Source organism: Acomys russatus, chromosome 6 (assembly GCF_903995435.1).
Source record: "Acomys russatus chromosome 6, mAcoRus1.1, whole genome shotgun sequence".
Lineage (NCBI taxonomy): Eukaryota > Metazoa > Chordata > Mammalia > Rodentia > Muridae > Acomys > Acomys russatus.
In genome coordinates, this window is record NC_067142.1 from 20,978,753 (window position 1) to 21,050,841 (window position 72,089).

General features: G+C 44.4%; 1 protein-coding gene across 3 annotated transcripts; it reads right to left on the reverse strand.

Annotated features, from left to right (window-relative positions):
• Nucleotides 1-5,242: 5,242 nt before the first annotated feature.
• Insig2 (insulin induced gene 2) lies at nucleotides 5,243-33,288 on the reverse strand. 3 transcript variants are annotated; one of them, XM_051147274.1, is made up of 6 exons: nucleotides 28,254-28,391; nucleotides 20,152-20,530; nucleotides 14,640-14,764; nucleotides 6,853-7,019; nucleotides 6,574-6,673; nucleotides 5,243-5,342 (listed from the first exon to the last, which is right to left on the reverse strand). In XM_051147274.1, exons 2-6 carry the CDS (start codon nucleotides 20,393-20,395, stop codon nucleotides 5,301-5,303), a joined length of 678 nt encoding a protein of 225 aa, XP_051003231.1. In that variant the 5' UTR covers nucleotides 20,396-20,530; nucleotides 28,254-28,391; the 3' UTR covers nucleotides 5,243-5,300. The 3 variants fall into 3 exon arrangements, with proteins under 3 accessions (XP_051003231.1, XP_051003230.1, XP_051003232.1); XM_051147273.1 differs by lacking the exon at nucleotides 28,254-28,391 and adding an exon at nucleotides 33,153-33,288 and having other exon boundaries at nucleotides 5,262-5,342; XM_051147275.1 differs by having other exon boundaries at nucleotides 5,262-5,342; nucleotides 28,126-28,255.
• Nucleotides 33,289-72,089: the final 38,801 nt, after the last annotated feature.

The following is a 72,089-nucleotide window of genomic DNA, read 5'->3' on the forward strand; positions in this document are numbered from 1 at the left end:
CCACGCCCCTGGCACTCTCAGAGGCCTTTCGTAAGGGAAAACAGAGAGATAATAAGGAATATCGGGGGCAAAGATCAGGAAAAAAAAATTCCTAGAATTAAAAAGAAAACAGTCGCTCAACAGGATTAAAAGATTATACTCAAGCAGTTTCTCACAGTATCTGGGCCCTGTGGCTTTATCAACCTAGCACAACGTAGAGTCCTGAGAGGAAAGCGTGGGTAGAGGAGGTGTATAGATCAGAGTGACTCGTGGGCTTACCTGAGGGTATGGTCTTACTACTTCATGTGGGAGGGCCAAGCCCACTGTGGGCATCAGTACCACACCGAGGTCAGTGGTCCTGGGCTGTATAGGAAAGGCAGCTAAGAGTGAGCAGGTGGTCCTGGGCTGTATACGAAAGGCAGCTAAGGGTGAGCAGGTGGTCCTGGGTTGTGTACAAAAGCTAGCTAAGAATGAGCAGGTGGTCCTGGGCTGTATATGAAAGGCAGCTAAGGGTGAGCAGGTGGTCCTGAGCTGTCTATGAAAGCTAGCTAAGAGTGAGCTTGGGTGCAAGCGACTTCCAACTTCCTTCATGCTTTCTGCTCCTAAGTTCCTACTTTGGTTCCTGCCCAGAGTTCTGTCATTGATGGAAGCTAAAACCAAATAAAGCTTTTCCTCCCCTAAGCTTCAGGTCACAACAATGGAAAGGGAACTAGAGCAACCAGGATATCTGTCCCTGATAGTCCTCTACTTTATGAAGTAAGTAAATAGACAGCAATGTAAAAAGCCCTGATTAAAATCTCATGCAGACAGTGATAATAACTTCACTCACTGAGAGAGGAAAGCATGAGTACCTTTCTTTGCATCTGACTGGAGAGGACCCCAGGCAACATCTCCAAAATATCTCCTCACCCTTGTACACATCCACCGATGCACCCCTCCACCTACTCCAGTGAACTGGGTAAACAGTTGCTCCAGTCATCTCCTGGACCTCATCAAGATCTGGAAATGGTCCAAGAGGGCCTGTCTGCCTGCAAACCCACAGGCTGTCTTATAAAACGAGGTGTGTTAGTTATGTTTCTCCATCAAATGCTTGGCAAGAAGCAACTTATGGCTGTCCGACTGGGCTTATTCTGGCTTGTCTTCAGAGGGGAGACATCATGGCATGAATGGCCCTGTGGAGAGACTGGCTTTATTTGTAGTCCAGGGGTGTGGGGTGGCTGGTCATTTTGCATCCATAGTCTGGAAGTAGAGAGATCAAAACTGGTACTTACCTTTATCTTACCTTATTTTATTGTCCTTTTTATTCAGTCACTGACCCTAGTCATAGGACAGTTCAACCCATACTCAAGATGGGACTTCCCTTCCTTGGTCTCTGGAAACACCCATGCCTCCTTGCTGATTCAGAATCAAACCAACTTGACAATGAAGATGAGCTATCACACAGGCCATCAGATTTGCAATGTTTGATTCACTCTATTCCCTCAAGTGCTCAGACCAGCACTAGTGATCCAGCTCTCTTCCACAATTTGCCTGGATCCTATCACAGTTCTCAATCTGTCCTTAAGCCTCGCCATTTATCTTTCAATGCAGGTTGGTGCAAAGTTGACCCATGAATATTAACTATAAGCAACCTACTTTCCTGTGGTTGGTTTAAATTCCTCAGGTGTTGAGCCTACCCATACCCACTGGTTTTATTGCCAGTGACCTTACCTTGGTCCTTGATGGCCTCAACATCAACTGACAACCGCGCCTTCATCTCTGGTTCATTCCCTGGGCTAATCACAGGTGTTGCTCTGAACTCCACCTTCATATTAAAAAAGGTCTCTTGCTACCTGCTCTTTGCCTCACTCCCAACAGTGACCCAGACTATGAGGTTTTCTCAGTGGTACTAGTGTGAGATATTTTCTTTTGTGCTCATTTGCTTATTGAATTAAGGCAGGTTCTTGCTGTGTAGCTCAGACTAACCTAAAACTGGTCACCTTCCTGCCTCAGCCTTCTGAATGCTGTGATCACAGACAAGTACTACCAAGAGACAACACATTAGGGGCCAGGGAGGTGGTCCAGTTGGTAAAGTGCTTGTCATAAGCTGGATCCACAGTAGCCATGTAACAAACATCTGGGCATGGTGGTGCATGCTTATAGTCAGTCCCAGCTCTGGGGAGAGACAAACATCCAAGCATGCTGATATATATCCTAGCTTTGGGGAGAGACAAGCAGGTCCCTGGCTCAATGGCCAGCCAGCCTAACCTTCCAGACAAGTGAATGAGATCGAGTCTTAAAAAACAAAATGGTGGCTCTTGAAGACACTCTACCCAGGGCTGTCATCTGGCCTCTATGTGCATGTGAACACACACACACACACACAGATGTAACACATGAGATTTTTTTCTAGAGATACCCATCAGCTAGTACTTTCTTTATCCCCAAGATTAATAAACCCTTCTCAATGCCAGAGCCTGCGGCACACTACCTCAACCTTCCTCCTACGGTAACTCCATCAAGGCACACTCCGGCTTCCTCCTGCTCCTGAGGACGGTTGTTCTCCTTATCTTTCTCCAGTTTCCCTGCCCACCTTCTAGAATGCCTCGGTCCTGTCTCTGCCACATACTTCCCAGGGCAGTCTCATCCATCCCCACAGCCTCATTTATTACTGTTGCACACTTGTGACACCTTAGTTACATGCAGTCACCCAAAGGCAAACATCTGAATTTCTCCAAGTATCCCTTACAAACTGCAACCTCAGTGTGTCACAGCACCTCCCTGCTTGTCTTCTCTAGTAGGGACCTACTGTCCACTTCTTCCTCAAGTACTTTGTAAGCTAGGTATGGTGGCGAAGGCCTAAAACAGCACTGGGAGATAGCTACAGGAGGATCAGAATCAAGCCCTCCTCGGCTACATAAAAAGTTCAAGGCCAGCTCAGGCTACTTGAAACTTCAAGTCAAAACAAACAACAACAAACAATGCCTTGAGAGTACAAGCAAGTGAAAACATCGAGAGTGAAAAGACAAGGCTACTTGGTACACAGCAGCTCACTCCCAAACACACCAAGTGCCAAAGGAAAAAAGAGAAAAAGGTGGCCCCAGAATCCCAAAGCCTGGTAAGGCCATTTCCAGACACAAGGGCTCAGAACCAACTACTCAAGGCAGCAGAACACGTACTTCAGGGAAAGTAGTCAGCCTTGGGTGCAGAAACACTTAGTGAGACTGACCAATCTGCACCTCAGCCAGGTATGATGGATGAGGGACACATCTCCATCATGCAGAGCTCCCGGCCTCAGTGGAGGGAGAGGGCTCGGTGTAAACAGGGAAAAGCGGTTCCCTCATGCCAGGCAACTGGAGTTGGGTCCTCAGAATCCATGAGAAGGTAGGAAAAAACTGACTTTGTGAAGTATCTGCAGGGCTCTAACTAGGGAATTTTCTTAGAATTTAATCTCAGTTTTCAGAGGTCCAAGTTCAAACAATGAGAATGAGACACACCATTGACACTGCCATATTGTTAAGTACAGAGAGATTTATGCTTATCAAAATATTAAAAATCCATTCTACTTTTGCCAGAATTATCTTTTCTTGTTTAAAATTATGACTTTCACTTCATAATCATTTTACCCCAATGGATTTGCTGTTTTCGTTCATCATTTTTCAGCATGCCCAACCACCTGTATGAATTTTTAAGGTTATCCTAATAGTTGTCATGAAGAAAAAGGACTGACACATGGTGATAATTACATATTTAATACGTCTTGCTTTCAACAGCAATTTCAAAGTAAACATATCATAGACCTTATAACTTATTAAAGATTTATAGTGTTTACAAATTTGATTCTAAAAATATACCTTATTTGTTCTAAATGAATAACATCTGAAAGACAGAATAATAAATTACAGTAGTGTGCTCACCACCACTGTCCTTAGGCTTGTGCACACATATTCCATATGGAGTACTCTTGGGATGGTCATACTCTGCCTGAGAACACAAAGCATATTACACTCTGACGTACACGATTTCAGCCCGACAGCACTGCTTTAAAAGGAAAAAACTGAAAGCATCTACTTGACACTGTAGGAAAGTACGGGCACATGCACACACAGACACATGTACACATTTTCTCTCACTCAGTACATAAGAAGTGCATACCACAGTGTTCAGAAGAATTTACCCTTGTGTGCCAGATAATTAACCATTTCAGAAAGGAACAGCGAGTGGAAAGTCAGCTGATACGTGCCAACAGTAAGTAAATGGTGGCTGTTGTTAATGAGCTGTGCCAGGAAGCCCTGTGAAGTGCGTTCTCAGTACACTCTACGAAGAAGGAAGCACCAGCAGTAGACCTCAGCACACAGCGAGAGGGTCATGCCTCCCGCCATCCTCAGATTGTACTTGTAAAGGCAGTGAACTCAGGCCGGCTAGAACTAATCAGTCACATGGCCCAGGTCTGCCAGTATGGCCTGCTTCTAGAAGCCAACAGGTTAGGACTGTCACCTTGTTCCTTATTCATCCAAGTGCAGGGAACTTCAGTAGGAAGAACAGCTGATATCATTTTGACTTCTGTGGCAGAGAAGAGGTGACGCAATATTCCCGAAACATACGTATCTAGTCAGGCCCCCTAGTTTTAGACATTTATACTTTTTCAAATGTAGACTCCAAGCACATTAACGCTGATAACCTCCCCTGCTCATCACATATACCTCTGGCAAAATATGTGAAGTATTCTTTGGATCCCTACAGTAATGCAGGCTTAACATCATTGTACGGAAGTCCACTGTTACCATATAGTGAGAGTCAAACTCTGAAACAACAGAGACAGCACGTAAGGTGCTTGTAATGCACACAGCTGATCGGAAACAGGAAAAGACACAGTAACCAGTGAGAGGAAGCGACCAGCTACCCATTTGTTTTCTGTTTGGTTTGGTTTTGGCTTTCTTCTTCTGTTTCACTAAATTTCTAAATTGTTCAAAGCATTCTTATTCTCTGTGACAGTAAGAGCATAGTTTGGCACATCAACATTGTGATACAATGCATGGTATGTTTTTAAAAAATTAGAAATTTCATGTACTCATAAACATCTTTCATATGTGCACAGATATCTTACACTTATTGAAATCAAATACCGAAAGGTTGGTAACTGATTTACAGAAGCAATCACAGACTGCAGAAATGTGTGTGTGACACACACACACACACACACACACACACACACACACACACACACACCAATCAAGAAAAAACTGCTGCATCCTCGCAACTTAAGTCCGAAGTTCCGGTGGCACACCTATCATATACGTGCCGCTTTCTCGTGGCTTCCTCAGAGAAGATCGGCTTCTTCCTCATTCTTGATGAGATTTTTCAGCAATAACTTTACATTCATACTGCAAAGATTAAAAGGTCTAAAAGTTAACAGATTTAAAATCTCTTGTGACTTTCAAGTTTCAAACAAATTAAAAGGCTCTGAAAGTGGATGTTTTGATGTGTTCACTTTACTCCTCAGAGAACCAAGAATTACACAATGACCTTCTGAAAGTGAAAGGACTAGAGACAACAGTGGAGGACAACAAAAACAAAAGCAAAGTTCCACACTGTAAGCCACGGCAGCTGGTACTGCAGGGAAATCCTGCAATATACAGGGCGCACACGGTGTGTTTCGTTTTGCTCAGAGATCAGCCAAGGGCAAGCCATGCACTTCAGAACAGTGCTGAATTCAACTCATTATTTCAAATCACTCTATGATTTAAAGGAAAAATATCTAATCTGAAGGATCCCAATTAAAATGATATCTAAAAGTATAGCTACCAGAATGTATAACTGAAATTCAAAAGGAAGGAAACCCACAGAGTGAGAACAGGGTGCTCAGATTATCAAAATGATAGCAAGTAGGCCACAATTGTCACAGCAGGCCAAACTCAAGTGGCAGCCATTACCGCCATGGCCTCTGACTATCACTATGTAACTCTTGCACTATGACTGGGGCCATCATAGTCTCTTTTCCATTCATAACTAAAATGAGTATCTTGATCAGTTTGAGACAGTCTTAAGTTAAAAAACTGTTCTTGTTCTAAGGGCTGAGGCTTTGACTTAGCTAATAAGAGTGCTTGCTGAGCACGGAAGAGAGCCAGGGTTCAACCCCAGTACTACATAATCCAGGTGTGGAGGTGCAGGCCTATGATTGCAGCACTCAAGAGGTGCAAGCAGGAGGAACAAACAAAACAAAACAAAACAAAACAAAACAAAAATCAAGGTCATCCTAGGCTACAGGGTGAGTTCAAGGCCAAGTGGGCTAGTTGAGACCCTGTCTCAAGAAAAAAAAATGGACTGGAAAACTGTAAACAAGTAAAAAAAAAAAAAAAAGAAAGAAAGAAAGCAACAAAAATTAAATATCAAATATGGTAAACAAATTCTACCACCCTATCCAAACCTATTTTCCCTTTTCTTTGCAGTTGTTCCTCAAGTATTTATATTTCACAGATTCAATTCGTCCTAATGCTTTATTTCAATGAAAGTGACAAAGAGCGTTTGCAGAACACCATCTTTGCTGGTGCTTTTCCTGAGCCATTTTGAGAAACAGCGTCACGCAAGTCACACAGTGCATGGGCTTCAGCTTACCATTGCCAGTTGGCGACCAATGTTCCCCATCGTTATGCCTCCAGCAAAAAATATACATGGCAACCAAGACCGGACATAGAGAAAATCTGGAGATGTGTATCTAGAAAAATAGAAATATTTTTAATAACCCCCAGAGCGAGGGCAAGATCAGTAAAGCCAAGCAGAATGAAGGAAGTGGTTCAGTACATTAAACCGGCTAAGCCCCCTGAGATCCTCAATTCTGAATGCAGTTATTGCTGATTTACAGAGCAACCAGGTGACAAGAAGGACAATACTTACTGATAAACACCATTGTAGACTAACAGTTGGGTGACAATGGTTGCTAAGAAAGCGATTCCAACACCAAGGCCAAAACCACTTCTAGATCTGTCAAAAGTCCACCACAGTCCTACTGACAGTGCAGCCAGCGTGAGGGAAAACTGGAAGTTGTTGTCAAAGTCTACTTTCTGAGGCCAGTGCTAAGGAGTCATCGTAAAACAAGGAAACAGGTAAGACCAAATGTTCAGTTCTTTAAAATGAGAGTCTGTTTCTTCTGGAGTGCTCTCAACAGATGTTAGGTGCAAGTAAAACTATGTCTAAATACCAAATACAGAAGGCATTAAGGAACACATCCTTCCTTCTTGTAACCCGTTTCTTTCTTTCTTTCCTTCTTTCTTTCTTTCTTTTTCCTCTTTTTTTGGGCGGGAGCAGGAGGGTAGGGTGGGTGGTTAACATAGTCCTAATTGTAAAGTCAGACACTCTTTAGGACATCTTTTTATGGCTAAACATGTAACTGTGGACTTTGGATAGTATAATGCTTAAAAGAACACATCTTTGAAAAAGAAAAGAAAGAAAGAAAGAAAGAAAGAAAGAAAGGGAAGGAGGGAGGGAGGAAGAAAGGATGGAAGAAGAAAGAAAGAAAAGAAAACCAGTAATACTTCTCAAAAAGGTTTAGAAGTACTTGAAAATCACACAGGGACTTAGAAATAGAGGAGCTGACAGCTACTTAGCCGGGTAGCACATTCGCTGTGTGATTTACTGACAGACACATTTTATAATAATGCAGTTCAGAACAAGAGTACCAAGGACACCGCATCCCTTTCTATTATGTCAACTGCTCTGGTTTTAATTTGTTGAGGATGAAGCCTTGAAGTGAACATTATCTTCCCCCTGCCAAGATATCCTGGTGCCTGCGACTTTCTAGCAGGGCACTTTGCTCTGATATTTTATTTCTGGCACCCACTTAAGCATCTATTCACAAATATATAGCCCTTTACTCAAAAAGGCAGAATGAAGCCTTACAAATTCAATTTTCTGATTTTTTTTTCAGGGGGGTTAGTGGATTACACTCTGAAATTAATTCTGAAAGTCATTAAAAGGAGGCATTTTCTATGCCCCTAAGGCTCTACCTTGGCTCTGTAAATAACTACTTTTTTGGACCAAAGATCTGTCCAAACCAACTAGCCTTGCCAGTACTACAGAAAGCTCTCCTTTCTCTGCCCATGAAGCCACTCCCTGACTCCAGTGATAACCCATTTCCCCCAGCACTCTCACATTCTCCCTGAAGCATACAAAACCACTGCTTGCTGAGTCCTTGGCATCTGAGGACTGCTGTAAGCCACTCATTTACAGTTCTTTAAGTGGCTGATTCATCAAGAAAGTAACAGTTCATCTAAGCAAGTCTCTCTTTTCCTTATATGAAAACTCCAAGCACAAGGTTCTGAGCACTGACTCCTCTGTGCAAGAGGCATTCACATAAATAAGTGATGGGATACAGCACTAACGGGGTCTGTCCTTGCTAAGTTATTTAGCTGTAAGACAAGGAATACATCAATTTCAGAAGCTGGACCTTGTGGTTTTCCCAACGTCTAAGTAACCTAGTATGAAAAGTGTTGGCTATAAATTTTGTAAACATTTTAGATTTCTTTAAAGCACAGACAAGACAGCTAATATTGCTATTTTTATGTATGTTACTTAGAAACAAAGGAAAAGGCAAACAAAACCAAAACTGCATATTGTATGCAAGGCATTTAATCTTCTAGAAAGGGCTGCTTAAATTCTTCTACCCAAAAAGAAAAACAATGAGACCGGGAAGATGGCTCAGGAAGACGGCTCAGTGGGTAGAGACTGCCATGCAAGCAGGAGGGACCTAGGTTAGGATCCTAGCACCCACATAAAAGAGCTGGGGGGGTGGGGGCGGGGAACGATGTATGAAAAAGTCATACATCTTTATAAGCCAATTAAAAATTTTAAGTTAGACAGAGATTACTAGAAGGGAGAGATCCTGCATGCCTGGATAACACTCGTCCCAAGAACCAAGGACTACTAAATGAAAATTCTACTGCCAGGCATGAGATACTTTCTCATGAGTTGCTGGCCACGGAAGCCCAAGAGCCTCCCAAAACAACACAGGCTCTTGCTAGTCTTCTTGGTTACCTACCAGCTTATTGCTGAACATAACACAGCTTTTGCTTGGTTGCAAGGTGGATAAAAATCAACCTATGCTGAGACTCACAGACAAACATTGGGCAAAGCATAGAAAGTCTTGTAGAAAAGTGGGGGGAAGGATAGAAGGACCTGGAGGTGACAAGAACTCCAGAAGAAGACCAACAGCACCAACTAAGCAGGGCCCAGAGGGGCTTGTGGAGACTGAAGCACCAACCAAGGACCACGCATGGACTGGACCTAGGCTCCTTGCAGATGTAGCCAATGGGCAGCTCAGGCTTCATGTGGGTTGCCTAGTAATGGGATGGGGCTGTCTCTGACAGGGACTCTGTTGCCTGCATTTTGATCACTTCCTTCTGGCCGATCCGCCTCGCCAGGCAACAGGGGAAGAGAATGAGCTCAGTCCTGATACAACTTAATGAGCTGGTGGGGGCTCCCCTTTTCCGAGGAATGGAGCGGGGAGAAGGACGGAGGGTGGGGCTAGGAGAAGAGGGAGGAGGCTATGACGGAGATGTAAAGTGAATAAATAAATAAATTGAAAAAAATCAAGGTACACCTCAATTGGAAGCTTCCCCGTGCTGCTCAGCTTTCATAAAGCTGAAGGTGCCGTACCAGTTGCTGGGGAGAAAAGGCATCTTACAGAGCTGTGTGAGCCCTACAGTTTACAATACCAACCTACCAGGCAAGATTTGTACACAATTGCAATAGTGGTATCACTTTCACAGGGGTACCAACTGCTCTTTGCTTGGATTCCAAGCTCAGTTCAAAAGGAGAGAATTCATATGTGTTACTGTAAATGCAGTCAAAAACCCAAGGGCATGGAGGACGTAGGCCCTAGAGTTGACATGAATGTAGCTAGCTGTCACAGTGCCGTGCTGTCTTGTAAATGTTTACATTTATACCCACAGATAAGCACGGCCCCTCCCTTAATCAGAGACGCCTCTTTCTGCAATGAAGTGAATTGGAAAGTAAATACAGAAGAGACGGTTGCTCAAAGTGCCAAGAACAAGGGATGGTTGAGTGCTTGTCCCTACACAGGACAGCTATACTATTCCCTCTAAGGTTCAAAGGTCATGGGAAAGATGTAAAAGAGCCTGAAGGTGAGAAGAAGGCAATGGATGCCGACTGCCTCTGGGCATGGTACAGCTAACGCAGAAGTGACTGCACAGCAATGGCTGCCTCTGGGCATGGTACAGCTAATGCAGAAGTGACTGTACAGCAATGGCTGCCTCTGGGCATAGTACAGCTAACGCAGAAGTGACTGTGCAGCAATGGCTGCCTCTGGACATAGTACAGCTAACCAAAGTGACTGTACAGCAATGGCTGCCTCTGGACATAGTACAGCTAATGCAGAAGTGACTGTACAGCAATGGCTGCCTCTGGGCATAGTACAGCTAACGCAGAAGTGACTGTACAGCAATGGCTGCCTCTGGGCATGGTACAGCTAATGCAGAAGTGACTGTACAGCAATGGCTGCCTCTGGACATAGTACAGCTAATGCAGAAGTGACTGTACAGCAATGGCTGCCTCTGGGCATAGTACAGCTAATGCAGAGTGACTGTACAGCAATGGCTGCACTCTGGACATAGTACAGCTAATGCAGAAGTGACTGTGCAGCAATGGCTGCCTCTGGCATGGTACAGCTAATGCAGAAGTGACTGTACAGCAATGGCTGCCTCTGGCATGGTACAGCTAATGCAGAAGTGACTGTGCAGCAATGGCTGCCTCTGGACATGGTACAGCTAACGCAGAAGTGACTGTGCAGCAATGGCTGCCTCTGGGCATGGTACAGCTAACGCAGAAGTGACTGTGCAGCAATGGCTGCCTCTGGACATAGTACAGCTAATGCAGAAGTGACTGTGCAGCAATGGCTGCCTCTGGGCATGGTACAGCTAATGCAGAAGTGACTGTACAGCAATGGCTGCCTCTGGGCATGGTACAGCTAATGCAGAAGTGACTGTGCAGCAATGGCTGCCTCTGGGCATGGTACAGCTAATGCAGAAGTGACTGTACAGCAATGGCTGCCTCTGGACATAGTACAGCTAACGCAGAAGTGACTGTACAGCAATGGCTGCCTCTGGGCATGGTACAGCTAACGCAGAAGTGACTGTACAGCAATGGCTGCCTCTGGGCATAGTACAGCTAACGCAGAAGTGACTGTACAGCAATGGCTGCCTCTGGACATGGTACAGCTAACGCAGAAGTGACTGTACAGCAATGGCTGCCTCTGGGCATGGTACAGCTAACGCAGAAGTGACTGTACAGCAATGGCTGCCTCTGGGCATAGTACAGCTAACACAGAAGTGACTGTACAGCAATGGCTGCCTCTGGACATAGTACAGCTAACGCAGAAGTGACTGTACAGCAATGGCTGCCTCTGGGCATAGTACAGCTAACGCAGAAGTGACTGTACAGCAATGGCTGCCTCTGGGCATGGTACAGCTAACGCAGAAGTGACTGTACAGCAATGGCTGCCTCTGGGCATGGTACAGCTAACGCAGAAGTGACTGTACAGCAATGGCTGCCTCTGGACATAGTACAGCTAACGCAGAAGTGACTGTACAGCAATGGCTGCCTCTGGGCATGGTACAGCTAACGCAGAAGTGACTGTGCAGCAATGGCTGCCTCTGGGCATAGTACAGCTAATGCAGAAGTGACTGTACAGCAATGGCTGCCTCTGGGCATGGTACAGCTAATGCAGAAGTGACTGTACAGCAATGGCTGCCTCTGGGCATGGTACAGCTAATGCAGAAGTGACTGTACAGCAATGGCTGCCTCTGGGCATGGTACAGCTAACGCAGAAGTGACTGTACAGCAATGGCTGCCTCTGGGGCATGGTACAGCTAATGCAGAAGTGACTGTGCAGCAATGGCTGCCTCTGGGCATATACAGCTAATGCAGAAGTGACTGTACAGCAATGGCTGGCCTCTGGACATGGTACAGCTAACGCAGAAGTGACTGTACAGCAAATGGCTGCCTCTGGGCATGTACAGCTAACGCAGAAGTGACTGTACAGCAATGGCTGCCTCTGGACATAGTACAGCTAACGCAGAAGTGCTGTGCAGCAATGGCGGCCTCTGGGCATGGTTACAGCTAACGCAGAAGTGACTGTACAGCAATGGCTGCCTCTGGGCATGGTACAGCTAACGCAGAAGTGACTGTACAGCAATGGCTGCCTCTGGACATAGTACAGCTAACGCAGAAGTGACTGTACAGCAATGGCTGCCTCGGACATAGTACAGCTAATGCAGAAGTGACTGTACAGCAATGGCTGCCTCTGGGCATAGTACAGCTAATGCAGAAGTGACTGCACAGCAATGGCTGCCTCTGGGCATGGTACAGCTAATGCAGAAGTGACTGTGCAGCAATGGCTGCCTCTGGACATAGTACAGCTAATGCAGAAGTGACTGTACAGCAATGGCTGCCTCTGGGCATGGTACAGCTAACGCAGAAGTGACTGTGCAGCAATGGCTGCCTCTGGGCATAGTACAGCTAACGCAGAAAGTGACTGTACAGCAATGGCTGCCTCTGGACATAGTACAGCTAACGCAGAAGTGACTGTACAGCAATGGCTGCCTCTGGACATAGTACAGCTAACGCAGAAGTGACTGTGCAGCAATGGCTGCCTCTGGACATAGTACAGCTAACGCAGAAGTGACTGTGCAGCAATGGCTGCCTCTGGGCATGGTACAGCTAACGCAGAAGTGACTGTACAGCAATGGCTGCCTCTGGGCATAGTACAGCTAATGCAGAAGTGACTGTACAGCAATGGCTGCCTCTGGACATAGTACAGCTAATGCAGAAGTGACTGTGCAGCAATGGCTGCCTCTGGGCATGGTACAGCTAATGCAGAAGTGACTGTACAGCAATGGCTGCCTCTGGGCATAGTACAGCTAACGCAGAAGTGACTGTACAGCAATGGCTGCCTCTGGACATAGTACAGCTAACGCAGAAGTGACTGTACAGCAATGGCTGCCTCTGGACATGGTACAGCTAACGCAGAAGTGACTGTACAGCAATGGCTGCCTCTGGACATAGTACAGCTAACGCAGAAGTGACTGTACAGCAATGGCTGCCTCTGGGCATGGTACAGCTAACGCAGAAGTGACTGTACAGCAATGGCTGCCTCTGGACATAGTACAGCTAACACAGAAGTGACTGTACAGCAATGGCTGCCTCTGGACATAGTACAGCTAACACAGAAGTGACTGTACAGCAATGGCTGCCTCTGGACATAGTACAGCTAACGCGGAAGTGACTGTACAGCAATGGCTGCCTCTGGACATAGTACAGCTAACGCAGAAAGTGACTGTACAGCAATGGCTGCCTCTGGGCATGGTACAGCTAACACAAGAAGTGACTGTTACAGCAATGGCTGCCTCTGGGCATGGTACAGCTAACGCAGAAGTGACTGTACAGCAATGGCTGGCCTCTGGGCATGGTACAGCTAACGCAGAAGTGACTGTACAGCAATGGCTGCCTCTGGACATGGTACAGCTAACGCAGAAGTGACTGTACAGCAATGGCTGCCTCTGGGCATGGTACAGCTAACGCAGAAGTGACTGTACAGCAATGGCTGCCTCTGGGCATGGTACAGCTAACGCAGAAGTGACTGTACAGCAATGGCTGCCTCTGGGCATGGTACAGCTAACACAGAAAGTGACTGTACAGCAATGGCTGCCCACAGCAGGCCTGCTGACAGTCAGCCACGGATGGAGAGAGGCTCATGGAGTCCTGCCTCCACTTCTCCCTCCCCCATGTAGTACTGGCTACCGATAGATTATTAGCTGGGGGGAGGGGTGTGTGCAGTCATCTTCTTTAGATGTATAACCACTGAGGAGCCCACCAAGCTCCAAAGAATACTTTCAAGCTCACTGCCATGTAGGCAACCCTGGTGAAATTTGTGGATCTCAAAACAAGCAAAAGAAAAGAAAAAGTCGAGGCTGTGGGAAAAAGACTTGTAGAGAGGAGAGATAATAATAGAAGAGAGAGAAAAGAGCCATGGTGAGCAGAGCGTGCGGTATACAAAACGCATGAAACGGCCCAAGAACAAACTCAATAAAAATTATTAAAAAGAAAGAAAGATAGATCAGAGGTCAGGATAAGAAGCTGCACACCACTGGTAGGGGTCCACATTGTACTGAGAGAGGTTTAACAAGCTGGTCATATTGTTTCAAAATGAAAAATACAAAAAGAAATGTTGAAACAAAAACCCCAAACAACTCAAAACAAACAAAGACCCACTCAACAGGCTGAAGCAGAAGGGTCAAAAGTGAAGGCCGGTTAGGGCTAGAGGGGCGCTTATTAAAAATCAATAAATGGCAGTATAGCTTCTTTAAAAACATACTTTTAAAAGAGTACCTAAAACTATCAAATTCTAAGTGAAAAAATGGTTTTAACTTTTGAATTATCACAATTCCATGTAAGGGATTTAGTGGCCTAAGAAGCAGACGCCTTACACGGGCCTGAAAGCCAGTTTAAGCCAGTTTAAGCCAGGGTCTACTCCCTTCTCTAAGCTCACACTTGCTGCCCTGGTACCTCAACAACCGGTTCGGCATTGTGTTGTGACTAAGTGAGAGCATCCGAGTTGACTGCAGGGAGCATGTAGGCTGCCTCCTTACTGCACATTTCATAAAGGATACAGCACTGGCGTGATTTATGCCCACGAACACCGCCACACAGCGCATAACACTGGACCACTCTCTCTTAAACTTATGTGGTTCTCCTAGATGCCTGTCAATGCAGGGGTACAATAACCCAATCACAGCTGCGAAAAGAAGAAAAAAAGGTAAGTCATCACCAGTACTGCACGGGCAGCAATTTAGTTACATAAGTCACTACAGCTACTGACTTCTAGAGTCTTCAAGAAGAAAAATGTATCCAAATGACTGAACATCGCTGGCATCTTTAAACTTACCTTCCAGAGGAGAAGGAGAGCAGCTGCACTGCTGCCGAAAGCTGTGAAGAAGCCGTGCACTCTGAAGCAACACACTGAGGGGAGTGACTCACAGGAGCCACAGAGACACTACTTACGTAGCTCCTAACAGTATCTTCCAGACACAGTTACCCTCTCCTCACAGGGCACAATATTTAAGTATGCTACAACCAAGTAGAATTTCAGGAGAGGCTGGACAGTAGTGAACCCAGACAACCCCCTTCCCCTATACACTAGGCTCCAAGGTCCTGACTGTCCTGTTAGGGAGATCAGCCCTGGCTAGCCAGTTTCCGGCCTGCGCCCAGCACTCTGCTGACACAGCGTTCCACCTCATCCTTCTCACAGCACCACTCTAAAAGCAACAAAGGGCTACAGGTACGATTCCTGCTACTCGCAGAAAAAAGGAAAGGCATGGGGTACTTAGAATTACAAATTTGCTAATGCACACCTTTAATGCTAGCACTGGAGTTGAAAAAGCAGGCAGATTTCTGAGTTCAAGGTCAGCTTGGTCTACTTAACCTATAGGCAGAACCTGTCTTAAAAACAACAACAACAAAAATTCTATATATTTCCAGGTAATATGGAAGTTTGCTGTTAAAGGGTAAGAAGGAACCATCTTACTATGCGGTTTTTAGTTTGAGAAACAAGTTGACTGCTGCCTGTGTGAATAATCACAGGTAGATACCCATGACCGAGACCTAACATGCTGTCAGCCTACCCCTCACTTAAGTACTATCAAAGACATGCAATGGATGTTTTGTGCATGGTTGTGAATGTGTTCACTGAGCACGTGGAGGTCAAAGAACCAGTCAGCACTCGCCTACTTGTGTGACACAGGGTCTCTCACTGTCCTAGGGCTAAGTAGGTTAGGCTGGCTGCCCAACAAGGCCCCGCCAAGCCCCGGAGACCCACCTGCATTGGATTACAAGCATGAAGCACCAAGCCAGGCCTTTTTCTTTCTTCTCTTTCTTTTCTGTATTGAGTGTGAGTTCTGAGGGGTCAACCCAAAGTCCTTATGCTCACAAGGCAAGCACTTCACCCACTGACCTATCTCCCAAGCCCACGAGAAAAATGTATGTATGTATGTATGTGCTAAAGATTTTTAAAAGGTAAAGGTGTCTGTGTATGCATGGGTGCCTGCTAGTATGTACATGTGCATTTGTGTGCCCATGAAGGCTAGAAGACATAGGATCCCCTGAGTTACAGGAGTTGATAAGCTACCAACATGGGTGCTGGGAACCAAACTCAGAAAGAAGAGTAAACACTCCTAACTGTTGTACCATGCCTCCACACAATTACACTCTCTTTAAAGTTTTAAACCTAAAATTAAAAGGGTAAAAAAGAAAAAGAAAAGTGTAACCCAGTTAGTATTAACAGCCACAGGCACGTAGAGCAACGGAACAGCCTGGGAAAGAGACAGCCTAGAAACAAGACTGGAGCTCTGTGCTCTTTTCACCTCAGCTTTGGGTGAGTATAGACGGTTCACACACAATCCTGAGCCAGTGACAAAACGCTGCAATGCAGAGCTCCACTGGCTGCTAGAAAATGTAGGTTTCAGGGCCTGGGGAATGGCTGTGTGCTGAGCGCTTGCCTCACAAGCCTAAGGAATTAAGTACAAACCAAAACAAGAAAACCTAAGGTGGACTGCATCTGAGGAGTGACAGCTGAGGGCATCGTTGGCCTCTGCATACAGACAGGAACATACACTGGCACACACACAGAGAAAACCCACGTATGGTCTTGTTTAAAACACACTACTGAAAAATCCCATTGGATTAAGTGACAACATCTCTAAATTTCTACATGATTAAAATGACAAGCATGCCTAATAATTGAAACATGTCTAAATGATACTTTTTCCTCAAGGGGTGTCACAAAACAGCTCGCCTGTCACTCTCCCGTCCTCTGCATATATATACATATACATACAGATGCATACAGATGCATACAGATGCATACAGATGCATACAGATGCATACATATACATACAGATGCATACAGATGCATACAGATGCATACAGATGCACACAGATGCACACAGATGCATACAGATGCACACAGATGCATACAGATGCATACAGATGCATACAGATGCACACAGATGCATACATATACATACAGATGCATACAGATGCATACAGATGCACACAGATGCATACAGATGCATACAGATGCACACAGATGCATACAGATACATACAGATGCACACAGATGCACACAGATGCATACAGATGCATACAGATGCATACAGATGCACACAGATGCACACAGATGCACACAGATGCACACAGATGCATACAGATGCATACAGATGCATACAGATGCATACAGATGCATACAGATGCACACAGATGCATACAGATGCATACAGATGCATACAGATGCATACAGATGCACACAGATGCATACCAATACTGCATTTGCCTACTTATGATAGACACCTATAGGCAGATCTATCATTTATCATGAATCCATCTACTATCTATCATCCACCTATACATCAGTTAATTTATCCTCAGACTCCTGCATCTTTCTCCTGTTTGCCTGTGGTGGAGTGAAAATTCAACCAGAACAGGCATTCCAAGTCAATTTTGCTCAGCAGCTGGTGCCATAGGTAAAGAATTATCACATAGAGATGCTGACATGTACTGCAAAGGTATAAATAAGTAAAACTGACTATGTTTCTATGCAAGTGAGAGACAACTGAGAAGAGAAAGTGAAAAAACAAAGAAGGAATTTAAACGGCCATGCTGCCAACCTTGGGATTTGCCAAGAGAAAGACCGAATCCGTTGAGCATGCACGGTGCTCAGCTGCTCACTGAGAGGGAGAATTTGGGGAAGCTTGTCACTTCTCATTAAATGTCTCTCTTTCTTCCCTTAAATAAAGGCATGGAGAGTCTGATAGGAATACACATAGCGCAGTGAGGCTCCGCTGGCTGAGAGCTCAGTGGAGGATGTCTGGGCTTCCTCTTCTCTTCTCTGCATTTTTTTTTTTTTCTTAAACAAGAGACTTAAAACCATGCTGTGTAAAATCATATGCAAATACAGTCCTGCTTAATCAGATAGCTCTCTGATGTAAAATCACATGTCTTCTCATATCTTTAAGTGATTCCCAGTAACAGTCTGCCAAGACCAAAGACAAAAGGAGCTTGTGGTAGTAAGCCGTCACTCTCTCTGGGTGGTGTACTCAGTGCAGCGAGGCAGGAAAAGGAACACAGTTAAATTAGACATCTAGCAACAAGGGAGGGCTGAAGAAAACCACACCACTCAGCAAGACACACTTCCACGGGAGACTACAACAGAGGCAGGCACGTTTCCATTCAGCAAATACTTAAGCCCTCTGTGCCTCTGACTCTTGGTATTTGCTAGAGATTTAAAGAGGGAAAAGAGGGCTGGAGAGATGGCAGAGATGGTAAAGTGCTGAGTAAGCCCAAGGACCTGAGTCTGATCTCCAGAATCACACACACACACACACACACACACACACACACACACACACACACACACAGTCACTCCTACTCAGACACACATGTGCACACTCATACATACATACAGACACATACTCACAGTCACACTTCACACACCCAAGACATAGTGGTGTACACTTGTGGCCCCTGCACTGAGAAGCAGAGACAGGCAGATCCCGGGGTGTGCTACCTACCCTACTTGGTGAGTTCCATGCCAGACAGACTGTCCCAAAAAGAAAACAACAACAACAAATACAAGATAGGTGGCATTTGAGAAGTACAACTGAAGTTGTGCTTTGGGGGACACACACACATACACACACACACACACAGGCACAGAAATGTACACATTAATAAACCAGAGGATGTGTTTTCATGGCAAAGTGACAAACATTACCGAGTGCCGCATAAGTACTGACAGGTTACTGAGGGAGCCTTATGTATGTGAGGAGACATAAGGTGTTGGGCTTTCTGGAAAACTTCCACAGAGGTTACTACTGTGCAGGCAGAAACATGGAAACAGTTCTCTTAATAAAGGTGGGGGGGGGGCCGCTGAAGGAACAAGGCACAACCAGAGACAAACAGCATCAGGAGGAAACTGTAAGGCTTGAGCATAAAGGCAGGCTCAGGATCTACAGAGTATCATAAACGTGCCCAAAAGTATGCCACAAAAAGGCTTGAACCCTGAGTATGGTAAAGAATGAGAAAAAAACACGTCGACACATTCTGTATCCAAGATAATCATCCTTACATCCCAAACTGCTCAACAGCATATGGGGAAGAGAAGAAGGGCAAAACTGAAGGCAGAAAAGGGTGCTGAGGGCAGGACACCAACGGAAGGGTGGGAAAGGGGCAGGGCAGAACCTCTCCAGGAAAGAGGCAAGGGATGGCTTGAGAGGACCCTTCAAATGACTTTTATAGGCTTGCCTACTTGTGACTTTTGAGATAATCTCTCTATTTCTTTTACATACAATACAACAATTGTCTTTTAAAACATTTATTCTTTAAAGCTGGTAATGCTAAACCTACAATCCCAGCACCCAGAAAATGAAAGGCGGATAATCAGTAGCTCAACGCCAGTCTTACCTAGAGTGTGTTTGAGGCCAGCATGGGATGTGTTATTTATTGTCTCAAATACAACAAGACAATAAGAAGAGATCCTTCATAAAGGCTCCCTGGTGCCTCTCAGATTCCAGCTCTGGCGCACCGCACATATAAAGAAGGGAGTCCATGACAACACCAGCCTCGCTAAGTTTGCTTGGATCCTCCTGATGAAGACACCACACTCTTTGGTCACAAGCCACAGAGAAATCAAGCTGGTATTAACAGAAGAGCTTTCTCCATGCTGGCTAGCTTTCATGGTACTGAAAGGTGCTAAGCAGGCAACTGAAGGAGAAAAGTCACCAAGTCTCACCCAGCTGTGATCCTCAGTCCCTAGTGAAAAGTCACTGTGGGGACACACGCCTGTAATCCCCGTGCTAGAGGGGAAGACAGGCAGATCCCTGGAGCCCAGGGGCCAGCTAGTCAACCTAACTGATGGTATCCAGGTTTAGAGAGAGACTGTCTCAAAACAGTTTAGAGAATAACTGAGGAAGACACCCGACACTCACCTCTGGCCCCAACATGCAGGCACACATATGTCCATGCAAACCCACACATGTACAAACCACTCTCCTCCCCACCAAGTACACGTTTGTTACTTAGGCAACACCCTATTCGATTGTAAGCCACACAGAAATGCCTTACACATACCTGAGGCTGTGCCACAGCACGGTGGTACCCACCATGCAGACGAAAAGATGCTCGTGATCACATCAGGTGGGAAAAGTGTCACGTTTCTCTGAATCTGAAGCAAGTTCAATACTAGCGCAAGGAACACTCCAATGAAGAACAGTACTACCCCACGGATCACCACGTTCACGCTCTGGCTGGTGACAGAGGAAATGTAAGGGCCACACTTTTTAGGCCGAGGTGACTCTGTCTCTCCTTCCGCCATGGTTTCATAAGTTCAGGAGGCCTAAGCCAACAAATAGGATAAGGCTTCCCAGTGGAAACGGTGAACTGTGAATTGGAGCAGACCAGTGTTTCAATGGTGCCGCATCTTGCCTGAACGTGGGACCTACCAGAAATCCTACAAGAGATAAAAGCAGCGAATCAGCAGGGTCTGATACGTGGTTGCACCCAGTTTCACACTTTAGTACTAATTTATTTAAAGTATTTACTAAATTAAGAAAGTCCTTTAAGAGAGCCTTTATACGCATGTTAAAAATACGCTACATGTGTATTTACTAGGACAGAACAGGTGTCTTAAAGATCTCAGCCATAGAGCTAGAGAGCTGGCTACGCTCACAGATGCCTGTAGTCCCAGTTCCAAAGGAGTCAATGCCATCTTCTGGGCTCTGTGGGCACCAGGCATGCATGTGGTACACATAAATACATGTAGGCAAAACACTCTTAAACATCAAACAAAAACAAATACATCTTTAAAAGAGAGACACCGCAACAGTAGAGTCTGTTAGCAAAGCACTTACAACCCAAGCACGAGGACCTAAGTCTGACTCCAGCACCTACCTAAAAAGCCAGGTGTGGGCACGAGCTCCTGAGATGCCAGTGGTGGGCACGGGGAGACAGGAGGATCCCTAGAGCTTACTGGCTGGTCTCGCTCTGCCTCAAAACCACAATGGAGAAGGATTAAAGAAGACACCCAGTGTCTGCCTCTGGCATGCACTATGACGAAGTAGAGGAAGCAGAAGAATAATACTGGGCAGCACTGTCCAGTGACAACCTTCTGAGGGTCAGTGCTGCTAGGACCTAGCTGGTGTCTCCCAAGAGACTGCTGTGTTGTTAGTTTATGCTCACTGTGGTGATGGTGATGTTGGAGATGAGATCGTTAAGAGGTGAAGGTTGGGTAAGTGGGGGGTTGGCACATGCTTATAATGAGAATCAAGAATCCGAGGTCACTCTCAACTACATGGAGAGCTGGAGGCCATCCTGGGCTATAAGACATCTTTTAAAAGGGAGGAGATACACCAAAAGAATATTTTTAGGCTACTTGGGGGACACTGTCCTAGGAGAGACAGTGGGCCTCCTGTCCCTTTGCTCCCTATCTGGTAATGTGATCTTACCCTCTCAACTACACTCATGCCACCCACTGAGGTCTTTATCAGAGCACAACTGATGCTAGCTAGTCCAGAGTGGTGAGTAAAATAAACTTGTTTTCTTTACAAAGTTAGCCTGCTTTCAGTATCTCCTTACAATAGCACAAGTTAATCAGCTAACGCAGGGATCCTTTGTGTGTGTTAAAGATAAACAACACACTTGCACTTTTCCAAGCACCCGACACAGGCGCTCATTTAATCCTCACCATACCCCTAAGAGGCCGGTGTGGTGCCGCGTATCTATGATCCCAGTGCTTAGGAGCTCTAGGCAGAAATATACTGAATTCAAGACCAGCCTGGGCTGTACAGTGATACTGTCTCAAAAACTAACACTAATAATAACAACAACCTCAGGAGCTAAGTGTAATTAATTTCAAGCGAGGTAAGCGAAGAAAGGTCAAGCACAGCTTGAACCAAATCCACCGTCCAGCTCCCTTGCTCTCACCATGAGGCTAAGCTTCTCACACTGCCCTGTACCTTGTTCTCAATGAACGCTAACAGTTTTGAAATGTGAGCACTCTAAGTAAGCTTCTTATCAATTACTTTTGTCTTACTCAACTACACTACTACACAACTTACTCGGGCACTTCTGTAAGTCGGTACTTAAGTGGTATGTCTTGTGACTGCTGAAGCACTGCATTTGAATGAAAGTCATGTTATATGGACATGGGAGTGGGCAGGCTCGCCACTGTGCACGTGTGGAGGTCAGAGGGCAATCTGAGGGAATCAGTGTTCCTCTTCAATCATGTGGATCCTGGGGCATCAAACTGGGGTTGTCAGACATTAACACAAGCTTAGCTTTACCGGCTGAGTCATCTCCCACGGACAGGACTTCTAATAGCTGCCTTTAATTATCTGTAGAGATGGTTTATGGGTTATAAACTTTTTATGCTGGTCTTGTTCACCATTAGATCTCCACTGCATCTCTCCGCGCAGCAAGCTTCCTGCTTAGCCCACAGGAGTAGTTGCTCCACGTAGTTTAAGCCAGGCTCATTCTTCTGGGAGTAACTCTCTGGGGCTCAGCAGTCCCTGGAAAGGAAAATCTAGACCCTAATTGCTTAAAATATGCTGCCTTTAAGTTTCTAATTTTCAAACTACCTCATACACAAATTTTGGAACAAAACTCAATATATATATATATTGTATATATGTATATATATATATATATATATATACACACATACATACATACATATATATATTACACAAATGTGGTCCATAGCCATTAAGGATCCAGCAAGATGGCTCAGTAAGTAAAGGCTTGCTGATGAGTTTAATTCCCAGGACCCACATGGTAGACAGAACGAACCAACTCCTGTGCGTTGTACTCTCGGCTCTACACATATGTTGTGGTGCATGCCCACATGTATAAGTACACACAGAGACACACAATAAATAAGGGTAATAAGAAACTTAAAAAAAAATAGCCATTATAACATATAAAAACCAAAATTTTCTATCTCATTTAATGAACACTTAAACAACAGGATTTTCTTTTTTTAAGACAAGGTCTCAGGGAGCACTGGCTGGCAAAGGTTGGTCTTAGATTTCTGATCCTCCTGCCTCCACCAACCCCTTCTAAAATGTACCTCCTACTCCTAGAGCTGAGGGTTGTACAGTGCTGAGGACCAACCCTAGGGTCTTTACTCACTGAACCATCTCCCCAGCCTTAGGAAATAAAAATAAAAATAAAAATATACTACACCAAGGTGAAAAGGATGCTTTCAAGTATAAAATAGCAGGGCTGGAGAGAAAAGGATGCTTTCAAGTATAAAATAGCGGGGCTGGAGAGATGGCTCAGTGGTTAAGAGCGCTGCCTGCTCTTCCAAAGGTCCTGAGTTCAATTCATGTGGTTCACAACCATCTGTAATGTGATCTGATGCCCTCTTCTGGCTGCAGGTGTACATGCAGGCAGAACACTGTATACATAATAAATAAATAAATAAATAAATATTTTTTAAAAAGTATAAATTAGCAACAAGCAGACAAATGAAATACCTGAGGTGGCTTCCTTACACACTGCATAAGACCAACAGTGAACTCTGCTTCCTAGACCCCAAGCAACCACAGCCACAGCCACCCTACCCCTCCACAGAGCATAAGCAACAGAGTCTGTGATTTTTTTTTCCCAAGGAGGAATTAACAACAATATATCTTCAGTTCGACAGTATTTTTAGAAGGACAAATAACTGTAATTCACAAATCCCATCCAACTCCAGAGATAAGTGGCCAGAATCCGCCAGAGACGCCTTGGTGCTTAGGTTGGAGGGTCCCTCGCTGGGTGGAAACTGTTCCGAGCACCCCTGGCTCCTGCCCACTAAATGCAGGCCTCCCGACTCGTGATACCCAAAATTGTACCCACAGTATTTCCAAACGCCCTGAGGGAGGTTCTGACTCCAATGGGGCTGCTGATTGCTGGAGACTGTTTTCCTCATTCGTCTACTGAGGACATTCTGAGCGGTTTATTTGTGTTTTCTCCCACTGCTGTTTATTCAACCTTTCCTGGCAGCCTTCTTCAGTTTCCTACTTCACCCCCACAAATTTTCTTTAAAAATAACACACCATTTGTTTCATGTTTATTTGAAGCAGAACCAAAAGACTAACTGTGGTTATATCATCATAGCACAAAGATATATAATTACCAGGAAGAAAAATAAAATAAAGGCTACAATACTTCACCACCAATGTCCTAAAATAAAGGCTACAATACTTCACCACCAATGTCCTAAAATAAAGGCTACAATACTTCACCACCAATGTCCTAAAATAAAGGCTACAATACTTCACCACCAATGATGTCCTAAAATTTAAGGACTGGGAGGAAGCCAGGAGACCATCTATTCCAGGGTGTATTTGAGCTTCATGCAAAGTAAAAACAAAAGTGTGTATGTGTGCATTTTTTTCAGAGTTTACACACGTACTCAAAATCCTCGAGGATCCAAAGTCAACAATGAGCCATCAAGCCTGGCGTGGTCACCCACAACTATAGATCAGAAGCCCCCCCAAATTCTAGGTCAGCTTGGGCTACACAGTGAATTTCAAACCAGCCTGAGACCCTGTCTCAAAGCAAAACAAAAAGAAGGAAGAGGAGAATGTGGAGGAGGGAGAGGAAGAAGGGGAGGAAGGGCAGGGGGAGCACAGTCAACCTAAGAGCTCTCTCCCTCACCCGGATAGCGTCACACACAGTCTTCAGGTGAATTGACGAGATCAGGAAAGAATTACTTTAGCTGGGGTCAGTGGAGCAGGGATACAATCCCAGCACTTGGGAGGTGGAGGTGGAAAGATCTGGAATTCAAGGCTGTTCTCAGCTACACAGTAAGTTCAAAGCTAGCGGGAGAAAACAGTGCAGTCGCTGGATCTGGGAAGGGGGGAGTCATTTCTGGATCTCTTACCACAGTTACAAATAAACACGTACAATCATCAGGCTGGTCCAACAGATAGGGAATTCCAGAAAGGTATTCACTACCTCCTAGACAACAGTAAAGCTCCTTTTAAAGGAAACCTGTGTTTTATGGGCTGCTGAGATGGCTCCAAGGGTAAAGGAGCTTGCTTTGCAAGCCTGACAACCTGAGTCAGATCCTGGCATCCCACGGTAGGAAGGAGTCAAATTCTCAAAGTTGGCCTCTGACTTCCACACGTGTGCTGTCCCATGTAACCCTCTCCCACATACTCACTGATGATAACAGCAATAGTAAAGTTTTTAAAAATTTAAAATAAAGGTATAAAAGCAAGCTTATACTCTCAGTGTTAACTAGGAGGGTGGGACAGTTTGAAGGCTCTGGAAACAAACATAGCATAATTCATTTTAAAGTCTCTAGCTATTAAAACAAATATAACTGTGTTTTTAAGTATTATTTTTATATTAAAAGGAAATTTGATTCTCCATTTTTAAAATCTTTATTGAAAAATTTAGATCATAAAATTTTTTAAGTATAATACCGCCATGGCTCCTAAAGAGTCAATGGTAATAAATAGGCAGGCGTTTTTAATTCCCATTGTACAAAATCAGATAGGTTAACATGTAGGTTTCTTTTGTTGTTTGAAACAGGATTTTACTGTGTAGCCAAGGCTGGCCTCAAATCTCTTGCTTCTCCTTCCTTGTCTTCCAAAGTGTGCGGCTTACAGACCTGAGCCACCAAACATGGCTTAACATCCCAAGATGGCCAAGTGGTTGCCAGGTAGCCGCATTTGGGACAGCCACTTGGCTTTCATGAACAGAGTTCTTTTCACTTCCCTCCACAAACACCACACTAACAACTTAGGTGCCAGACAGGAAACTATTTTTAAAGTCCTATTCACAAACTATTAACTTCAAAACAATGCTTTCTACAATTTAAGAGAAAACTTTACAGGAGGATATAGCAATATTCTACCTTGAGCCCTGATCTACAAACTTCCATAAAGTACAAGAATAAACACACACACCAAAACAAACAAACAAACAAACAAACAGGAACAGTTCACATAGTTTCACCAGATCAGTGACAAATCAGCAAAGCTGGAAAAATATTACCCCATGTGACTTCATGTTAATGGATTCATATCATTACTTTTAGACAAAAGACTGGCCTAGGTAACTGTACACATTTTACAAGTAAATCAAAGTTTATGTTGACCATCAAAACAACTTACGGGTAATAAGCATTTGACAAACAATACAGAAGCGAAATATTGTAACATATGAAGTAGCTGAAATCTAGGCTTTGTAAAATTTTATTTTTGCCTATGTCTTATTAGCCCAGGCTGACCTCAAACCCAATATGTAGCCAAAGATAACCTTGAATTTCTAATTCCTCCGGCCTCCAGCTTCCAAACCCTGGGATTTCTGGCATGCATCACCACAGCTGGCTGGAATCTAGTAACTTAAGAACCATTTGCTTTTAAGAATTGCAAGCAAACAAGATTATTCATTTTTCAGTGATTAGTGTCCAAATAGGTGAGTTTGCGTTCTCAGACAAATGTCTCTTCAGGGACTGAATCAGATACATCACCAAATAATAAAGTTAAATTACTACTGCCCATTTTTTCCCCAGCACATGCTGTGCTCATTAGAATGGCATCCACAAAACAGAGTAAGTGTCAGCATTACAAAAACACAACTCAATGACAGGTTTAACCCTCCTTAAATACAAGCACTAGATATGAATCCCAAACTAGGTGCACTCAAACTCTAAGAAGAAAAATGTATACCCTGGGTAGACTGAAACTCTTTTCTCTCTACATTAAAACCCCCAAATAGAAAATATTTAAGCCAGCAAAAGTCACAGAACTCACTGCTTTAAACAGTGTCCTTAGTCCTTTAAAATGTTACTCTTCTGTTTGGTGATAATTTTCTAGCAATAATGAAGACACTGTTTTCACTGAGTTGCACATTATCTTCTCCTTCTCAGTGTCCTGGTCTACAAACACAATTATCAATTTAAAAAGTATCAGGCTTGTTGCCAAATACAAACTTTCACAGACTGGCCATTTCATAAGAGATGTGAGCTGACTGCTATGAAAACAAATAAAACCACTGATTACAAATCCAGAAAGGAGGGGAAAAAAGCATGGAGGAAGAAAACAAGAACTTCAGCTCACTGGTTTTCCCTACAGGACCTTGATTAGTAGGGGGCACCCCTTTATTGATTTTCATTCAGAGGTTCACTATCAGGGCAAAACCCCAAAACTGGAAAAAAAATGCCAGGGAAGCCTTCTTCTTCTTCTCTTCTTCTTCTTCTTCTTCTTCTTCTTCTTTTGTTTTTTTGTTTTTGTTTGTTTTTAGTAACCAGAACTGGAGCCTGTTTTTCATTGCCACGGTCAGCTTCCCGGTGATACAGATGCTAGCCAGCTTCAGTGGCCCAACTGTCAAGCCTATCTGCTTTTTCTCCAAGAATTTCCTCTTGAGCCGACAAAACAGAAAGCTCTTTAGGGCCTATTTCCCTCAACTACACAGATAATACCACCCTTGAACAACTTTTCCTAACATTAACTGGACATGGGGTGTTTTCACTTAAGTTTTAACACCTTTCATGTCCCTAGCTCCATCCTCAGCAAAGCACTGTTTTCCTTTACCGGACAGCTCATCCCTCCCTCCCCCTCCCCCCAACGACCTTTTAAAAAAAACAAAACAAAAACGCCAACTACTATCACCAACAGACCTCTAGGCCCAGACAAGAGCGCTTTTTGGCAGCACCCACTGATAACATACCTAAAAGGTATTCACTTCCGATCCCAAATCCCTACTCTTCAACTCAAAGTCCTTTTATATCGGTAGATTCTAAACTTACTAGGATCGTATACCTAATTTCGAGCCATCTCCAATACAAGCCTGAGTCTTTCTCCCAGTTTTCAAGCCACCCAAGACCTGTCAGGTGTACGCTAGACAGCTGGCCCATCTCTGTCCCCAAACAGACCTCCAGGTTCGCCCTTCCCGCCGTCCTCCAGCCTTCTCCCACTCTGACAGTCTTCCACAGCCCAGGGGACCTCGGCAACGCCTACGGTCTGTCCCCGAACCCGCCGTCCCCCTTCTAGATCCCCCTGACCTCTGTCCGGGTAAAGCCGGGACCCCTCGCCCAGCAGGCCCTACCTGCGGGTCCAGGATCGCCCCCAACACCTGCCACCAGGATACTCAGCCTGCAACGTTAAAGCATAATCAGCTCCTCTTCCCGAAAGCCACGGCATTCCTCGAGCCGTCCCCCTCTAAAATAAGCTCACCTGCGCTCCGCCGGGAGACCCCCAGTTCATCCCCGCCTCCGCCATCTTCGGGGACCTGCCCCCGGCCCTACACCCCTCCCACAGCTCCGCCTGAGCCGCACTGCGCCTGCGCGGCCGGGGCGCCCCACCCACTAAAGGTAAGGGCAGAGGAGCTTCCGGTAGCAGCTCTACGAGCTCCCTCGGCTCTTCTGGGACGGGGCAAAAGGATTTCCGGTTTGCTGGAAACTCCAGGTTGGTAGGAGGCGTGGACCTTGTCCCGGACGAGAAGCTGCGGAATCAGCTGCTGTTGGCCGACTGGGTAGTGGAGGGCTGTGACGGGTGCCTCGACTCAGTGGGCGGAGTGAGGGAAACCGTGCGCGGGCGCTCGTACGCGCGGCCGGAGACCCCGCCCTCTGCGTGGGCCTCAGTTGCAAACAAGGGCTCTGTGATGCTCGCCTCAACTTCTTTCTGCCCTGGAGTCCGCCTCAGCAGCCTTTCTAAACACGAACTGAAAGCAGCTCCTTTCTTCTATAAAGATTTGCACCAACGAACAACACAACACCGTATCACCACTTAACTGTCAAAATGATCCTGTCCTTTTAATTTAAGAGCTTCCTTCTTTTAAGACAAGAGTCTGACTGTGTAGCCTTAGCGGGTCTGAAACCACCTAGGAGACCAGGTTGGCCTCACTAAGCTTGCCTGCCTCTGCTTCCCCAGTGCTAGGGCGGGGGGACGTGGGGGGGCGGGCCGGGAAGGTGTGTACCACCACGCCCGACTGAAACCTTCCTTATAGAACGGGAACCAATAATTAAAGGTGGACAGATGTTGGTGAGTGTGTGGATGAACTATTGTTCTGGATGAAAAAGAAATGGTACAGGGAAGTTTTATTTTATTCCTTGAAAATTTCAAGGGTTCGAATGGGGAAGTGGAGGGTGGATCTGAGGGAAGATTTGGGGAGGAAGAAGGAAGTAAATATGATGAAAATACATTGTATGCCATCCTCAAGGAATTACATTTTTAAAAGAAAATTTTCATTCGTGTATACAAAGTATCTTGATCATATTCCCTGCCCCCAGCCCACCCCCATATTCCTCTATAGAGTGTTTTTTTTTTTTTTAAGCCAATACTAAAGTCTGTCTTGATTGCCTCCCTTTCTTGGATGTTCTATGTTCTTTTGGGGGGCTTAGCCAAAAATATATTATGAGTGTAGTCTGATTACATTGGTCTTAAGGAAGGGTTTGTAGGAAATATGGGTCTAAAGTAACTACTTTAGCAGGAAAGTGTCATTTGGTTAGAGCCTTTTTCTTTATTTTGAACTAACGGTCAGCTGCATTTTTTCTTTTCTTTTTTTAACTGTTGCTGGCCCTTTTATCAACACATTTATTTCTTCAAAATAAAAGAGAAACTAAACTTGGACCAGAAGTCACAGCATGTATTAATATAAACATTTTTGTATTTCTAATGTTTTTCTCTAGCTTTTAAATTTAATTCCTACAGTTTGTGTGCGTGCGTGCGTGCGTGTGTGTGTGTGTGTGTGTAATAATTAAAGACCTAGACAAATTATTCTGCATAGAGGAAGAATTTTGTAAAAAAAAAAAAAACAAACAAACAAAAGTATCCTGGTGATGGTTAGCCATCTTTGTCGACAAGGCACTCACCCTGGGAGCACCTATGGATGTATAAGGAATTTCTAGAAAAAATTTAAGGAAAGAAGCAGCAAGCTGGGTGTGAGTAGCAGCACTGGGGTCTTACGCTGAATAAAAGGAGAAAGCTTGCTGAGCAGCTGCACTCATCTCTGTTTCCTCACTGCATACTCAGTATGACCTCACCTCCACCCACACCCCCATGCCTTCCCTCTGGTGACCGCCTGTGTCCTCCCAAACCATGAGCCAAAATAAACCCATCCTCCCTCAAATGCTTTGGCCAGGTGTTGCTTTTTCACAGCAACATTAAAGTCCAAAACAAACTGATGTCAGGATAGGAACTAAGAGGGTGGTGAAATCACATAGACTTTGGATCACTTTGAAGTTAGTTCTGTGCCACTGGCTTGCTGGGGAAGATTTTTTGAAACCTCATTGTGTCTTGGCACTGAGTGCTAGAAATATCCCTGATTTGATAGTTCTATCGTTCCCTTGCCCCAATAATGGTGCACACTGTTTGATCTTTCAGTGGTGCAGGTCATTGGGCAAGCTAGAAGAATAAAAAACTATACCTAAATGCAGGCAGACATCCACAGAGGTCACTGGAGGGGAGGCACCATGAGACCTAATGGTAATTACTCTCTCTGGGCTGGTGCTTCAGTAAGCCCTATTCTAAGTTTCTGAGAACCTGGTGCTTGGAAATCTTACCCAAATTAAAAGTATCCAAACATTAAAACCGAAGAATACAGAAAATTTTTCTGTCAGTAGCTGGAGCCCCAAAATACTAGAAAGTATCGTATCTTTTACGGTATTTTGTTTGTTTGTGGTCTGCCCTGGCTGACCTGAAACTCACTATATGAACCAGGCTGATCTTGAACTTACAGAGATCCTTCAGCTTCTGCCTCTTAAGTGTTGGGATCACTGGGGTCATGTGCCTGTATCACCAAAGCTGGAGGTTTTCTTTTATCATGTTTTAATGTGAAACACTGCTTTTGTTTGGTTCTAGCCCCTCTAACTCCAACTTTATGTGCTGACATATGCCACAGTATGGTGATATCAACTGCTGTAGTAGAACCTTTAAGAGGTAGGTGGGGCCTAATAAACAGTAATTATGCACTGTGGGCTCCACTCTCATGAATGGAGTGATTAAAGACTGGTGTGAGTGGATTCATTCCCAGAGAGCAGATTGTGATTTAAAAAAAAAAAAAAAAAAAAAAAGAATAAGCATAGTGCCTCTTGACAAGCTCCTGCCCTCTTGCCCATGTCCCCTCTATACTACCTACCATGTTGTCACATAGGTAGAAGGCCGTCCCCAGGCTGAGCCAGCATGGCCAAGTGGTCTTGGATTTTTGAGCTTTCAACCCTGTGAGCTAAGCAAAAATCTTCTCTCTATAAAGGACCCAGTCCCAAGTATTTTGTTATAGCAGGCAAAGCAAAACAGACTAATACAGATATATATAGTTAAGGGAACTGAAAAGGGATTTGCTTCTTTGAGGTTATTGCATGAGTCATTTATTATTAGTGCATTTGTCCCTTATATAAATGCAAGCTGAGCAGCTAAGCAGACACCACGCACTGGGCCTTAGGAAGAAAGTAAATAGACAAATTACCTTTTTGTTGCTTACATTCTAGTGGGAGAAACACAATAAATAGTTAAATGCATATGTAATAGAAGTTGAGGCAAGTGTTGGGTTCTTTCTCCCATTGCTGTGATGAAATACCTGGCAAGAAATGACTGACGGCGGGGGAAACAGTTTATTTTACGTTACATCACAAGAAAGGCCGCGATCTATCACAGTCTGCTGATCAGTTTGGAGAAGGGACAGGAAATGTGATTAAGCTAAACAGCCTCCAGGCTAACTCCCAAGGACCAACTTTCTCTAGCAGGCCTCCACTTTCTTTATGGAGCCAGTTCTCTCTTCCACCATTGCGTGAGTTCTGGGCTCGAACTCAGTGAGATTGTTTCGTTCCGTGCCGTACCCACTGAGCCATCTCGCTGACAAGGCTCCACTTCCTAAACACAATCACCCGCTGGAAACTGACCAAACACACAGGCCTGGGGCAGACGGTGTACATTCAAACCACAAGCGCTAAAAAGATGTACCTTGAGTGAAAGGAGATACCCAGAGACGTGATTTCAAGTGTGAGTTGAAAACTGTGAGGGAACTGCGGAGGGCAGGATGAAGAACAGCTGTGAGGATACAACAGCTGGAAGTTCCGTGTGTTCCCAGAATTGAAGAAAAGGCGGAGTCACGTGTATGAGTGGAGGGAAGAAGGAAGATGATAATAATCAGAGATGAAGGGCTGGAGAGATGGCTCAGTGGTTAAGAGCACCACCTGCTCTTCCTAAAGGTCCCGAGTTCAATTCCCAGCAACCACATGGTGGCTGGCAACCATCTATAACGTGATCTGATGGCCTCTTCTGGCTTGCAGGACTGAAAAAAAAAGCTACCACTTAAGGTTGTATATTAACATCATGACTTGCCCCGTGTTGTTTGTCAGATATCGTGTGTGTGTGTCGTGTGTGTGTGTGTGTTAGTGATTGTGTGTATAGGCATAGTTGTGCTTATGTGTGGAGGTGAGGTTGATACTTGGTATCTCCCTCGTTTACACTCCGCCTTAATTTTTTAGATGAGTTCTCTTACTCAACCTAAAGCTCATGAATTCGGCTGCCTGACCAGCAAGCCCCAGGGGTCTTCCTGTCTCTGCCTCCTCAGCCCTGGGATTACAGCTACGTGCTGCCATCCCCAGGTTTTCTATGGATGACTCAGATTGGACTCAAGACCTCACACGTCTCTGGCAAGCACTGTACTACTAAACCTTCTCCATGGTCCTTCAATTCACTCTTATGCCAACCATGTCTTCAAAACCTTTTGAATTAGATACCTGAGTAGTCCTCAACTCTAACTGTATGTTAGAACCACCTGTAAATTGATTAAAGTACTATGCATGTGTTGTGTCTGACATCTTTCTAGGACCTGAACTGTACCCACTCTCCATTTCCAGTTTAATTGGGTTGAAGGACCAACCCAGGCCCTTTCAATAAAGTTCTTATATAATATATATTCCTAAAGAAACCCCAGTGCAGGCAGAATTTGGAAGCACTGGCTTCATCTAAATTTGTCTAGCTTCATTGGACAATTAATAGCAGAGGAAGCAGAAACTCAACATCTATCTGTGCATTCCAAATCCTGTGTTCTTAGCTGCTCTGTCAACATTTGCATACAGTAAGCAGTTAAAAACTCACTGAGACACAAAAATAAATGAGAGAGCCACTTACCTTCAATAAGTTCATCTCGGGCAGCAGAGGTGTCAGTAAAGCAAGCCAGTTTAGCTCACATAAATGGACACAAGCAAAGTGAGAACTCCCGTTGAGATCAGACATGCCCTGTTTTAATCTAGATTGGCGTGGAAGGTAACCAGCGGCAGGGCATGTAGGAAGGCAGGATTGCAGGTGTCAGCTGGGAGATGGCGCAAGCAGTCACTGAGGCAATGGCAAGGGCCGCAGGATTGGCAGTGCTAACTGACCACTGATGTGAAAGTGACGAAGGACTAAGTGGAAGGGGCTTCCAAGTTCTGAGCCAGAGAAGTTCAGTGGAGCAACACTGTTGATTTAGCTAAAGAGTTGACATTTGAGCTGGGGTTGAATGACTTCAAAGGACTTGGAGTGTTCAGATAGAAATGTTCACTAGAGCAGTGGAAATGTGAATCTGCAACTCGAGTGAGCAAATATGTTTAGAAATCAAGAGCCTAAGATGGTTCAACTGGTACAGCATTTGACACAAGTATGAAGACCCAAGTTCTATTCCCAGAATTCATGTAAAAATCCAGATGTGGTAGCATGTGCTTATAATCTCAACACTGGGAAGGTAGAGACAGGTGGGTGCCTAGGGCTTACTGGCCAGTCAGCCTAGCTGAATTACAGAGCCCTACACCAATGAGAGACTCTGCCTAAAAAGCAGCAAGGTGGAAAGCACATGAGAATGAATGACATTTGAGGATATCTCTTGGCCTACACACACACACACACACACACACACACAGGGGGGGGGGGGGAGAGAGAGAGAGAGAGAGAGAGAGAGAGAGAGAGAGAGAGAGAGAGAGAGAGAGAGATCAAGCTGTGGAATCACAGGCTGTTAGTAGGTGGTTGAAGCCACACTTACACAATATGCATTGCTACATATGATTATTTTTAAAGATTTATTTATTTATTATGAGTGCAATGCTCTGCCTGCATGTACATCTGCAGGCCAGAAGAGGGCACCAGATCTTATTGACAGTTGTGAGCCACCATGTGCTTTCCTGGAATTGAACTCAGGACCTCTGGAAGAGCAGTCAGCACTCTTAACCTCTGAGCCATCTCTCCAGCCCCCTACATATGAATTTTTTTTAGAGAAAATATATTAAGGATAGAGAAGGGGAAACTCCTGTCCTTGTAATACTGGAATATGTTATGAGCTTATTATCTATCTGCAGTGATACTGAACACAGTCAACTCATGATCACCCATGATGTATTGTAATACTTTCCAGGCTGATCCTGGGAACACTGCAGATTTATTAGATGATAAATAGCCATAGAATACTAGCCAGTTTTAAACAATGTCTGAATATTGAAGAATGCTACACAAGGCATTCAGAGATACAATGGAAGTGGCCTGCCCACTGTCCTCTAAGGTTTTTACATGAATGACTTCTATAGTTTTGATTTAGGCTATTTTGCTCATAGTATTACTTAAGTCTACTGTAGTTACAGTGTTCCAACTTTAAATTTAGACAGAAAATTCTTAGGCTTAAGCTCATAAACATATGGGAAGCCTTTCAGAGCACTTCAACAAGCACATATAAATTTAAACTCACAGCAATGTGAAAGACATTTTCATGGTGCTGTGCAATATACATATTGAGCTATCAGGTATTGTCCAGACTCTTTTTAAATAAAAGCTTTTTAATGCAGTGCTTGTGGTGGCGTGCTCTCTCAGCAGCCCCACTGGTAACCCCTTGTTTATATAGTCTCCCCAACTATTATTTGCTCCTTATTTAGAACACATGACAATTTACACTCCCTTTAAAAAAAAAAAAATCTGACAATTACACTTCTTTTCCTTATTTGGTTCATTGTTCTTTTGAGAAGATCTTGCTAGGTTACCCAGGCTGGCCTTAAACTTAAAATCCCCCTGCCTCGGCCCTCTGAGTGACGGAAATATAGGCAAATGCCTGGCCTAGCTAGAGGCCGACTTTGAGAGAAACCACATGGCAATATCTTGTTCAAATTGGTTCTCCATGGCCGAGAGACGCTAATAAATGAAGGTTACTGTGTTGTTAAGATCCCATCACTTCAAGATTTGCTTTGGGGCATTGTGGAATACTGAGCCTGTAGTCCTGCCCACCCAAAAGCTACAAAGGCCTCTCACTGTCTTCGTTACTTTTCTACTGCTATGACAAAACACCATGGCCATGACGACTTGTCCCCGTCCTGCGGGTTTAGTTATTCGGGTTCTCAAAGGGGGTCGCGGCCTGTAAATAAGAAATGGACGGGAGAGAGACACGACTCTTGAAAGGTTGGTCTTATCAAGAGTCATTTACTGAAAGCAGGTGTATGATTTTTAAAGTGTTGCTTCAGGAAGGGCGGGGGGAAGGAGGGAGAGCAGTGGGAGAGTACAGAATCTTCTGGGGTAGGAACCCCTGGGACAATGTATGGGCGGGGGGGAGAGGACAGGTGGCCCCGCGGTCCTCTCCCAGAGACCACAGCACGTCAGGTGTTCATGTACCGTGACTCCTGTGAAAGGCTACAAAGCCACGGTACACTGAGTGTTCCTTTTCTCAGGGCCAAGTTCCCTCTCCTAGGGCCAAGCACGATGTTTGCGGTTTGTCCGTTGCCAGGCAAAATGTTTGATAAGTTCTTTCTGTATAGGCTGGCTGGAAAGGGTCAGCTGGAGTTCAACGCAACCAGGGTCTTCTCAGCTCAGCCAGGGTCTCTCGGCTCCCGACAACGATTCTTAAAAGAAAGTGTTTAATTGAGCTTATGGTTTCAGAGGATTAGAGTCATGATGGCAGAACAAAGTCATGGCAGAAGCAGCTGGGATCTTACACCCTGATCCACAAGCAGGAGGCAGAAAGAGCTGACTAAATAACATGAGTCTTTTGAAACTTGAAGGGCCCCTCCCAGTGGCACACTTCCTCCAAAAAGGCCATGCACCCCTTATTCTTCTCAAACAATTCCACCGCCCAAGGATGAGGTGTTCAAATATGTGACCCAGAGGAGCCTTTCTCATCCAGCACACCACAGCACTTTGAGAAACACTCCCATAAGGGTGATGCTTAGCTTTAGCTGACAACTTGACCCAACTTAGAGTCACCAGGGAAGACAGCCTCAATGAGAGGTGGACAACACTGAGTTTCCATGTGAGGCCCATCTGCTGGGGACTTAGGAAGAACCACTCCACTGCAGACAGCACTGTTCCTTAGGCAGGGAGTCCTGACCTGTACAGGCAGGCATTCCACAGTTGGACCCATGGAATATTTGCCTTTTTCCAACTTTCAGAGCATTTACACAACAGATAGTTGACCGTGTTTCCATATTGCCAAATAAGTATACCTTGGGGAACTTTAAATAATTAAGTTGCATTTTTAAACTGAGCCTGTTTACACTATAATCTGTCAGCTACTTAAAAAGTGTAAAAAAAAAAAATGCTAGGGAAATGACTCAGCAGGTGAAATGCTTTACCACTCAAACCTGCATACTTGAGTGTGATCCCCAGTACACACATAAAAAACTAGACAGACTTACACACTTCTCTAATCCCAGTGCTGGGAAGACAGAGACAGACAGCTTTCCTGGGACTTGCTGGCCAGCCAGTCTAGCCAAATTGGTGAGCTCTAGGCTCAGTGAAAGGCCCTGTCTCCAAACACAGAGTGACTGTGGAAGATACCTGATATAATATCTCACACACACACACACACACACACACACACACACACACACACACACACACACCCCAAAAGGGGGCGGGCATAAAAGATACAGGTGAGATAGGCATGTGGCCCCATTTTTTTAGAGTACAAAATATCAAGTTTTGTTACAGCATTTTCTATTTTGGGGCTTCGCCTCCCACCCTCCCGTCTGGCTAGCCCTGCTCTCTACCATTTCACCGTCCTTGGTAACCCCTTTTTTTTCCTTTCTTGTGTTCTACTACACCCCTCCCCCCTTCGGCACTCTGGCACTCTGTTCCTTCTCACAGTCCTCTGAAAATAAATGTTTGTTGAGAATAAAATCTCAAGCCCAGATTTGCATCTAAACTAGCTCCACTTTGGTACCTTCCAAACTTCCTGTCTTTTAATTTTCTGCAAAGTAGTCTTAGATTGCTTGGGCCTAACATGCCTACAAACTGGGCCCATTTTAGATGATTTTCTTTTAAATTATTTTATTTGTTTTTAATGTGGTGTTGTTTTGAACAAAATCTCAAACTTTCAATTTTAACAGTAAAGACTGAGGAGCCAGATGCTGGGGTAAAGGCCTGCCAGCTCAGAGAGGCAGAGAAAGCACCCAGCTCACCTTCCTCCCCAGCTGAGGTCCTAGAAGGAAAAAGGAGCCCTCCATCTCAATGTCCCTCCCTTCTCCTTCCCATCTGTCCTCCTGATCTCTATGATTTTTTTTTCCTGTGTTCACTGTGTCAACTGGTTGCTTGTTCCACCTCTTGACCTAGGGTTAACTTTATTTAATCCTGCTTATAGTATTCAAACACAAAGCTCTTAGATTAAAGATCTGTGCTAGAGCTGAAGCACACCACAACTAGAAATGGATTTTTCCAGCAAATAACACAATCTTGGCATTCACAGTGTGGTCAAACATCCTGCAACAGTGTGTCCATGTGTGTTCCTGCAACAGTGTGTATACCGTGTGTATGTGTGTGTGTGTGTGTGTGTGTGTGTGTGTGTGTGTGTAGTTTCTGATGTGGATATTCTCTTAAGCACTGAGGCATCTCTGCAGTTCCTGGAATGTTTTGTTCTTGACCCCTGCCCCCCAAGTCTATAGTGATACCTTTCCTGGGGAGATGTAAACAAACTTCTGTGCCTCCCACCAGGACGCCAATGACAAACCAAACTATGGTTCTTCCAGAGTTTGATTTGGTAAACCAGTGAGTTTGTTGGGCTGGCTTACAGGAGCACAGATGAAGGGTTACTTACTGGCATGAGTGACTTCAAAGCAGTCACATCACTGAAGTCTCACCTCAACTTGAATGTTGACTGCCCTATAGCTGCTTAAATGGAAAACTCTACTTCAGCTAACGCTCATCTTCTGTAACCTCTGGTACTTCCTAAAACCAAGAAATAATGTAAAGCTAAGACAGATGTCATACAGCGGGAAGGGAGCAGGGGCGGGAGGTTAGCTGAGAGCTCCACTGAGGTCTGATGACCCTCTCCACCCCCTCCTCCTCCTATGAGGAAATGTTCTTCTACTGTATGACAGATTCCAAGGAGCTAAAAGATAATTCTCAATGTGTTCATAGATAAAGCTTTATCCGTGGTCCATGTGTATTTCTTTCCTAACTTGATGATAAAAATCTACCAAAGTTCCCTGGTTAAGAAGTTACAAATGTGAGCTGATTTTCTAGCAAGGAAACCTGTAGTGGATGGAAACATAGTTTTGTTTTGATCCCAAGTGTGAGATGGTGAACAGGCTTGTGTGAGGGTGTGTGGTGTTTTTCTGCTGAAAACAGACTTGTGAGAGAACAGGTGATGTGGGTCCACTGAAAGAGGAACTGCCTCTTGCGGGCCAATTGATAAACATCCTAGTATGGAGTCTGAGAGGGTGTGTGTGTGTGTGTGTGTGTGTGTGTGTGTGTGAGAGTGTGTGTGTGTGTGTGTGTGTGTGTGTGAGTGTGTGTGTGTATGTGTGTATGTGTGTGTGTGTACATGAGCACAAAACAAGAGGTGTAGTTTTTGGTCTTGGCTGTTCATTACTTCACTTCAAGACGATCCTGGAGAGAACTGCTCCAGCAACTGCTTCAAGGCTCCAGGTTCCAACAGCTGAGGTTGCAGTCACCTTCGCTGAATTGCTGGTTTGCTGTTTAACTGGTCTATTGGCATCCTGGTGACTACACCAGTGGAATCACTCCAAGGATGGAATCTAGAAAGTTCTACTTCTTCTGTTCCTATTAGCCTTTTTTCTCTCCTATCTAGGGTAGGTGTGTTGAAAGGAAGGTATAGGCATTAAAGAACCCCAAATAAAGTAGGTTTGAAAAAGTCCAAAGCCTACAGAAACCCATGTTCTTGAATGAGTCTTTGATGAGCATATAAAGTCACCAGATGTCTTCTACAGTTACCGACCTTAATCTTGTTTGAGCTAGCAGCAAATTGGATCACATTCTAATAAACAGTGAAGTAGAACTTTTAAAAAATTTTTATTTTTATTTTATGTGAATTGTTTTATGCCTGCATATATATCTATATGAGAGTGTCAGGTCTTGGAGTTACAGACCATTATGAGCTGCCATGCTGGTGCTGAGAATTGAACCGGGGTCCTCTGGGAGAACTGTCAGTGTTCTTAACCTCTGAGCCACCTCTCCAGTCCAGGAAACACAACGAAAATGGCAGGTGTACTCATAAAATAATCTGGTCACAAGCATGCAAACCCAACTGAATCTCATAGTCATGTGGTTCCAGTCACTGACTATTACTAAGATCAATACTGGCTACAGGAAAAAAAAAAACCCTAAAAACAATGTATTTGAGGGCAAGGGTTAGAAAGCAGGGCAGGTCTGAATCACCAAGGTTCTTTAAAAAAAAAAAAAAAAAAAGGTGTGGCGAGGGCATTAGCCTTTGTGTCATAACTCAGATGTTTTCAGATGATTATCTTAGGAAGCACTGGTAACTGAAATCAATAAATAATGTCACATGGTCCTTGGGTGGCCTGAGATGGACCATCTCTCAACAACAAGAATAAACAAAACTCAAAGGAAACTAGGTCACCATGGCTGAGCAAGCAAACTCTAGCAGGAAGTCTCTGAGAAGAAGATGACAGGAAACTTATCCATTGTAAACTGGGAGGCCATGGCGGAGACCAAGAGTACAGAGGCCACATTAGCTGTAATTACCAAAAACAAAACAAAACAAAACAAACAAAACGCCCATGCAGTTTGAGGTCAAAAAAGCATACCAAATTGACCGGCTTGGTCTCTTGGTACACAGCCATTAAAAAGTGATTCACACTGTGGGGTCTGCAAAGTATTCCAGCCTCTCATCTCTAACTGAACCTAGACTTTTAGTGGACCATACATAGACATTATCCATGTATGTGAGTGTGTGCACACACATGCACACTGTGTGGAGGCCTGGGGTCAATGTAGGGTGTCTCTCTCAATCACCCTTCACCCTGTATTTTGAGACAGCATCTCTCCCTCAACTTAGAACTCACCAACTGGCTAGACTGGCAGGTCAGAAAAGCCCAGGGCACTCTCCTGTCTCCGCCTCCCCGGCACTGGGTTGTGGGCAGGCTATCACTGTGCCTGGCATGTCACGTGGGTTCTGTGGATCAAACTCGGGTTCTCCTGCCGACACCGCAATCGCTTTGCCAATTGAGCCATCTCCCCAGCTCTGTCTTTATAAAAGACTGACAGAAGCGGGGGTTTCCGTTCCTTTCCAATTATATATGAATCTCTGTAAAGCTTTTACTTGATAGCAGACAGAGCGCACGCATGATCCAATAGTTAACTTCCCCCCAAGAGTATATGTAAAAACCAGATGATGTGATGGACATAGCTTGCATCACAGGAACATAAGGAGTTGGATATAGATTTGCTATGGGATTTGAACTTGCTCCAAATGTAAATTTACCCTTAGAAATAAAGAAAATATGGGGAAATGGTTTTGAATAGAACTCCCTCGGAGTCTGAAAATCATCACCTTAAAAAAATAAAAAAGGGTAGGGATTCATGTTGTTGGAGAGAATTGGAAAAAAGCTCGGACTTTCTCAACACATATCTTAGGTTTACAAAACGATTTAGTATTGAGCAATCAGGAAAGTGAGGAGGGGTGTGTTAGCTTGTGGGTGACCTGGGGAAGCATGGGGATACTTGCTACTCTGCACGCCACGCGTTCCTTGCATGATCAGATTCTTAGCTCTCTTCCCCCCTCCCGCCCCGCCCTCATTGTTTTAGAGATGTACACATTGCCCTCCCAGTCCTGGACCAGGAAGGCATCAGTAATGTGCTTGGCTGCCCCATTCGGAATCAGGCACATCCACGTCCTAGACTCTGCCCTCTATAATCAGCCGTGTCCTCCAAGTCAGACTAATGGACATCTCTGATGTTCCATTCCCTCGTCCCTAAAGGGCTTCCTGTGATGAGTCTGTGGAGGCGAAGCAGTCTATGTCTCTTTACCTTAATGGTCGCTTTCTTCAATATTCCTTCCTTAGTTGCCTCCAGAGCACACACCCAACTTTTATCCTGGATATTTTGTTCAGTACACTGCCTCATGTTAAAGGCTTTTTAAAAAATAAATTGTATGAAGAGTGGGGACTGACTTTCACATGAACTCTGGTGCCCCATATTTGACCATGTCCCCTTGATGGGAAGGCCCGGTGGCACTCAGGAGAGGGATAGCAGGCTACCAAGAAGAGGCTTTATACCCTATGATCATATACAGGGGGAGGAGGTCCCCCTCAGTCGCAGTCATAGGGGAAGGGGAATAGGGTGAAGGTGGGAGGGAGGGAGGAATGGTAGGATAGAAGGGATGGGATAACAATACGAATGAATTAATAAATTAATTAATTTTTAAAAATAAATTTTAAATTTTATTTTATTTGTATATGTGTTGTACCTGCATGTATGTCTGTGCACTGCATGTGTGCAATGCCTAAGGAGTCCAGGAAAGGGTGTCAGTCCTCTGGAACTGGTGTTACAGGGTTGTGAGCTGCACACGGGTGCTGAGAATCAAGCCTTGGCATCCTGGAAGACTGGTAAGTGCTCTTAACCACCAAGCCATCTTTCCAGACCATAATAGCACGTTTGACAGTTACATCCCACTTTTAAGTTGTAGCACGATGTTAAATTGAGATAAGTCTTTAATTTTTTATTATTCTTGTTTTCTGTGTATGGCTGTCTTGCGTACTTGTAGGTCTATATACCATGTGCACGCCAGATTTCCATGGAGCCAGAAAGAGTGTTGGATTCCCTGAAACTAGAATTATAAACAATTATGAGCCACCATGTGGGTGCTGGGGTCCTCTGAGGAAGAACCCAGTGCTTTTTATCCCCTGGTCTATTGCTCCAGCTACAAATTTAGACGACTTTTAAATTATTCCTATTGCATTTTCTCACTTCTGCTCTTTTGTTGATAGGGGATGGAAGCTTTGATAAGGAGTGAATGCTTCACTGAGGTTTATAATTTTCCTAGTGAATTGCTCTATCCTGAAACATGTTCATAGTCACTGTCTCTTGAGAGCTTGGTAATGTGATGTCCATCCCTCAACATCCCAGTGGCCTTCTCACCTTCACTGTTATTCTAGTTTCCTTTCCGTTGGTGTGATAAATAACCCGATGAAACACAATATAGGGAAGAAAAGGGTTTATTTCTCTTACAGCTCCAGGTTACAATCTGTCAGTGCAAAGAAGTCAAGGCAGGAACTTAAAGTCACCACATCCACAGGCAAGAGAATCAATGCATGGATCCTTGCTGCCTGCTCCTTAGCACTCATCTAGGCTTCTCTACTTTCATGTAGCTCCAGGTCCAGCCTAGGGAATGGTGCTGCCCACAGTGAGCTGGAGCAATTACCAATCACAGCAACCCCACTCCACAAACATACCTGCAGGCCAATCTGATGCAAATAAGTTCTCAGTTAAGATCCTAAGTGATTCTAGATGGTGGTGAGTTACTTAAAACTGACCAGTGTGTTTTCTGCACCTGCTTCAGCATGCCACAAGACTACTGGAAACATACTCCAGAGTCTCAGTTGATTTAGACGTGACAGCACCAAACACAGAGAGCTCTAGGAGAATCTGCAGGCCTACTTTTAGGATGATATAATGCCATTTTTGAGAAAGAGCACTATCCTTAACAACTGTTCCATTCAAGGCAGCACCATTAAGAACTGATGGTTTGCCAGTGGTGGTGGCACATGCCTTTAATCCAGCACTCGGGAGGCAGAGGCAGGTGGATCTCTGTGAATTCAAGGCCAGCCGGGTCTACAAAGTTAGTCCAGGAAAGCCAAGGCTACACAGAGAGACCTTGTCTTGAAAAAACAAACAAACAAACAAATAAACAAAAAGAACTGATGATTCATACAGAACTCCAAGCTAACGACTTCATCCATTCATGGAAACTCTTTCACTGAGGACAAGGCGGTCATCTCCTTCATAATTTGGACTAGAAGATGCTCCAGATACCAAATCCACCTACCTGTAGTTTCCAAGATTCACCTCTGTAACCAGAATAAGGCTTTGGTCAGATTTGCCTAATTCTCAAAGGTCTGAAGATGTTGGCCATAATCATATTTAACCCAAAGTCTTTTTAGTGTCGAGGAGGCAGAACCCAGCTAGGCATGAGACACATCCATTCCACAGAGCCAGTGTTCGATACACATTCCTCAGCCACCTGGTGGCCTCAAGCCGATTTTAAGCTGCCCTTCCCTATCTGGATTCTGAACCTCAGAGGTCTCAGTGATGAAGTCAGCTAAGGCATTTTGCTCCCCTCTTATTTCATTTTAACTGTGAACGTAGCTGAGACCTTCAGTCTCCTTCACATTGGGGACATTTCTGTTCTGTGCAAGGAAATTCACCTCTTATGCACACATGATTCTCCATGTCAGCCATTGTGTTAGGGATGGTGCTGCTGTCACAAAATACCCAGGAAAAGAAAATTAAGGAAGGAAAGAATGGCTCATTTAGGCTCCAAGCTCTAGGGAACCATCGTGTGTTAGTCAGAGTTCTCTAAAGGAATATAGATATGTGGGCATGTCACACACACACACACACACACACACACACACACACACACACAGTATTTATTAGACTACCTTCAGAATGTAGTATGTACAGTCCCTACAATGGCTAATACTAGAAAGGCCAAGAATCTTGGACTTGTTCAGTTCACAAAGCTAACAGTCTCAGCAGTCCCAATGTGGCACTAAAGGCCTGGATAACTCTGGGAGAGCTGCTGATTTTTAGTCTATGTTAGAAGTTTGAAAAGGTAAATCCTAATACACATGAAGGAATGCAGCAGCAACAGAATCAATGAACTTGCCAGCAAGAGTGAAAACAAGCAGGCAAAAAGCAAAGTTTCCTTACGTGATCTTTTATCTGGGAATGCCACCAGAAGGTGGCACCTGGCTTTAGTGTGGGTCTTCCTGCTTCAAATAGTCTGATCAAAAAAAAAAAAAATCCTCACAGGAGTGCCCAGCATCTTGTGCTTTAGTTGATTCCAGATGTACTCAAGTTGATAACCAATATTAGCCATCACAAGACCATCCTCATCAATTTGACACACAATCATGTCTCTTTATGTCATGCTTAATTTCCAGATGAAAACAATAACCAATATAGCTTTGCCTAACATGATATAACTAATTATTCCACATATGACTTTAAGTCCATGCTATATTTTAGACTAAATGGCAAAGCCCCTGAGGAAAAACTTTTAGACGTGATAATATAAAGTAACAGCACTTAACCATTGCTCGTATCTCAGCTGATGTTACATTTCATGATCGAGAAATATAGGAAAGAAAAGGCAAATATCAGAATCAACATATTCTCAACAAAAGAAGACAGAAACACTCATGTCTGCTATCATCCTCATTTCTACAACTGGCTATGTGACTTGCTACCTTTCTCTACTGCCCGTTTTGCAATCCCTCCACACTCAGCAAGCACATCAACAAGTTGGTACTTTTCCTAGGGAAGTGACCTATGCCTTCATCCCTGAAGGGTCAATGTCCTTTGTCATCCTGCCTGGATTGGATTGTTGTAGTTTCCCATTGATCTTAATTCTAGGACATGGTGATACCAAGAGACACTCTAAAGGATCTCCTGTACTCCGACATAATCTTCTTTGCCTCTGTTGTAGAGAAGCAAGCCACTTTCCCCCTGGTATGGCTCAATCACTCCTCCTAACATGGTTATTCCTTTCTTGGCCTGTTGACATGAGGGCATCAGAGGCCCCGAGAAAGTCTGAGCATTCAGCTCAATAGAGTGTTTGTTTTGTCTTCTTCAAGGTGTACTCTACTCTCAACCAAAACTTGTAGGCCAGCCGAGCATAAGGAGGTGGGAATAGGAAGCAAAGACTTTCCTAGTGGGCCAGTAGGGGTGACAGTGAGAAGAATAATTCCCATTTTTACCCCTTTATTTCTGGACCTATGAATAGAAGCTATAGGAGAAATAGTACCATAAAATGGATGTTTATTTAAAGTACATACTACCTTCTGGAGAGCCCTGCAATAGCCCTCCAGGCTACTGTGTCCTAACTGGTGCTGTATTTGCGTCTTCACAATGTCTTCTATGAGGACGACTGGAGAAAGAAGCTGACTGTCCACAGAAGGGCTCATCCTATCTACTTGATTATTGAATTCCTCTGCTGGAGTCGCCTTTTGATGAGCATTACCTGGGACACAAGTGCCTTCACTCCTTTGCCCATTTGGAAAGCTCTCTCCACATACTTCTTCCTCCAAATGGCTTTCTCACCAACTTTATAATCATGCTCTGCCCAAGTTCTTAACAACTCGGCTAATCCATTTGCCACAGGCCAGGAGTCAGGATACATTTCTACATCTGGCCATATTTTCCTTCTAGGCAAAATGCATGCATATGTGCACTACCCAATGTTTGGTCCATTGTGCAGATTTCCCTTCATTGGTGCCCTTCAGGTTGTTCTAGAAAGAGCTTGCAATGTTGCCTTGTTCCCGAAAGTTGAGATTAGTCACTGCATTCCTGGACTAGCTACCTTCATCTTGTTCATGTGTGTGCTTCTGAATGGCCACACTCTGTAGACTGTTCCCAGTCTGATTTCATGGCTCCTTTGGCTGTTTCACTCTCCCTTCACTTTTGCTTTACACTTCTCATGCTTTTACCCTACTCTTTTGGTTCCCAAAGTGAATACCACACCTCAAGAAATGAGCCCTTACATCTGGGTACACACTCAGATCCCTGAAGTTCTCTCTGGATGATCCAGTCTTGCCGTGTACCTATCTAACCAAGTACCCATCCAAACCATCTCATGTCACATGTCACTCTTCTGCTGAATTGTTTGTCAATGAATATGTGTCCAGAGGGCACCTTCTGAGATTTTGAAGATCAACATCCGAGAGCCAAGAACTGGACCAGAGAAACAGGGATAGTGGGAGAATATGGAACATTTATTAAGAAAGAAAAGGAGATTGTTGAGAATGGACATTGTCCTGAGACCCAGGAAGGCCAAAGGCCCTGTGTCACACGTCTCCATCCTTTAAGAGTCACCTAATGTAAATTTCTGGCACACAGAGGTAATGGTTTTGCTGGTGTTTTATTTTGTGCTTTGTTTTTCTCTTCTTGCTGTTTGGTCACATTCGCCCACTGTCTGAAGGATTTCCGGTCTCAGTGGTTATCCTTCTATTTCAGTCTTTCTGCTCTTTTTCCTACCTGAAAATCTTCATCTGGGCCTAGACTTAAAGAGTTACAATACCTGGGCTGGAGAGATGGCTCCACGGTTAAGAGCGCTGTCTGCTCTTCCAGAGGTCCTGAGTTCAATTCCCAGCAACCACATGGTGCCTCACAGCCGTCTATACCCTCTAATGCCCTCTTCAGGCCTGCAGATGTAATGCAATTAGAGCACTCAAAGACATAAAGTAAATGAAATCTTTTTTTAAACAGTTACGATATGCAAGCATGCTGGACGAACGTTAAGTGAGACTAAGTGGAGCACAGCCCTGCACAGAGGTAGTGCACAAAATCCAGGCATTGCTAACCAGCCTCCTTTCCCTTCCCGTTTCCACACACCTAACTCCATTCTTGACAGTGGCATCAAATGGTCTCGCAGGCTTCCGTTGCCGCTCCCTCTTGGATTGTGCTTGCTGATCTATTTTCTGTTTGACTTCATCCAAGAACATCTTCTGAATCCATTTAGACTTATCAGGGGGCAAAAATTAAACTTCGAAAGTATTTAATTCCTTTTCTTAGCATCCTTGTAAATGTAGTACTAGCAATCCTTTTCTTCTGTCTATGTTGCCTGTTTCACACATGTATGCACACACACATACACACACATGTACATATATGTGTGCAGTTGATTTACTACTTGTAAATACTTGCCACCTTTTGATAAGGCGTGATGGAATAAGGGTCAGACAGGCATACATTTTAGTTTCAGTGTAACTTGAGAAACCTATTTTAATTCTTTGAACCACAGTTGTGTGTGTGTGTGTGTGTGTGTGTGTGTGTGTGTGTGTGTGTGTGTAATGAAGATGATGGCAGTGAAACTAAGAAACACTGGCCAGCCAGCCTAGACTACTTGGCAAGCCCTAGACCAGTGAGATACCCTGTCTCAAAAACAAGGTGGATGGTCCTTGAGGAATGACCTCTGAGGTTGTTCATGGCCTCTACATGCACCTATGCATGTACATGTGCCCATACACATAAGCACCTATACATAAGGTCATGAACACAAGAGATTAGCACATACTAGGCATCCATTAATGGTAGTGCTTTAAATTATTCAACTTTATCCTTTAAAAATATTTTATTTTGAGCTGGGCCTGGTGGCGCACACCTTTAATACCAACACTCGGGTGGCTGAGTAATACATACATACATACATATATATATATATATATATATATATATATATATATATATATATATATATTATTCTTTGAGCATTTCATATGCACATACAACGTATCCTGATTATATCTACACCAAATTTCCCCTCCCACTCACCACAGACACACACCCATTAACACATCCCATTCCAACTTTCATTCTGTTTCCTTTTTTAAATGACCCACTGACTCCAATTGGTGCTGAGCACCCTCTCATGGATACCGGGCTGTCATTAGGACATGGGAAACCTACCATACTCCTAAAGAAAATGACTCACGCACCCCAGCAACCATCGACATCCGTCACTCTCTGGCTGTAGGGGTACCTCCTGAGCCTATCTCTCATCCATTCCGGAAGTCCTGACTGTTTTGGTCTTCTGCAGACAACCACGGCTGCTGTGTCCATGCATGCAGCAGTCATGGCACATCCAGAGGATAGCACTTTCTATCTCCCCTGGGTCCTCCAGCTCTTAGATTTTTTTCTTTCCCCATCTTCCACAGTGTCCCAAGGACCGTGCAGAGGCTGACATGAGCACTCACCAGTCACTTCGCCTCAGCATTGTAGACCAGTTATGACTTCATTTCCAATCATTTTTTTTTTTTTTACTAGAAACCATGACAGCCCCATTCTGGGCTCTGGCTGTACATAAAACAGACCCAACAAATGATCTCACAATACTGCATGTTCCTTGTGGCCGTTGTTTTGTTTTGTCTAACTTTATTCACATTTTTCTAGCAAGATCTGCTGCATCCATCCCATCCATCCACTTGTTATCTCCTTTCATAAGCTCTCCAGGCTATGCTAGGTAACCAAGCCCAGGGGTGCCACGTACAGATTGAACACCGCTCCTGCACTGAATGGTCTGATGTCAGAGCCAGGACCGGCTGGCCAGCTGATTTTCCTCAACCCTCGGCTGCAAGCTGCCTTCCTAAGGGAAACTAATGTAGAGGAATGTTGCTTGTCTGGAATGGTTGCACTGCTTGCAGGTGTATAATTAGTCACTAGTCAGTGTGTAAATACTCCATAAATTGCTTTATTTGTTCATGTAAAACGTTCTGCAGAAAGAGGACGCATTATAGCAGCCAGGGCTGAACATGAGAGATAAGGCATTGTGGAAGAGAACGGGCAAGAGAGGCGGTGGCTGTCATGTATCCCTCTGCAGGGAGGAAGCTTCCAGGTTCTCACTCCTCGTTTTCTGAGGACACTGACTCCCCTGGGTGAAGAATTTAAAGGACAAATTACCGCTCTTCTGAGTGCCAAAGCCAGCCGTAAGCTGAAATTAAATCATATCATAAAGCCCTACGAGAAACTGGAGGAAGGTTCAGAAATATAAACCTGAGGGAAACCCGGAGCTCAGTGTGAAATATGGCTCAGAGCTGTGTCCTTGTCTCTCAGTGCTGATGGAGTGAAAAGCCGAACACTACCCCTCCCAGGTTTAAAGGGCCGCTATCAAATAGCCATCGCCAGTGCTTGCAGTGGGAGGGAGGCCGATGTGAGAATGCTGGGTTGGCTTCAGGTCCTTGCTCTGTAGCTGACTAGCCAGATGACCTTCAGCCAGTCACCTCCCAGCCTGGACCTTCATTCCTGAATCTCCAGACCGAAACAAGATGAAGCCCAGAATTTGTGTTTTCAATTTTCCTCCCAATCAGCTCAGATGATCATGAGCTAATAAAAATATGTCACTTAAAGTGTAGAAAGCGGGAGCTGGCTCAGCAGGTAAGACCATGTGGTCCTCTTCCGAAGGACCTGAATTCAGGTGTGGGCAGCTTGCAAGCAACTGTAATCCTAGTTCCATAGGATCTTATACCCTCATCTGGCCTCTGTTGGCGCGCACACACACACACACACACACACACTGCATAAACGCAATTTTTTATTTAATTATTTTTTTAAAAAATTTTTAACAGAATTAATCCACTTTATTTTTCTTGTAAAACCCTTATGTGGTAGCCACAGCTGGAGCCTGGGTCCTCTGAACAGACACTCTAGTGTGGGTTTTCACAAGATGATCAGTGAATTCCTGATAAGGAGACTTGGTGAACACAGTTTCTTTCCAGAGATGCGGTGTCAGGTAGCTATAGGTCTTGGAAACGGCATCAAAAGTGGCCTTGGCAAAGTTGCCCAGGGTGGCAGTACAGCCCCTGGCTGATGTGTAGCAGTCATCAATGCCGGCCATCATCAGTAGCTTCTTGGGCACAGGAGCTGAGACAATGCCAGTGCCTCTGGGGGCAGGGATGAGACACAACAAAACAGAGCCACAGCGGCCTGTCACCTTGCATGGAACAGTGTGTGGCTTGCCAATCTTGTTCCCCCAGTAGCCTCTCTGCACAGGGACGATGGAAAGCTTGGCCAAGATGATGGCCCCTCAGATGGCAGTGGCTACCTCCTTGGAACACTTTACACCAAGACCAACGTGACCATTGTAGTCCCCAATAGCGACAAAAGCCTTGAACCTGGTCCGCTGGCCAGCTCGTGTCTGCTTCTGCACTGGCATGATCTTGAGAACCTCGTCCTTTAAGAATGCGCCCAGGAAAAAAATCAATAATCTTGGATTCCTTAATGGGCAGGCAGAACAGATAAATCTCCTCCAAGGACTTGATCTTCATATCCTTAACCAGGCAGCCCAGCTTGGTGACGGGGATCCACTCCTTGTCTTCGGCTTTTCCTCCACGAGCCCCTCGGCCCCGACCACGACCGCGGCCCCTAAGACCGCTGCCGAATCCTCCGCGGAAGCCGCCTTGCCCTCCTAACCCTGGGCCCCCGGGTCCTCCGGGCTCTCCCACTGCATCAGCGTTATCCTCCATTTGATGTTTTCCCGAGAAAGAAGAAGCACAATTTTAAAAATTAAAAAATAGTCTAGATATACCTAGCATAGCACTTGCCTAACATGACTCAAGCCCTAAGTTCCATCTCCAACACCACGTAAAACCACACGTGGTGGTACATACCGTAAGGCCAACTCTTAGGAGGTAGAGGCAAGAGGACCAGAAATTCAAGATAACTCTCAGCTCCATACCAGTTCAAGGCTAGCCTGAGCAACGTGGGCTCCTGCCTCAAAATGAAATGTAGAAAGTCCGATATCTTTTTAAAAATTCGTTCAGTTAGCACACAATCATCTAACCAGGAAACCACCTCTCAGGAAGGCTGGCTCCACCTGCAGACATGCCACAGAGATGGGAGGAATAATTATCCTCTGGATGAGACAGTGTTCTTGTCCCTCCTGAAGCCCCTCCTCCTGCACTTGCCCACACATCTCCCCTGCTAAGCCGGCCTGGTCTCCTGAGTTCTAACTCAAAAAGAATACATTCTCTCGGTCTACCTCAAGTTATTTAATCTAGGAGACTAAGGAACCACAAAAGGGAACCCTTATTTCCCCCCTGTTAAGAGCATTAGGTTTTATTGTGGCATTTTCAAGCCTCTTTCTTTCTGCCTCCTTCCCCACCTCCATTGCTGAGCTCCTTTGCTGAGCTCCCCATGCCCAGCCCCCTACTCCATATGTCATGCAGATCTTTTTGCTCCCTCTCCAGGGCTTCTTTTCCCCTCCTATGGTCTCCTTTACAGTTAACCTATGTCAGCATCCGTGTGTGTGTGTGTGTGTGTGTGTGTGTGTGTGTGTGTGTGTGTGTATGTATGTATGTATGTATGTATATATATATATATATATATATATTCACGAATATTCATCCAAAGCTAGGATACACACAGGGAGAGAACATGAGGTTTAGAATATATAAAAAATTTTTAATTTTTTGAATTAAAGATGATATAAATATCAGAATTAATTTTAAGTAATAATTAGAATATTAATAGAATTCATTAATTCTTTGAAACTTTCCCTCATGCACATAATATATTTTAGTTACATTTACTCCCCGCTTCCCACCCCCAATACTCCTAGACTTGCTATCCAACAAACCACTGCTACCATCTTTATGTCCTATTTTTTTCTCTATCACTCAGAAAGTCCAATTTGTGCAGCTCAGCCACTGAAACATCGTCAACCTACCAGGAACTGTATTCTTAAAGCAAACTGATGCTCCCTTCCCCGTCATCTGCCAAGAGCTCCTCCACTGGGGATGGGGGCTCCAGAGGCCCTCTGCCTCCCGCGCTGAAATGCTGCCTGGCTTCACTTTGTTTCAGGTTTTGTGCAGGTAACTTCAGCTCCTATGAATTCATGAGTGTCATGTTCAGAAGATACTGTTTCACTACCTGGCTCTTACAATCTTTCTGCAATGGAGCCTGAGCACTGAAGTGGGGGTGGGGGAGAGATGTGCTATAGATTCTCATTTGTAGCTAAACACTTGCAGGCATTTATGCTCTGTACTTTGAATGTCTGCATTAACCATTGCACAAGAAGACTTTGCTTATGAAGTCTGAATGCCGCACAGCTCTGTGGGGATGGAGATGCAAATTTAGAGGGCAGTTTGATACTATGTCCATTTAACAAAAATTATAGTAATAGATTCACCCTGGGGCATATGATCTCCCTGAAAAAAAAATAGGTCCTTGGCCAAATGCACAGTGTCAGGCATTTGTTTCTTCCTATGGAATAAGCCATAATCTCAATCAGAAAGAGATCGGCTAACCACATAAAATTCATGCCACGGTTGTGTCTGTGGGCATCATTTGCCTCATCAGCTCTTATCATAGCTCATAGGGTTCACATCTGAGTAAAACTTCTGATGACTTTTCTCTCCCAGCAACTACATAGCACCCTTGCATACTATAAAAACTAGCCAATGGGAGAAAGTTTCTTGGTCAGTCCCAACTTGATTTCCCCAAACCCTGTGATCAAAGTTTGTAGACTTTGGGATTTGGGGCTCATGTTGTTGTTTGTTTGTTCATGTTTTAGCAATATGGTCTTATCATATAGTCAGCAGCCAAGAGCATGGCAGTGTCCTGGATTATTGTAGAGAGAGGATGTCTGATCAACAACTTAAGGGGAGGAATCCTACAGCTGGCGTTGGGATTTTTATTTGACAATTTATAGCATTTGTTAGCCTGTGTAGGATAACCTCAAGTCGACTTTTATATGAATATATACATTTATGAAACTTATAAAATTGTAGGCTTTCATGTGGCCTTTTCAAATGCCCTTAAGGGTCTTTACTCCTTCCCCTCCCCCTTCCTCTGCTCTCTCATTCCTCTCCCAGCTTAAACCGTTTGCTCCATCGTTCCCCTCACCTGCTTCATACTGTCTACACTTCACTGCCCTGGTCCCTTGAGACATTCATTTCCTCTTACCACCAGCATCTCCTTTCCAGGTGCCTATGTTCAATATATACTCCAAGTTAAACATACGGACCTAAGAGTTCAGTGCTAGGATCCACTTCTGAGAATTTTTCATAGTTTTGTTTTCCTTCATAGCCGAATAAAGGCCCATTGTATTTAAGTACATTTTCATTATCCGTTGATAGACATTAATCTGTGTTTCCATAGAAACTATGTCCATTTAGCAAAACTGTAGTCATAGATTGACCCACAGGCTCTCGGGGGTGCTCACAGCATTTGGCATGTGTTTCCTCCTTGGGCCTGAAGTCCTACCAGGAAGAGGTTGGTCACCGCCATAACATCCATGTCACTATTGCACCTTTGAGTATAACCTGCCACACAGGTTGTTATTGTTTTCACGCCCTATTGAGAATAGAGCATCAATGAGCATGAATCAGCATGGGTATTAGGACTTAAAGTCCTTTGTATACAGTCCCAGGAGTGGTGTAACATCTAGCCGGCTATGGAATGCCATGCTGATTCCTACAGTGGCCACACCCACCTGCCACCAGCAGTGCCTGAGGGAACCCCTTTTCACACATCCTCACTAGTACTTAAGCATTTTATTGTCTTAATCCCTCGGGTGAAATGAAATTTCAAGTACTTCTAATCCTCATTTTCCTAGTGGCTGATGATGCTGAGCATGTCTTAAAATGGTTTTTAGCGACTTGTATTTCTTCTTTTGAGAGCCCTCTATTCAGTGACTTTTTAAGAATTGAGTTGTTTGCTTTCTTGGTGCTTAATTTTTTTTTTTTAATTTTTATTTATTTATTTATTTATTTATTTATTTTTACTTCTTTGTATATTCTAGAAACGGATATTCTGCCAGACATCCAGCTGGCATATTTCTTAGAACATTTTTTTTTTTTCTTTCTTAGTCTTGGTCACATCTCTTAATAGATTTTTACTGAGCATCAGCCTTTACTGCCTCAAGTAGGTTCCTTTAATACTTTTTAATAAGAATTCAGTAGATACGGAGGAAACTTTGGAAATAGAAAACCTTAACATTTTGCACTACAACACTATTTCCTCACACTGTTCTGAGAGAAGAGAGTGTTTGGTGACTGAGAGGGTTAGCACCACCCTATGGCCAGAGCCCAGTAGGACTTAAAGTACCTGACATTGGCCTTTGAGGAGGAAACTCACCCTGCCTGTGCTGAAGTCAAATACCAAATACCTCATCATGCTGCCCAGATAGAGGGAGGAAGAATTGTGAAAATGTTCCTTTATTTAGTCGCTGCCAAGCAAGGACATTGGTAAACAGCCTGGCACCCATTCTGCTGCCTACGTGTCAGGTGGCTCTAAAACAAAGAAGTCTATGTAGCAGATGTTGTTGGAGGCTAAGATGTAGATCTTTGGAAGATCGGAGGTGTGTGCTGGTTCTAGTCTGTGGAGTTTAACTATGTCACAGTGTTTGCCATGACCAAGCAGAGGAACGGGGACTGAAGTCAGAGTTCAGTCATGCTATTGACTTCCTAACCTACCTGATAAAGGCTACGGCAAAGTCCACAGACCAGAAAGGTCAGCCAACTAGAATGGCCCAGGTCTTTGGATTTATTAGCTAATAAAATTTCAAAGGTAGAAATGTAGATACAAATAAAGACACAAGATAGGAGGTAGATAGATGGCAGAGGGGTAGATGGATGGATAGATAGATAGATAGATAGATAGATAGATAGATAGATACATACATACATACATACATAGACAGACAGACAGATAGATAGATGATAGATACATACATACATACATACATACATACATACATACATACACACACAGATAGATAGATGGATAGATAGATAGACAGATAGATGGATACATACATACATACAAACATACATACATACATACATAGACAGACAGACAGATAGATGATAGATACATACATACATACATACATACATACATACATACACAGATAGATAGATGGATAGATAGATAGATAGACAGATAGATAGATGGATAGATGGATGGATAGATGGATAGATAGATAGACAGACAGATAGATAGACGGATAGATAGATGGATAGATAGATGGATAGACAGGCAGGCAAGTAGATGATAGTCAGGTATGCAGAGAGCGAGAACCACATATATGGAAAGACAAATGTAATGTCATTAGCGCCCAAAACAAAGCGCTTATTATCCATTCACTGAGACTTCACTTCTTACATGTGCATGAAGGTTGAAGAACAAGTTCTTTTTTTTTTTCCCCCGAGACAGCATTTCTCTGTGTAGCCTTGGCTGTCCTAGACTTGCTTTGTAGACCAGGCTGGCCTTGAACACACAGTGATCCGCCTGCCTCTGCCTCCCAAGTGCTGGGATTAAAGGCGTGCGCCACCACACCTGGCTTAACAAGTTCTTTCTTGGGCACCATCCTTCTTGTTCCTTCTCCCCTTACTGCTGTCTCCCCCCCCCTTTTTTTTTTCAGATAGTCTCCTAATTAACCTAGAGCTAAGTAGGCTAAACTTGATGACCAGAGAGGCCCAGAGATCTACCTGTCTCGGCTCCCTGAGTTCTAGGAGTACAGGTGTGCACCACCATGCCTAGCTCGCTCACAGGAGTTCTAGGATGGAACTCAGGACCTCATGCTTACAAGGCAAGGACTTTGCTGGCTATGCCCACTGCTCTCTCTTTAAATGGATGCTTTTCCTCCAAACCAGAGAACACTACCTTAGAATGCGGGACAGGCAGGAATCAAAGTCAGACACCAGGCCTGCCAGTAAGCTTCTCTACCTGCTGAGCCATCTCGCGGGCACCAGATCTTGCTTTCTTGACAGAGGTGGTTTAATTTGGAATCAGCTAACCTCATCTGGGTCAGAGCTCCTGTCCCTCCACAATAATGACCAGAATTCTCTATCCTTGGGACACTTACAAATGCCTGTTAGCAACATAAGAGATACTTTTTTTCATTTTCTGTTTAGAGGGATGATCTCTCTTTCTTAAGTAAAACCTGTCTTGTCTTTTAAACTTGGTACACATTTGAAATACATCTTTTAACATTTGCAGATGGTAATATCCAAGTCTCTCAGGCCCACCTCTGGAAAGAAAACATACTGTCTCTTATAATCTCTACCAAACCTCTAAACTTATCCTGCCCAGATGTGTGCACATTTAGGGGAAATACTCTTCATAACAAAAACTTAGGCAATGGACGGTGAGGACCACACTGTGTGTGTACATGCGTGCGTGCATGCATATATGTGCATGTGTGTTCATGTAGTGACTATGTGCAGGTTCACATGTATGCATATGCATGTAGAGGTCAGAAGTCAGTGTTGAGTGTCTTCCTCTGTTGCTCTCCAACTTATTGTTTGTTTAAGGTGAGGTCTCACTATGTCACCCTGACTGGCCTGAAACTCAGCATGTGGACCAAGCTGGCCTCAAACTCATGAAGGGCTGCCTGCTTCTGCTTCTCGGGTGCTAGGATTAAAGGCATGTGCCACCATGCCCTTGAGACATGTCTCTTACTGGCCTAGAACTCACTATTCAACCCAGCTTGCTGGTCCAAGGGGCCCCAGAAACCCATCTGTTTCCATTTACCTGACACTGGGATTACAGGCATATGGAAACACACCTGATTTTTTTCATTTGTATTTTTTTAATATCATGCCTTTATACAATTTATCTTGATCTCTCTCCTCCTCCAATTCCCTCAACCTCGCATCATACCCCACCCCAAATTTTAAATGCCCCCTTTAAATTTTTCATTTCAAACTTTGTTATTAAATTTTTAAAAAATTGTTTTTAGGCCACTGAGTCCAATTAGTGTTGTCCCATATGCATGGATGTGGGATAATCCTCTGGACCATGAGCAAGCTACGAGTGGCCACACCCTCCTCTGGTAGCCATCAATAGCCAGTGGCTCTCAGCTGTAACTGCAGATGCTGCATTTGGAGACCTTCTGTCTTCCATGCTGGAGACGTCAGTAGGCTTGACCTTGTGCAGGTCTTGTGCAGCTAAGCACAGCTGTATGAGCTCATGTGTGCAGCAGCCATGCTGTGCTCAGGGAAGAGCAGCTCACAGCCCTCCTCCCCATCATCCAGCTCGTATGTTCTTTTTGTTCCTTCTTCCAAGATGTTCCCTGAGTCTTAGAAGGGGGCTTGATGCAGACATCCTGTGAATGGCAGAGCACTCACTGCTGCTTACTCTCACATCTCTGCAGTAGCCCCAGCCCACTGCACTAAGAAGCTTCTCTGAACAAGGTTAGGAAGAACACTAACAAACTTATAACTAATAAATTCATAAACCTAAATATTCATAGGGTGATTTGACAACACAACTATTTAGAAAAGAAACATCAAATGGATCTTCTCTAGGGCTTTCTCTAGCCATGTTTTTGGCTGTGTTTATGACACCAGCCCTGAGTTCGCTCCTGTGGGTGGGACAGGTCTCACAACCAAGAGAGCATCCATGAGCAGTTGTACCACTATTGCGCTCACAGGCTCATCTTGCCTGGCAGGTCAGTATCACAGCATATAATATTCCACATTGGATAAGATCACTGATGTCTCTTCTCTCCCAGCAGCTTGCAGAGCACTTTACAGCACTATGATAGGGTCCTGTCAAGGTGTTATAATAGGCAACCATTGCCATGGCAATAGCCTGTATGGTTTTTGGTGCCCCTGGGGCCTTTTTGATCAATAAATCATATGGAAGTTGGGAGCAGGAGCACCAGCCCTGCCATGATAACAGCTGGCCCTGCCCTGATGACATGGGAGCGGGTGAGCCAGCCCTGCCCCAAGGACATGGGAGCAGGAGAGCCTGCCCTGCCATGATGGCATGGGAGTGGGAGAGCTGGCCCTGAGGACAAGGGAACGGGCCCTGATCCAGGGCTCTGAGTCGACCTCACCCCGACATCTACCCTATGTATGACCTGCTGGAACACATGAAGGGGCCAGACCTATAGATTCAAAGATTAAGAATCTCCTTGACACACAGCAACAATGGGATATCTGACAGCAGTCCCAGTGAGGATCTGGTAATGATAGTGTAGGCCTCCAACCAGACCCAGGACTCATAACAGTGAACATTTGAAAATAAACATATGTGGACAAAAGGCTATATTGTGTGATACACTACAGTGTCTGTAACAAGATTTATGTTTGTTTGTTTTATTTTACTGGGGGGAGGAGACAGATTTTGGTGCGTGACATGTAAATCATAGACATTCAATAAATGTTCAAAAAAATCATATGGAAGTAATTTATCCCCTACACTGAGAGTTTTATTTAATTACACATATTTTCTGGGAGCAGGATTGTCCAATAATATGGAGTACTTGAGTTCAAACCCCCTCTCTAAAAATTTACAAATTAGATTACAAAGCAGTGAGGGTTCATAAGGCTTCTTCAAACACCTTAAGCACGTGTTAAACAGTCCCCTACTGCCCTGCCCCTCATCTCCGCTTAAACATCTGCTCACGGCATTCTCACCTGTTCTTTCATATTGCACGTGTTGTGCAACTCCCTCATTACATTGTTTCTATTTGGATTGCAAGAGCCTAGATTCCCCAAGCACTTTCTCCATGCACAGTGATTTTAGTTAAGGCTTCCTTCCGGAGACCCTTCCTCCCCTCATCCCCATCACTCCACTGTTGCTCGAACACATCGGTCCCCCAGGCGCTCTGTACCTTCACTTTACCTCTGTTCTGCCGACACGACACCACCACAAGCACTACAGCCTTCTGCACCAGGCCTGCCCACAGCTCCCAGGAATCCTGTGCCAGAAGCTTCACCCCGACAGTCTTCCTGTACCATGGAGGACACTGCCCTTCTCCTGCCTAGACCTGCCTATGGCTCCTGATTAAACCCTTGCTCTTGTTGCTTAGCCCTGCCTATACCACCGCATAACTTCCTTGCAGGTGTCAATTCTGCCAAAAGCTTCTGGGAATTTCATGGCGGGAGTCCAGCCCACGTGGCCTTCTGCACCTGCTTCTTTATTATGTGAATGCTGGGAATCCAAGCTCAGGTCTTGCTACTTCCACGGCAAGGTGAAGCCGGTACTGACTGAGGCATCTCCCCAGCTCGGGGACCACACTTTTTAATCTTCCGTATGGCACCGTCTACAGACTTGTCTTTGGCTCTGCCCACGCAGATGCTCAGGAAATGCTCGCTAACTGAACGTTTTTATGATCGTGGATAGAAAGTCGGCAGAAATGCAAAACACGATTTTTTTTCCCTCGCCCAAGTCACCCAGGAGCGTCATTTTCATTCGGAGATGACCACGTTTCAGAAAGAGAGTCTCATAAAACATGCAATTTAATGAAGCCATCTGGGAAGTCGGCCATCGTATAAATGCAAGATATTGATATTATCTGGCTACTTGGGGAAGAACCATGTAAATTAAGGTGCAGCTCACTCCATAATTCAAATCTACTATTGATGTACAAAGTCTTCGAGTGATAGACTTTTTAGACTGATATTTCTTACGGGTCCAAGGCTATGTCTCTCCACTCCTTGGCAATGTCTCTAGCTACTGTTTCAAAGAGATTTTTTTCCCACTTTTTAGGAGAGAGTTTTGTTTTTTTTTTTTTTTTAAACAGCTGAGAGTCTTGAAACAGAATTTTTTTCTGCTTTTGTTCATGGCTTCTCTTCTTTATAAGCAAGAACTGCTACAAATAAGTTAAGCACATCTTTCCCACCTGAGTAATTATGCAGAGTGCTGTGCAGGTATTGAGAAGCCTAGTCGATTTGGCTGCCTCCCTCTCGTTTGTATTCTTCTGTCACAAAGCTGTCTTCTACTCCTGAGCTTGTCCTGAAGGCTGCTTTAGAAGGCGCAACCCAGCACTGTGTGCTCCTTGTTAGCCAACTGTTCTCTGCTAAAACGATTCTGTAGGCGGGTTCTCCAGAGGAACAGAACAGCGGGGGTGCAAGCATACTACAAAGGAGAGGTCATAGATGGGCTCGAACCAGACAGTCCCTAGTTGTCCAATACTGACTGTCTGAATGCTGGGGAGACTGTGAACCAAGATGGTCAGCCCATGAGGTGGAGACCCCAGCAGTTCCAGTCTGGAGCTGGAGGCCTACAAGATGCAGGGAGCATTGTTCCTCTTCAGTCTACATTCAAAGCCAAGGAAGCTGAAGTCTGACATCAGGAAAGATAAGCAGCAGCAGCAGCAGCAGCAGCAGCAGCAGCAGCAGCAGCAACAGAATAGACACATTTACCTGCAAGAAAGCAGGCAAAAGCAACCCTGAGTTTTCCTCTTCATGTGTGTGTGTGTGTGTGTGTGTGTGTGTGTGTGTGTGTATGTGTGCACGCGTGCGTGCCTGAGCGTGCACAGGCGTTCATGTGCTTGTCTGTATATGTACTACATGCACATAATGTCCTCAGAGGCTGAAAAGGGGCATTGGATACCTTGAAGCCATTGGATACCTGGTTACCGCTGGTTGTGAAATGCCAGGTGTAGGTGCTGGGAACCAACACCAGGTCATCTGCTCTTCCCTGCTAACTTGTATCTCTAGTCCACTTAGAACATTTTACAGTGGGCCATTGTTAGAAGGGGTCGCACACTCTGGGAAAGGTCTTCTCCCCTCAGTCAGTCCTTCCCGAAAATGTCCCTCAGAGGCATTTCTCAAGTGACTTGAGAACCAAGTTGGCAATCAAGATCAAATCAGAAACATGAGTTGGGTCACACCAATGATTGCACCGTGACAACATCTTGTAGGCTCTGTCACTCCTGCTCCTTTCTCTAGTCTGGGACAGAAATGGAATGCTTTCCCCGGACTTGACACACCACCTTGTGACCACCTTGTGACCTCTACTGAAGAATTCTTAAGCTGCTCTGAGGCTACAGCTGCCACGGCCTGTCCATGAGCTGCCCCCCCAATATCTGCAGAAGATATGGGGTCCAGTATTTGAGTCAACTTGCCATAAACACTGAGTCCATGTTGCCCAGGCTATCCTCATAGGCACCCTCAACACTCACTCATCAGATTATACAAAACTGTATCCAGTCACATCACTCCTCCCAGATATGGGTAGATATTCGTGGGCATGTGTTGGCCTATTGGTTTATCTATTTTCTTGAGTTCTTACACTCTTCTACCTCCCTTCTAACCCTTATTCCACCCTAACCCCTTCCATCACCCCAACTCTAGGTAGGAGAGACAGAGGTTAGTGGGGAGGGGGGCCATTAAGATCTTTTTAGACTACTTCCTGATGACCAGGGCTGCTGAGTTCCTTGAGGGCAAGTCTAATCTTCCTCTCGTCAAGATATCTTCTTCCTGTCTCTTTTCTCTCAACCACTTGACAAATCAGCAACAGCAGAGCAGGAACAGGAACCAGCAGGAGGAACAGCCATGCCTCCTCCCTTGGGGTTCTGGTCATTTTATACCTTCTCTAGAGTTCCCCAGAATTAAACTATCTTCCCCTGGCAGAATTACGCCCCTGCCAAAGCATGGACAAGGCAAATAGTCTGCTGCTGTGGACAGTCTGAAGCAGCCCCATGTCCCACACTGGAATTTTAAAAGATGTTTATATAACATAACAGGATTTTTTTTTTTTCAAGATACCAGAATTCTTTCTACAGGTATGCTCTGGGTTTCATGTAGTAGGTTTTCTGGTCCAGGGACAACACATAGGGTTTACTTGGAGTGTGTACATAACAAGGAATAGAGATGCACAGATAAAGAGACTATGTGTACACTTTTCCTGTTTGATGACTGGGGTGTCAATGTCTTTTCTGGTTTGAATGTGAAGTGTTGCTCATAAACTCCTATGCTTTAATGTGGTCCTCTACAAGCAATCTCCAACTGATAATCACTTGCAAATGAAAATGTAGTTTCCCCCAGGGAGTCTCCTTGGGGGAAGCAAACTACTCTTAAGTGTAGGATGGACGCCCAGAAGTAGATGGCCAACAGAAAGTAACCTCAATGGCATCTTTGGAGATTCCTTGTCTCATAACGTCATGCCAGGGCTTTTTTCAAATGTATTTTTAAAGTTATTTTCATTTTATTTATATTTATATATATTTTTTTCTCTTTTTAGCCTAATGGTTCTTTACATATATATTCTGGCTCCATGTTTGGTGTTTGTTTTTTTCTGAGATTCCTGAGTGTACAAATGAGTGTCTGTCTGTCTGTCTGTCCATCCATATCTCTCTCTCTCTCTCTCTCTCTCTCTCTCTCTCTCTCTCTCGTGGCTTTTCTTGGGCTCTTCTCCTTCTGTTTGTTTTGTTCTATTCTGATGTGCTAGTTCTTGTTTTATTTTATTTTATTTTGTTTTATTATTATTCCTTAGAAGCCTGTTTGTTTCTAATAAGAGACAGAAAGGACATAGATCCGGATGTGGGGTGGGGTGGGGAGGAACTAGGATGAGAAGAAGGAGTGAAACTGTAATCAGAATATATTATGTGAGGAAAAAATATTTTCAATAAAATGAAAAGCACACATATAAGAGAAAAGCTTTTGCATAAAACATTAGACAATTGTGAAAAGCAAACATTTACTTTTAGGTGTGTTTGTGTGTGTGTGCCCGTGTACATGTGCATACATGTGCACATACATGCAAGGTGACCTCTGAGGCCAGAAGAAGGAATCACATCCTCATCGTCTGGAGCTGGAGTTTCAGGTGATTATGAGGCGTCTGATGTGTCTGCTGGAACTGAGCTCTAGCCCCTCACAATAGCAGCAATCATTCTTAACCTTGTGGAGCAAGGACAGCACTTTTCCACTGATGGTGGGAGTGCAAACTTGTACAGCCACTTTGGAAATCAATATGGTGCTTTTTCAGAAAGTTTGGAATAGTGCTACCACAAGACCCAGCCATACCACTCCTGGGCGTGTACCCAAAGGATGCTCCATCCTACCACTATGCTCATAGCAGGTTTATTCATAATAGATGAAACTGAAAACAACCTAGATGCCCCTCAACTGAAGAATACATTTTTTAAAATTTGGTACATTTACACAATGGAAGATTACTCCACTTTTTTTTTTTTTTAAATGGCATCATGAAATTTGCAGGCAATGGGTGGAAGAGAAAAAAATTATCCTAAGTGATATAACCCAGACCCAGAAATACGACCATGGTATGTACTCACTTAGAAATAGATATTAACTGCAAAGCAAAGGATAATTGTGCAATATCAAATAGGCTAAGTAACAAGAAGGAGGTCTTAAGGGGCGATGGAAGAATCTTCTTGAAAAGGGAAAATAGAATATATTTCAAAGGTAGCCTGGGGGAGAGTGGTGGTTGGAATAGGAGGCTTCAGGAGGAGGGGTGGAAGGAGAGAATTCTGGGAGAGATGAATAGACTTGGGGAGCATTTCTAGGTAGGAACCTAGAGCAATGGAAATGTCATGAAATCTAAGAGGGTGACATAAGCAAAGTCTCCTCATAATGGGGGACACAGAGCCTGAACCAGCCACCTTCTATAATCAGGAAACGCCTCAAAGTGGAGGGCTTGGCACACCAACCCAGTCCCCAAACCATCTACTTACAGTTGGTCACACCTGCAGGATATGCCTAGGAGGACCTGAGCATAACACAATGGTCATCTATCTAAAGACCAGAGATGTTTCATCCAGCAACTAATGCGAGCAGATGCAGAGTCTCATAGCCAAACAGTAGGCAGAGTCCAGGCAGAGGAACCAGGGAGATCAAGGACACCACAAGACCACGGCCTACACAGTTAAATGGCTAGGACTTTCAAGGTCGCTTCACAGAGGTCAGGGAGCCTGTATGGGTCTGACCTAGGTCCTCTGCATATGTCACGGTTGTGTAGCTCGGTGCTCCTGTGGGGTTCCTAACAGTGGGATCAGTGGCTATCTCTGGTTCTTTTTTTTTTTTTTTTTTTTTGCCTGCCTTTGGGATCCTTTTCCTCCTACTGGGTCGAGCCTTGATATGAGAATATGTACCTGGTCTCATTGTAGCTTGTTAAGATGTATTTGGTTGATGTCCCTGGGAGGTCTGCTCTTTTCTGAGGGGAGGTGGCTCTGGAGGAAAGTGGAAAGGGGAGATACTGGGGGCTGGGAGGAAAACTGTAGTCAGGGTGTGATATGTGAAAGAAGGATAAATAAAAGGAAAAATGGAGAAAAAGATGTGGTTAGAGACCATCTTAGTTACTTTTCTGCTGTTGTGATGAAATGCTATGATAAAGCAACTTAAGGGGGAAAGAGTTTATTTGTGTTTACAGTTCCGAGGGATACGGTCTGCCCTGGCAGGGAAGACACAGCAGGGAAGAGAGCATGGCAGGAGCAGGAGCTGGCTGGTCACATTACATCTGCACTCAGGAAGCAGAGGATGAACAGGAAGTGGGCCAAGCTATAAGGTCTCAGGACCCTCCTTTAATGGGTCCCCAGCAAGGCTCCGTCCCCTAAAGGTTCTACACCTTCCAGCAGCACCATCACCCATGAGCTGTGGAGGACACATCACGTTCAAATACAATGCTTGGGCCTTTCGACTTACTTCTAAAGGGATCCCTGCATGAAAAGCTTCTGAGATTTCTAGGTAGATTTCTGTCTCCTCTCCTCTCCTCTCCTCTCCTCTCCTCTCTTTCAGTTTACTTGGTCATATCTTTTTTTTCTGGTTACAGCATCTCCCACCTTGACCTGCCTCTCAACATGAAGAACTGCGCAGTATTCTTTATGGATTTGCTGGCACTTATTACATGTAGGTGATAACTCAGTTGACAAAGTGCTTGCTTGCACAAGCATGAGGATCTAAATTCAATCCCTATTTACCATAGCCAAAACTTTTTCTTGGAGGAAACACATTTGGCTAATGTGTTGCCGGGTATTGTCAAGAGGGCAGGAAGAAACTCAAGGCCCTAATTGTTACTCACAGATAAGGTTATTTTTTTTAATTCAATGCTATTGAATTTTGTATATTGATGCAAATCGTGCTCATGTCAAAATCGAGTCTAATTTTATCATAAGAATATATATTCTAATATATATATGCGTATATATATCGACCTATATATATAGGTCTAATAGATAGATACGATTCTATAGATATATGAGGTAAAATAGTTAAATAAGGTCTTCAAAACCCCCAGGGACCTACAGAATATGGCATTTAAAGATGTTTTTATTATTCTAAAGATTCTTTGACAATGAGAAAAGTTAAAGATTTATTTTTAATTATGTGTTTTTGTGTCTGTGTGGAGATATGTGCCTGTGGGTTCAGAGGCGTGAAGAGGCCAGAAGAGGACATCACATAACCTGGAGCTAAGGTTATATGTCGCTGTCACTGGGTGCTGGACATGGAGTAGAAGTCCTCGGCAAGAACAGTCCATCTCTTGCAGTGGAGCCATCTCTCCAAGCTATTATTATTATTATTACTATTATTATTATTATTATTTTAGTTTTTTGAGACAAGGTTTCTCTACATAGCCCTGGTTGCCCTGGAACTTGCTTTGTAGCCCAAGTTAACCTCAAACTGAGAGATCCACCTGCCTCTGCTTACTGAATGCTAGGATTACCCAAAGTTTTTAGTAACACGTTCCTAGTACTACAAAAAATTAAATATCTACAAGTCGTGGTGGCACATGCCTTTAGCCCCAACACTCAGGAGGCAGACGCAGGAAGGTCTCTGAATTCAAGGCCAGCCTAGCAAGTTCCAGGATAACGAAGGCCACACAGAGAAACCCTGTCTCCATAAAAAGAGAAAAGAACGATGCCATGTCTTTTCTGTCTGTCCCAGTCTAGTGCTTTGAGCTGGGCAGTAGTAGTCAAGGGCTGTTTATACAGGTGTCTTCAAATCGTCTCTGAACGTGTTATGCCTTACTATGCACCAACTCTAACTGCCCCATGGCCTTGAAGTGTCCATCCATTCTGTTGCTGTCTCTGTTGATGTTTTTGTTGATGGTAAAACAAGCCGCTTTGGGCCTCAGAGGTGGACAGAAGACCAGCTCCCCATGAATCCTCCAGGCGTTTGGGCCCAGGTTCATTGAGTGCAGTGGGCATGCGTAGCTTTATTCTCATGGCTCCCAGGTGCTGTGTGTATGTCCTGGGCTGAACTGTTGTTAGTCGGTATAAATATACCTGCCATTTGTTCTACCCGTAAACAGAAAGGCCTTAAACTGAAAGAGAGATGGCTCAGCAGTTAAGAGCACACCTACTGTTCTTCTAGAGGACCTGAGTTTATTTCCCAGGACCCAGGTGTGGTGACTAACAGCTAGCTGCCTGTAACTGGGGATCCCCCCTGTAACAAGGGATCCAACATCCGCTTCTGGCTTCATGGGCACAACCCCCCCGCCAAATACACCCCCCCCACTACTTTTACTACATACATATAATTTTAAATAAAATATTAAAAAATATAATGACCTCAAACGAGGAACAGCGACCTTCCCACAGCTCTCCTGCAACTGGCTCCTAATCCCACCACTACTGCTGGGTTTTTCATCTTTGCTGCCCTGGGGTTAAATGGGATGTGACCTTCCTTTAGCCTGGCCCTGGTTGGGGGCCCAAGCAGAAAGACTCTGATCACTCTCCCCTCATTGTGAAGCTGCAGGCGTAGCTGTGTTCGACTCTATGGAATGTATAGCCGTTTCTAACACTCAAGCATTTCCTGTTGCTGCGCCGTTCTCCACGGCGTCGCCTGGCTGTGAGATCAGAGGGCTTATTCATAGAATTTACACTCTGCTGGTTTGATAAATACATAACATCTTGAAAGGGAGTTTTGTGGAAAAGTAAACGTTATTCATCAGAGCTTTAGTTTTTTTCTTCCATCTGCTTTTGGCTGAGCAATATTGTGAAGTTGGTTTTTGTTTTTGTTTTTAATTTTTATTTATTTTTCGTGTATCGGATCTTCTTTCTAGATCCTCTCTCCAATCAAATCCAAACAAGAACGGCAACTCTAAGTGTGTCAGGGGGGTGTGTATGTCTTTTTCTTTCCATTATCTTTTGTCCCCATATTGAGAGCTACGGAAGGCAAGACTCAGCAAGGCTCTGTTTTATAGCGTGTTTCACGCTTATCGGTAATTTTTTTCCCTCTGACCTTCTGCCTCAGACAATTAATTTTCTTGAGCTCTCACACACTGGAAGAACATGCAGGGGAGTGGATAATGTTGGCACTGGTGAAAATAATCCAGGAAGCAGAGCTGTGCAATTATTCAAAGGCCTAATCTTATCTCCTGTTTCATTTTTATATCACAGGTGTACGCTTAAACGTGTTAGGTGGACTGGGGTGCTGTCCTACATCTTCAAACCCCAGTAAATAAATGCTGCTAAGTGCCACCAGGAGTGGACGGGCTCGTAACAAGCTGCATGAAGCGATATGGGCTTCATTCATCATTCTGTTCAGGCCAATATGGAGGTTCGTGTTATCAGCCGGACTCGTCGCGATGTCATCAGGCCTGGCATAAATCTTCTGTCAGTGTGGCTCAGACTGATGCCCTATTAAAAGTCTGCCTTCACCTAATCACAGGATGACCTTTCAATGTCTTTAATTAACCTCTGACCCGAACCATGCCAATGTCTTGTAGGTAGGTAAATCTACTGCATGACATTTGCTTAGGGTATTCCATTTGTCTTGGTTCAATTGTTGCACCTTTCAGAGTAGGCCTTCAATGAAATACAGCTGGGACCCCTCTTAACAGTTGGATTAATTTTTAAAAGGTTAGAACATAATATTTTCCTCTGAGCTCCCAGTAGTAGCTTTGCAGACATTTTCCCCTAGGGAGTCAGGGTCCCCCCGCCCCCACACACACTATAGTAAGTTAAGGGAAAGCACTCAATTTTGCCAATGATGTCCTCTTGCATACCCAAAGTTATTCCTTTTGAGAGGTTTGGGGGCCAGAGACAGTCTGGCTGGACCAAAGGACAGAGGCTTTAAAACGCAATCTCTCCTCATGCATCCAAGGCAATAGGATGGATCAATGGTGTGAAAAAGAAAGATTTGGAAGAATAAAAAGTTTGTCTTAATTTGCAATCATGGTTCGCCACACTGCACTGTATGTGCCATTTTGTCGTGAGACCTCTTTAGATAATAAAATAGCAAACCTGTCTCCAAGCAAAATGCCACTGGGGAGCTCCTATGTGAATTAGTAAATATTTAAAATGTAAAATATTTATTTAAAAAATACAATTTCTTTACATAAAAAAAAGAGAGTCGCAGGCCAATCAGGATGGCTACTGAGGCATTTAAATCTGATGGTTTGTTTCACCTGGCAGGTTGTAATTGCTCTATAAATCACACCACCAAAGTGAATAAAACAAGACTTTGGAGCAGCCGAAGCTGTGTACAATTTTATCCTCAAGCAGAAGCCCTGGAAGAGGGTAGAACAGCAAGCTCTGAGGTCTTTCTCAATTATAGAAGTCTGTGACTCGCTGTATTGATATTACAACCTCTGGGTTGATCAGGTCTGAACTCAGAGAGGTTTCCTGCCTTTACACCACTATTTAAAATTGAAACTACGTCAAACTCTCACTCACCAGCCAGCTCTGGAGATCCTGTGTTTCCACCTTCCGAGGCTAGGATTACAGGCAAGCCATCACACCCACCCAAAATCTGTATGAGTGTTTGGGGTTTGCTCTCTCTGGTCCTTTTGCCTGCTAAAGCACTCCTGCAAGTGCTTTAACCACTGAGCAATTTCCCCAGTCCATCCTCTCTTTTTTTTTTTTTTTCCTTCCAAATCCTAAATTTAATAAGAAGTAAGGCATAGTCACACATTGAGCTCTGTGTTGGGAAATACATAGATTGATAATTATATGAAGAATAAATCAGGATGAGACATGGAGATTCAAGAAGTTCATCTCAAGAGAGTAATCTCCACAGTAATTGGATATATTCATATACCTCTCTCTTTGTTTTTGTTGTTGTTGTTTGTTTGTTTGTTTTTCAGGACAGGCTTTCTCTGTGTAACCTTGGCTGTCCTGGACTCACTTTGTAAACCAGGCTGCCCTCTAACTCACAGCGATCCACCTGCCTCTACCTCCTGAGTGCTGGGACTAATGGTGTGCTACCACGCCTGGCTCCCATTTCTTTTTTTTTTTTTTTTTTAGAAAGATTTATTTGAGAGCTGGGGAGATGGTTCAAAGGTTATGAGCACTGACTGTACTTCCAGAGATCCTGAGTTCAATTTCCAGCAACCATATGGTGGCTCGCAACCATCTGTAATGAGATCTGGTGCCCTCTTCTGGTATGCAAGCATAAATGTAGTTAGAACATTACACATAGTAAATAAATAAATCTAAAGCAAAACAAAAGATTTATTTGCTTATTTATTTATTTATTATGTATACAGTGTTTTGTGTGCATATATACCTGCATTCCAAAAAAGGACACCAGGTCTCATTATAGATGGTTGGGAGCCATCATATGATTGCTGGGAATTGAACTCAGGACCTTTGGAAGAACAAGCAGTGCCCTTAACCTCTGAGCTATCTCTCCAGCCATCACCCTTTATTTTAATTCCAGAGAAGTTATATTCTGTCTCTTGGTAGGCATCTAAATGGTAAAGGAAGAGAGACCACTCCATGTGCCATCCCAGAACATGAAGCTTTCCTTACACAATCCATATCACTGCTTAGGACCAAGAGGTGGTCCAAGAGACCTCTCAGCTTTCTTTCCTAGCTCATTCTTGCTGAGATCACAAGAGAAGAAGATAGTGGCATCTAGCCCACCATCTGGCGTCATAAAATCTCAGTGACTTTACACTGATGAAGTCACCCCAGGACACAATTAGTCTAGGGAAATTTCCCTCTGAGGTCCACCTATACTAGTTAAAAAATATCAGGCTTCCTAAACATGAACCAGCATGTAAAGGCATTTGCCACTGAGTCTCAACTGAGCTCAAGCTGTGTTCAAACTCCTGAACAAATATGCTGGAGAACTGACTCCCATAGTTGCTCCATGGCCTGCACACAGAAAGAAAAAAAGAGTAAGTAGGGGAGGGGAAGCGAGGGAGAAAGGGGAGGGAGGGAGGAAGGGAGGGGAGACAGAGGGAAGGAGGGAGGGAGAGGGGGAAAGAGAGATATAGAGACAGGGAGGGAGAGAGGGAGGGAGGGAGGGAGATAAGGAGAGAGAGGGAGGGAGAGAGGAAGAGAGAGAGGGGGAGAGAAGGGGAGAGGGGAGAGAGAGGGAGGGAGGGAGAAAGGGAGGGAAGAAGGGAGGGAGAAACAGAGGGAGGCAGAGAGAGAAGGAGAGAGGGAGAAGGAGAGAGAGGGAAAGAAAGGGAGAGAGAGGGAGGGAGAGACAGAGGGAGGGAAGAAGGGAGGGGAGAGATGGAGGGAGAGAGAGAAGGAGAGAGGGAGGGAGAGAGAGGAGGGAGGGAGAGAGGGAGAAGGAGAGAGAGGGATGGAGAGAGGAAGAGAGGGGGGGGGGAGAGGGAGAGAGAGGGAGGGAGAGACAGAGGGAGGGAAGAAGGGAGGGAGAGACAGAGGGAGGGAGAGAGAAGGAGGGAGAGAGGGAGAGACAGGGAAAGACAGAGAGGGAGGAAGAGACAGAGAGGCAGGGAGAGGGAGGGAGGGAAGAGTGAGAGAGAGAGAGGAGAGAGAGAGAGAGAGAGAGAGAGAGAGAGAGAGAGAGAGAATATTTTTTAATCAAAGCCTAAAGGGCTGGAGAGATAGTTCAGTGGTTAAGAGGACAGGCTACTCTTCCAAAAGACCCAGATTCTGTTCCCAGAACCCACAAGATGGTTAACAACCATCTGTAACTCCAGTTCCAGGGGAATCCAATGCTCTTTTCTGGCCTCTGAAGACATCAGGAACACATGAGGTGCACAGATATCTAGGCAGGTAAAACACCCACACAAATAAAAACAAAATAAAGTGTTTAAAAATCAAAACCTAGAGAGCCCTCATTGCAAAAACATTCTGCAAATATTTATTCAATTCGTGTGTGTATGTGTGTGTGTGTGTGTGTGTGTGTACACATGCACGCACACGCAGACATACAGACACACACATATACAAACATGCAGGTGCATGAAAGCATGCATACATGTAGAGGTCAGAGGTCAACCTCCAGTGTCATTCCTTGGGTGCCTTCCACCTTTTTGTTTGAGACGGGGCCTCTCATTGGTTCTGAACTTCACCAAGTAGATCTATCCAGCTGGCCATGAGCTTTCAGGGAGTATCCCTTTGCCATTTTCCAACTCACCAACTCTGGGATTACAAGAATATGATGCCATTATCAGTTTTTTATGAAGATGATGGAGATTGAATTCATGTCCTCAAGTTTGTAAGGCAAGAACTTCACTAACTGAGCCATCCCCCGAGACCCTATGTATTCATCGCTTATATGCCAAACACCTCCAGTGTATTAAATGATGAATCAAACCCTGTCTCAAAGATGGCATCTACTGTGATATGTAACTTAAAGGGTACAGTAACACTAGTAAACCTTGTGTATACTCAATACTTTATATAGGTTGTCTGATTTAGACAAAAATAGAAGTTATAATCCCTCCTTTATGAGTAGGATTTGAACCTAGACCCACTGACCACAAAACTTTTGACTCTCAGGCACTCAGTGCTTTTTCTCAAGCAAGGATCCCCTTTCAGAGTAACTCCCAAGGAACCTAGAAACTGCCATTGCAACTCTAGCAGTTTCCTTGGGTGTGACAGTCTGGTCAATAACTTAGGTTTGGTGTCAGTGCAAAAATACTGCACAGTCAACAGTCACCAGAGCTGCAGATTTCAAAGGCCAATGGCAGGTTCATGTTTCATGGCTCCAGTAGCCAGAGTATGAAAACGAAGGAAGTTTAATGAGCAACATAGGAAAGAGAGTTCGCAGGGCCAATGAAAAGTTTCAGGACTCCAGCCTGCTATCTTCAGAGCCCCCACCCAACAGCTCTCGCTTGGGTCTTTAAAAAGAGATGAGGGTGGTGGTTGACAAGTATCCTCAAGCTGCCATTCAGCAAGCTGTAGGTTGTCTGGCTGCATGGCTTTTCTAGGGTGTGTGGGTTGGGGAATGATGTTTTCAACTTTGGTTTGGTAAGTGGTTGTCAGCAAAAAAATTTAAGAAGCTTGATGGGGCCTCACTCCTGACCTCACCACCAGTGAGTCTTTCTGGGCCAGCAGTCTCCCAGTCTTCTGCACCCTTTTCTAGAACCACAACATGGCTTCTGAAACTCTGTACAGTGTGTCTATATGATTCCTTTGGTGAAGGGATTTCCTGTAAATCATAGAGTGTTTAGCGTCATCTGTGGTTGTGTTGACCAGAAATACCTTTGGACATGAGCATAGAGCAAATCACCTCTGGT

What these genes read in the sequence shown, in the direction of transcription:
- Insig2 (XM_051147274.1), bottom strand. Translation starts at nt 20,395, where the DNA reads ATGGCGGAAGGAGAGACAGAGTCACCTCGGCCTAAAAAGTGTGGCCCT. An exon ending in GTGCTGTGGCACAGCCTCAG is followed by an intron (nt 14,765 to 20,151) that starts GTATGTGTAAGG and finishes TTCTTTTCGCAG; the next exon opens with CTGTGATTGGGTTATTGTAC. An exon ending in TTGGTCGCCAACTGGCAATG is followed by an intron (nt 5,343 to 6,573) that starts GTAAGCTGAAGC and finishes TAATCTTTGCAG; the next exon opens with TATGAATGTAAAGTTATTGC.